The following is a 72,089-nucleotide window of genomic DNA, read 5'->3' as shown; positions in this document are numbered from 1 at the left end:
CCACCAAGCTGCTAGAGCTTCGTGATGAACTATAACATATCAGGGATAGATATGATGATCCTTGAAATATTCGCGATGTTTGACACCGCAAAAATGTTGGGGAACGTAGTAATTTCAAAATTTCCTACGCACACGCAAGATCATGGTGATGCATAGCAACGAGGGGAGAGTGTGATCTACTTACCCTTTGTAGATTGACAACGGAAGCGTCTGGTTGATGTAGTCGTACGTCTTCACGGCCCGACCGATCAAGCACCGAAACTACGGCACCTCCGAGTTTTAGCACACGTTCAGCTCGATGACGATCCCCGGACTCCGATCCAGCAAAGTGTCGGGGAAGAGTTCCATCAGCACGACAGCATGGTGACGATCTTGATGTACTACTGCTGCAGGGCTTCGCCTAAGCACCGCTACAATATTATCGAGGACTATGGTGGCTGGGGGCGCCGCACACGGCTAAGAATAAGATCACGTGGATCAACTTGTGTTCATGGGGTTCCCCTTGCCTCAGTATATAAAGGATGGAGGAGGAGGAGGCCGGCCAAGGCTAGGTGCGGCCAGGATGTGGAGTCCTACTAGGACTCCAAGTCCTAGTAGGAGTCCACCAAGAGGGGAGGAAGGGAGAAGGAAGTGGAGGAGAAGGAGAGGTGGCCGGCCCCCTTTTCCCTAGTCCAATTCGGACTAGAGGGGAGGGGGGGCGCAGCAGCCCCTTGGCCCTTTCTCCTCTTCCCACTAAAGCCCATCAAGGCCCATTGCTTCTCCTGTAACTACCCGGTACTCAGAAAAATACCCGAATCACTCGGAACCTTTCCGATGTCCGAATATAGTCGTCCAATATATCAATCTTTACGTCTCGACCATTTCGAGACTCATCGTCATGTCCCCGATCTCATCCGGGACTCCAAACTCCTTCGGTACATCAAAACTCATAAACTCATAATATAACTGTCATCAAAACCTTAAGCGTGCGGACCCTACGGGTTCGAGAAAAATGTAGACATGACCGAGACACGTCTCCGGTCAATAACCAATAGCGGGACCTGGATGCCCATATTGGCTCCTACATATTCTACGAAGATCTTTATCGGTCAGACCGCATAACAGCATACGTTGTTCCCTTTGTCATCGGTATGTTACTTGCCCGAGATTCGATCGTCGGTATCTTAATACCTAGTTCAATCTCGTTACCGGCAAGTCTCTTTACTCGTTCCGTAATACATCATCTCACAACTAACTCATTAGTTGCAATGCTTGCAAGGCTTATGTGATGTGCATTACCGAGAGGGCCCAGAGATACCGCTCCGACAATCGGAGTGACAAATCCTAATCTCGAAATATGCCAACCCAACATGTACCTTTGGAGACACCTGTAGAGCTCCTTTATAATCACCCAGTTACGTTGTGACATTTGGTAGCACACAAAGTGTTCCTCCGGCAAACGGGAGTTGCATAATCTCATATTCATAGGAACATGTATAAGTCATGAAGAAAGCAATAGCAACATACTAAACGATCGGGTGCTAAGCTAATGGAATGGGTCATCTCAATCACATCATTCTCCTAATGATGTGATCCCATTAATCAAATAACAACTCTTTTGTTTATGGTTAGGAAACATAACCATCTTCGATTAACGAGCTAGTCAAGTAGAGGCATACTAGTGACACTTTGTTTGTCTATGTATTCACACAAGTATTATGTTTCCGGTTAATACAATTCTAGCATGAATAATAAACATTTATCATGATATAAGTAAATAAATAATAACTTTATTATTGCCTCTAGGGCATATTTCCTTCAGAAAGTAGATATCAAGAAGGAGCATCAATTATTGATGGTTAGTGAAACCACTAGTTTCAAGAAGGGCAAGGCAAGAAGGGATACATCATGACACGGCAAATCAGCTGCTGCTCTAGTGGAGAAACCAAAGGTTGAACCCAAACCCGAGACTAAGTGCTTCTGTAATAAAGGGAACAACCACTAGAGCAGAATTACCCTAGATACTTGGTAGATAAGAAGGCTGGCAAGGTCGATAGAAGTATATTGAATATACATTATGTTAATGTACTTTACTAGTACTCCTAGTAGCACCAGGGTATTAGATACCGGTTCGGTTGCAAAGTGTTAGTAACTCAAAATAAAAGCTATGGAATAAACGGAGACTAGCTAAAGGTGAGATGACGATATGTGTTGGAAGTATTTCCAAGGTTGATCAAATATCGTACGCTCCCTCTACCATCGAGGTTGGTGTTTGCGTTGAGCATAGACATGATTGGATTATGTCTATCGCAATACGGTTATTCATTTAAGGAGAATAATGGTTACTCTATTTATTTGAATAATACCTTCAATGGTCTTGCACCTAAAATGAATGGTTTATTGAATCTCGATCGTAGTGATACACATGTTCATGCCAAAAGATATAAGATAGTAATGATAGTACCACCTACTTGTGGCACTGCCACGTAAGTCATATCAGTATAAAACGCATGAAGAAGCTCCATGTTGATGGATCTTTGGGCTCACTCGTTTTTGAAAAGTTTGAGACATGCGAACCATGTCTATTGGTGTATATGCATGAAGAAACTCCATGCAAATGGGCCGTTTGGACTCACTTGATTTTGACTCACTTGAGACATGCAAATCATACCACATGGGCAAGATGACTGAAAGCCTCGTTTTCAGTAAAATGGAACTAGAAAGCAACTTGTTGGAAGTAATACATTTTGATGTGTGCAGTCCAATGAGTGCTGAGGCATGTAGTGGATATCGTTATGTTCTTACTTCACAGATGATTTGAGTAGATGTTGAGTATATTTACTTGAGGAATCATGAGTCTGAATTATTGAAAGGTTCAAGTAATTTCAGGGTGAAGTTGAAAGATCGTCGTGACAAGAGGATAAAAGATCTATGATATGATCATAGAGATGAATATCTGAATTACGAGTTTGGCACAGAATTAAGACATTGTGGAAATTGTTTCACAACTAATACAGCCTGGAACACCATAGTGTGATGGTGTGTCCGAACATCATAACTGCACCCTATTGGATATGATGCATACCATGATGTCTCTTATCGAATTACCACGATAGTTTATGGGTTAGGCATTAGAGACAACCACATTTACTTTAAATAGGGCACCACGTAATTCCGATGAGCTGACACCGTATGAACTATGGTTTAGAGAAACCTAAGCTGTCATTTCTTAAAAGTTTGGGGCTGCGATGCTTATGTGAAAAAGTTTCAGGCTGATAAGCTTGAACCCAAAGCGGATAAATGCATCTTCATAGGACACCCAAAACAGTTGGGTATACCTCCTGTCTCAGATCCGAAAGCAATAAGGGATTGTTTCTAGAATCGGGTCCTTTCTCGAGGAAAAGTTTCTCTCAAAAGAATTGAGTGGGAGGATGGTGGAGACTTGATGAGGTTATTGAACCGTCTCTTCAACTAGTGTGTGGCAGGGCACAGGAAGTTGTTCCTGTGGCACCTACATCAATTGAAGTGGAAGCTTATGATAGTGATCATGAAACTTCAGATCAAGTCACTCCCAAACCTCGTAGGATGACAAGGATGCGTACTACTTTAGAGTGGTACGTAATCCTGTCTTGAAAGTCATGTTGCTAGACAACAATGAACCTACGAGCTATGGAGAAGCGATGGTGGGCCCGGATTCCGATAAATGGCTCGAGACCATAAAATCCGAGAGAGGATCCATGTATGAAAACAAAGTGTAGACTTTGGCAGAACGGCTCGATGGTCGTAAGGCTATTGAGTACAGATGGATTTTAAAAGGAAGACGGACAATGATGGTAAGTATCACCATTAAGAAAGCTCGACTTGTCATTAAGTTTTTTCCGACAAGTTCAAGGAGTTGACTATGATGAGACTTTCTCACTCATAGCGATGCTAAGAGTCTGTTTGAATTATATTAGCGATTGCTGCATTATTTATGAAACCTTGCAGATAGGATGTCAAAACATTGTTTCCTCGACGATTTTCTTGAGGAAAGGTTGTATGCGATACAACCGGAAGGTTTTGTCAATCCTGAAAGATGCTAATAAGTATGCAAAGCTCCAGCAATCCTTCTAAGGACTGGAGTAAGCATCTCGGATTTGGAATGTATGCTTTGATGAGATGATCAAATATTTTGGATGTATACAAAGTTTATGAGAAACTTGTATTTCCAAAGAAGTGAGTGGGAGCACTATAGAATTTCTGATGAGTATATGTTATGGATCAGAAATGATGTAGAATTTCTGGAAAGCATATAGGGTTATTTGGAAAGTGTTTTTCAATGGAAAGCCTGGATTAAGATACTTGAACATTGAGCATCAAGATCTATAAGGATAGATCAAAACGCTTAATGGTACTTTCAAATGAGCACATACCTTGACATGATCTTGAAGGTGTTCAAGATGGATCAGTCAAAGAAGGAGTTCTTGCCTGAGTTGTAAGGTATGAAGTTAAGACTTAAAGCTCGACCACGGTAGAATAGAGAGAAAGGACGAAGGTCATCCCCTATGCTTAAGACATAGGCTCTACAGTATGCTATGCTGTGTACCGCACCTGGAGTGTGCCTTGCCATGAGTCAGTCAAGGGGTACAAGAGTGATCCAAGAATGGATCAAAGTACAGCGGTCAAAGTTATCCTTAGTAACTAGTGGACTAAGGAATTTTTCTCGGTTATGGAGGTGATGAAGAGTTCGACGTAAAGAGTTACGACGATTCAAGCTTAACACCTATCCGGATAGCTTTGAGTAGAGATACCGGATACGTATAATGGAGCAACAATTTAGAATAACTCCAAGTAGAACAGTTATTTGAAATGGCTCCAAATAGAGCGTGGTAGCTGCATCTAGGAGATGACATAAAGATTTGTAAAGCACATACGGATCTGAAAGGTTCAGACCCGTTGACTATAAAACCTCTCTCACAAGCAACATGATCAAACCCAGAACACTGTGAGTGTTAATCACATGGCGATGTGAACTAGATTATTGACTCTAGTGCAAGTGGGAGACTGTTGGAAATATGCCCTAGAGGCAATAATAAATTAGTTATTATTATATTTCCCTGTTCATGAAAATTGTTTATTATCCATGCTAGAATTGCATTGATAGGAAACTCAGATACATGTGTGGATACATAGACAACACCATGTCCCTAGTAAGCCTCTAGTTGACTGGCTCGTTGATCAATAGATGGTTACGGTTTCCTGACCATGGACATTGGATGTCATTGATAACGGGATCACATCATTAGGAGAATGATGTGATGGACAAGACCCAATCCTAAGCATAGCACTAGATCGTGTAGTTTGTATGCTAAAGCTTTTCTAATGTCAAGTATCATTTCCTTAGACCATGAGATTGTGCAACTCCCGGATACCGTAGGAGTGCTTTGGGTGTGCCAAACGTCACAACGTAACTGGGTGGCTATAAAGGTACACTACAGGTATCTCCGAAAGTGTCTGTTGGGTTGGCACGAATCAAGACTGGGATTTGTCACTCCGTGTGACGGAGAGGTATCTCTGGGCCCACTCGGTAGGACATCATCATAATGTGCACAATGTGATCAAGGAGTTGATCACGGGATGATGTGTTACGGAACGAGTAAAGAGACTTGCCGGTAACGAGATTGAACAAGGTATCGGGATACCGACGATCGAATCTCGGGCAAGTATCGTACCGCTAGACAAAGGGAATTGTATACGGGATTGATTAAGTCCTTGACATCGTGGTTCATCCGATGAGATCATCATGGAACATGTGGGAGCCAACATGGGTATCCAGATCTTGTTGTTGGTTATTGGCCGGAGAGTCATCTCGGTCATGTCTGCATGTCTCCCGAACCCGTAGGGTCTACACACTTAAGGTTCGGTGACGGTAGGGTTATAGAGATATTAGTATGCGGTAACCCGAAAGTTGTTCGGAGTCCCGGATGAGATCCCGGACGTCACGAGGAGTTCCGGAATGGTCCGGAGGTAAAGAATTATATATAGGAAGTGCTATTTCGGCCATCGGGACAAGTTTCGGGGTCACCGGTATTGTACCAGGACCACCGGAAGGGTCCCGGGGGTCCACCGGGTGGGGCCACCTGCCCCGGGGGGCCACATGGGCTGTAGGGGGTGCGCCTTGGCCTACATGGGCCAAGGGCACCAGCCCCAAGAGGCCCATGCGCCAAGAGAAGAGGGGAAAGGAAGAGTCCTAAAAGGGGAAGGCACCTCTGAGGTGCCTTGGGGAGGATGGACTCCTTCCCCCCCCCCCCCTTGGCCGCACCCTTCCTTGGAGGAAGGGCCAAGGCTGCGCCTCCCCCCTCTCCCTTGGCCCTATATATAGTGGGGGGAAGGGAGGGCAACCATACCTAAGCCCTGGCGCCTCCCTCTCCCTCCCACGACACATCTTCCTCCTCCCGCAGCGCTTGGCGAAGCCCTGTTGGAATCCCGCTACTTCCACCACCACGCCGTCGTGCTGTTGGATCTCCATCAACCTCTCCTCCCCCCTTGCTGGATCAAGAAGGAGGAGACGTCGCTGCTCCGTACGTGTGTTGAACGCGGAGGTGCCGTCTGTTCGGCGCTAGGATCATCGGTGATTTGGATCACGACGAGTACGACTCCATCAACCCCGTTCTCTTGAACGCTTCCGCGCGTGATCTACAAGGGTATGTAGATCCACTCCTCCCTCGTTGCTAGATGACTCCATAGATAGATCTTGGTGACACGTAGGAAAATTTTGAATTATTGCTACATTCCCCAACATCTCGACCGTGCTTTTGCCTTCTCTTCTCGCTCTCATTTGCGTTTGTTAGCCACCAAATATGCTAGTCGCTTGATGCAGCTCCACATCATACCTTTTACCCTTCCTATAAGCTTAAATAGTCTTGATCGCGAGGGTGTGAGATTGCTGAGTCCCCGTGACTCACAGATACTTCCAAAACTAGTTTGCAGGTGCCGATGATACCGTACAGGTGGCGCAACCGAGCTCAAGGAGGAGCTCTATGAAGATCGTGTTTGTTTGCGTTGTTTCGTTTCCAGTTGATCAGTAGTGGAGCCCAGTTGGGACGATCGAGGATCTGTGTAGCATTTGGGGTAGTCTTCTTTTATTTTGGTTCCATAGTCGGACCTTGATTGTATCCGGATGATGTAATGCTTTATTCGTGTATTGTGTGAAGTGGCGATTGTAAGCCAACTATGTATCTCTTTCCCTTATGTATTACATGGGTTGTGTGAAGATTACCTCACTTGCGACATTGCTTTCAATGCGGTTATGCCTCTAAGTCGTGCTTCGACACGTGGGAGATATAGCTACATTGAGGGTGTGACAAGTTGGTAATCAGAGCCTTCCCCGACTTAGGAGCCCCCTGCTTGATCGAATCGCTGGCGTTGTTGAGTCTAGAAAAATGTTTTGAGTCTTTTAGTATTATATATATATCAGAGAGTAGGATTCTTTTTACTCCTCAGTCCCTTCGTCGCTCTGGTGAGGCATCCTGACGTAGAGTTTTGACTCTTCTCTTCTCAAATTTCACTAAAAAAATTAGGATCACGCGGGTATCTTGGAATCGTTCCGATGGTTTTGTGACGAGAACATTGTTCTTGGTGCCTCCTGACATTTAGGGGTTGTGGCAGTGTCCCGGGGAGTTGAGCTCTGAGGTGTTGTCGTCACAATTTTATCGTTTAAATTCTGGAATACCAGAGTTTCGCCGACATCGAAAATCTCTTTAATGCAGTTGTTGGTGAGATAACCTCGACGCCACCTAGTACTGGGGCAGGAGTTCGGGAGTATTGCCATAACTCATATAACAGATGCTTTTTGAAGGTTGAGGTAAACGATTTCCGAATGTTTCTTGGTTATGTGTTGAAGGATGGATACAGCTGGATGTAGGATTTGCTAGTTTTGGGTGAGATATTATGCTTCCCCTGTATCCCCAACACCTGATTGCATAACTGGAAAATTTCGGGAGTTTATAAGCGGGAATTCAAGTAGTTCTTAGGATATCTTTCCGACAGATGTATGATATGAAATTGGGGTTCGATGTCTTGTGGTCCGCCTATCCACGGTTGGTTTTACAGTGGTCTCGTTGTGTCTTAAAGAGTCCTTGGCTATGCTGACTCGGGGACGCTTCGTATGTCATGTGCACTGCCTTGTACATGATGGTGCTGTACGATCAAGCCCGCGTAGGCCCCACCATGAAAACTTCGGACGAAATCTCTATCATATGTTTGTTCCGGCTTATTCTGCAACCAATCCTTTGTTTTTGTTTTCAGTTGCGGTATTCTTGTTGCTTTGAAGTTAAATGTTGATTCCATACCTTTCCTAAGCGGTGTTCTCATGTTCCTATGTGAATACCAATCCTTCATGATAATCGAGATTGTCATGTCAATCCTTTTCAATCGGTGTGTCTCTCGTCAAGCGGATCCGTTCATTTTCAACATCCACAAGATCAACTCAAGTCTTCTCAATGTTGTTTGTTTCATCCGTCTCCAAGTTGCCTTTGTTTACCCGCCCACCCACACTTTTTTATTCAAGGACTAAGATTCCTTATTCAACTATCAATTTTATTGCTGGGAAGCCTCTCCATTCTTTTCCGTCAATATTCTTACCCGGTGGTTCTCATGAAGATGCTCCACAAGTTTATTATTCTTCCTGCTCTTTTCTTCTCTGGTGGATCCAATTCAACCTGTGTTGATCATATCCTTTTCCTCGTTTCAAATACCTTCTCATGCCGATGCACCTCATATTCATTCATTTCTAGCTATTCATTTGTTTCGGAGTGCTGAAGATATCTCAGAAGATGTTAGTGTTTATTCTCTTTCATTCAAGATCTTTCGAGAATGTTATCTCATTCAAGTCATTTAACTCAACCGGCGCAATCTATATTTTAAATCATCCAATGGTGTTTCTTTTGAGTGGGCCCTAACCCACATGTCTTTTCCCAGGATATTACCTGACTCTTCTAATTTTACCGAAGCTATTCTCTAATCTTTTCAAGTTTGGTGTAAGAATGAATTATCATCAGTCAAATGTCTTTCACCAAGATCTTTCAAATTCTTTTCATCGTTGGTTCAACCTTTCCAATTTTAATTCCGGAATGCCTAAACAATTCTTGGTGGTGTTTCTCATCGGCATTCTCCGATTTTGAAGACCAAAGAAGAGTTTTTCCTCCATATCTCATCCGTTCTCTCAGAGATTCGTGGTTCTAGTTTGTTTCCATCCTCTCATAATTATTTTCGATTGTGAGAATTATTTTCACCCATCCGGAGCGGTTCAAGAATCTTTTCAGTTTGATTCTCCGGAGGTCATCAATTCAGAATTATTCATTCTTAGCTTTCACCTCTCTTTCTCTAAATCTTACCGGTGCATCATTCAAGTATCCTCTAATCAGTTCATGACCTCTTCGTTCTCTTGTATCTAAACTCTCTCTTGTATTTTCATTCATTTGATAATTCTTCCCGATGTTCGCTATCTTTTCCTTGATCGTTTTTAATTCTTACGGTGGTTTGCTTAAGAATTCTCTTCCGTTGCTATTGTATTAATTCATTCGTGTTTTCCAAACCCTTCCGGTGGTTCACTGAAGACCTTCTAAAGTTTGCGCCATATCTCTTAATCCTTTTTATGAGAATAAGTAGTATGCCAAATCCATTGCTTGTCATCAATTTAAATCGATGAAGGATAAGCATAATGTAATTCTTATTCTTGTTTCATCCAAGCGATTAATTCCTTATTCCGGAGGCTCACCAACTTCTTGATTTCAATTTTTTTCATCTTTTCTTTTCCCAAAGTTTCAAGATCTCTAATTTATCTCATCGCAAAGCTCCATTTAATCATTCCAAGGTTTCACCTTATTTTCTCAACTTCTCTTTCCTTCCGTTTGATCATCTTTTTGTTACCGGAGTTCTTTATGGAGGTTCTACACGATGGTTCATAAAGGATTTAATTCATTTTCGAAGTATTCATCGAGATTCTTTTTAAATGAGCTTAAGTATTCTTCATCTTGCATTACGAAGTGCAATTGCTTTTTCTCCCTTATCTTTTGAGGTGATAATATACCATTCTCCTTTCACAAGAATGGGATATTTAAACCCATCACCTTCCTTGGAGTTATCTTGGGTTATATTTCACCTAAAGCCTTCCCTAAGGATTGTTGCTATTATGGTGCTTATAATTGACCCAAGTTCTCTTATCCTCCCGGTGGTATAAGTTTATCGTCTCCATCTTGATATCAATCCAATCTATTGTTTCCGTTAGTGGCAGAATTTCACCTCATAGTTTTGAGATGTTCTCCATAAGCCCAATACAACCATGTTCTTTTCGTTGTTGGTTTCCAACAATTCCGTTCGAACCTTCTCCTAAAGATGCTTTTGCAAGCTCATTTAGGTTAGAAGATGTTGTTTTCTTCTCCGTTCTTTTGTTCCGACGATCCAACTTCTATTCTTTCATTCCGGAGGCATTGTGATATTGCTTTCTTCAACCATCATCCCGTTTTATCAAAGTTCATATTATTTTCCTTGCTTATCCCATTTAACCGGAGAGTTGTGCCCACTGCTCAAGTTCTTATTCAATTCTTTTTCTTTTCAATCGGAGTGCTACCCGAAGTTGTTCTTCCTTATTCCTCTTGGATAACAGAGTGTTTTCAACTTTGTCCATCTCCGTTGTATTCTTTTCTCGAAATGGCTTAACCTTTTCAAGGTTCTTTGGTTTCACTCGTTTGTCAAAGAAGCAACTTAGTTTTACCTCTTCTCTTTCTCTTCCGTTTTTCCCACCGGTGCCATTCTAGATCTCGGGACGAGATCCTCTCGTAGTGGTGGAGTGTTGTAACGCCCCGAGCCTGATGTGCCAGGTGTCTTCCAGTTATTCGCTTTTGTTCCCTTGTTATTGCTTGCGTTTCATGCATCTCATATCATGTCATCATGTGCATTGCATTTGCATATGTGTTCGTCTAATGCATCCGAGCATTTTCCCCGTTGTCCGTTTTGCAATCCGGCGCTCCTATGTCATCTGGTGTCCCTTTCTACCTCTCTTCGTGTGCAGGTGTTAAATGTTTTCGGATTGGACCGAGACTTGTCATGCGGCCTTGGTTTACTACGGGTAGACCGCCTGTCAAGTTTCGTGCCATTTGGACTTCGTTTGATACTCCAATGGTTAACCGAGGGACCGATAAGGCGTCATGTGTGTTGCAGCCCAACACCCTTCCAAAGTGGCCCAAAACCCACCTAAACCCCCTCCATCCTCTCGGTCGTTCGATCACAATCGCGTGGCCGAAAACCGCACCTCATTTGGACTCACCTAGCTCCCTCTACCTATAAATATGTGATCCCATCCAAAATTCACAGACGAAACCCTAAAAATTCTTCCCCTCGCGCCGCCGGACGCGTCCATGCCGCGCTTGGACATGTCCGCGCCGCCGCCACGCCGCCCAGACCAATCCCGTCGCGCCACGTCATCACCGCCGCCTCCCCGACCAATCCCGAGCCGCCACCTCACCTCCCCTGCGCCCACTTCGCCGCCATCCTCCTAGGGCCCAGATCCGGCCCGCCCCAGGCCGAACCGGGCCGCGCCGGGCTCGCCCTGCGCCACCACCACCTCGCGCCTCACCTCGCCTGCGCCGCCGCCTCGCACCTCGCCGCGCCGCCTCGCCTGCGCCGCCCCCTTCCGCCGGCCTCAGTTTCTGCGTGCACGCCACCGCCGAGCTCCCTCGCCGCAACCTCCCACCGGCGACCGCGCCGCCCGGTCACCGTGCGCCCGCGCCGCCCGGTCACCGTGCGCCCGCGCCGCCCGGTCACCGTGCGCCCGCGCCGCCCCGTCTTCGCCGGCGACGAGCTCCGGCCTCTCCTTCCCCGCATGTCCAGCCACTTCCCCGGCGAGCTCCCGACGAGGTCCGGTCAGATCCGCCGCCACCTCGTAAACGGTGCCGGGTCAACCCTAGACTCGAGGGTGAGATTTCGTCTCAGTCCCAGAATTATTTTGCATTTTTCATCATGTCATAACTCATCATCCGTTGCTCCGGTTCGTGCATGTAGCATATCAAAATGTTCGACTCGATGAGTACATCATTTCATCTCATTGCATCATTTTCATTTGAGCTCATCTTGATGCCCGAAATGCTGTTGGAAGAGGGCTATGTGATGATAGTTTCAGATCTGTTTCAGCAAATGCACTTTTGTCATTTTTGCCATGATTAATGTGTGCATGCTATGATCCTGAGCTCTACATATGTTTTGAAGAATGTCATGCCATCTTTACAGGGGTGTATGCCATGTATTTTTGTGATCTTTGTGGTGACTAGCACAAGCATGCAAAGTAGCTTACTCAATGATGTTGATTTCAGGGACTTAGAAATATTCCAAGTCCTTGCCCTGTCATTATTTTTATGCCATATGTTCATGTTGTTTCCTAGTGATCCGTGCCTCTTTTGAGCATGATCAGTAAGGATGTTTTGTAGATAATGTTGTGCTCTATCCATCCATGTCTTTGTTTGCAATTATGGAGCACCCTAGCTTGAGTCAATCGAGCTCTACTTTTGCTATAAAATGTTCCTCGCAGATTGTTAACATGTTTTGCAATTTTGCCAAGCTTGTTGTTGTCGATCCGTGCATGCTATGTTGTTGTTCTTGCCATGTCTAGCTTCTATGCGATGTCTACTTGCTGGTTGTATGCTTAGATTATCATGCCATGCTTTGTAGTGAGTGCATCAAGCTCGTAAACATGCCTACTCGTTATCTGTTTTGCCATGCTCTAGTTTTTCACTAAGTCTGAATCTGTTTATGTTTTTGCTATGTTCACTTGCTTGCAATTGTATTTTCTGATTCCTTTTGGCTCATGGTCACTAAGGGACTTTTGTTTTATGCTTTGAGTAGCTTCATGCCATGTTTTGCTTTGCCATGATATGTTCCTGTAGCATGTAGTTATCATGCTCTAAACATTGCTTCCTGATGTTAAATTCCTGACTTGCTGTTAATTTCACTAAGTCTGTAACCAGTAATCTTTTGCTCTTTTGCCATGCTTGTTTGGACCTGCTATTGGGTGATTTAGCCGTAGCTCAGTGTTCATCTTTTGTCAAGAATCATGAGTGGATCCCTGCCATGTATTTTGTTGCCATGTTGGATTGCTGTAGCATGTTGTTCTTGATGCATTTAGAAGGCTACTTGCTGTTTATCGTAGACCGGTGCCATATTTGTTTTGCTTGCCTTTTCCAAACCGTGCATCTGATTCCGGTGATCTTTATATCAATTTCGACCGAAATCACCTCACCTTTCCAGTGGCACTCTTGGATTTCCAAGTTGAGGCCAGGTTCAATCATTCCTTTCCAAATCATGCATATGCATCACATACCGCATCCCGCATATCATGCCATGTTCATGTCTTGGTTGTTTACTATGTTGTGTGCTTCCTTCCGGTGTTGCTTCTTTGGGTTGGTTCCGATACCGTTGCGTTTGTGAGGACCCGTTTGACTACGTCCGTTTGTCTTCTTCATGGACTTCTTCTTCTTCCTTGCGGGATTTCAGGCAAGATGACCATACCCTCGAAATCACTTCTATCTTTGCTTGCTAGATGCTCGCTCTTTTGCTATGCCTATGTTGCGATACCTACCACTTGCTTTATCATGCCTCCCACATTGCTAAGCCAAGCCTCAAACCCACCTTGTCCTAGCAAACCGTTGTTTGGCTATGTTACCGCTTTGGTCAGCCCCTCCTATAGCGTTGTTAGTTACGGGTGAAGATTGGAGCTTGTTCCATGTTTGGAACATGGTTATTTGGTTGGCTTATCACAATATCTCTTATTTATTTTAATGCATCTATATACTTGGTAAAGGGTGGAAGGCTCGGCCTTATGCCTCGTGTTTTGTTCCACTCTTGCCGCCCTAGTTTCCGTCATATCGGTGTTATGTTCCCGGATTTTGCGTTCCTTACACGGTTTGGTTATAATGGGAACCCCTTGACAGTTTGCCTTGAATAAAACTCCTCCAGCAAGGCCCAACATTGGTTTTACCATTCGCCACCTAGCCTCTTTTTCCCTTGGGTTAGGCTAGCCCAAGGGTCATCTTTATTTTAACCCCCCCCCCCCGGGGCCAGTGCTTGTCTAAGTGTTGGTCCAAACTGAGCGATGTCCGGAGCTACCAGGGGCAACTCTGGGCTCGCCCACCCGACGTCTGGCTCATCCGGTGTGCCCTGAGAACGACATATGTGCAGCTCCTATCGGGATTTGTTGGCACATCTGGGTGGCTTTGCTGGTCTTGTTTTACCATTGTCGAAATGTCTTGTAACCTGGATGCCGAGTCTGATCGGATTGTCTTGGGAGAAGGAATATCCTTCGTTGACCGTGAGAGCTTGTGATGGGCTAAGTTGGGACACCCCTGCAGGGATATGATCTTTCGAAAGCCGTGCCCGCGGTTATGGGCAGATAGGAATTTGTTAATGTCCGGTTGTAGAAAACCTGAAACTTAACTTAATTAAAATGCACCAACCGCATGTGTTACCATGATGGTCTCTTCTCAGCGGGGTGCGGGAAGTGAACACGGTGTTGGAGTTACAGTTGACGTAGGTTGTTTATAACATCCCAAATTTTCAATTTGGAATGTTATACAAATAGATCATTATTGCATATCATATTTTATTGCATTTTGGTTGATCCTAGAAAATACTATGAAACTCAAGGACCCTCGGAGAGAGTTGGGGATTTCATTATTTTCATATTTGAGTTTTCTCAAGTTTTGGAAATAGGATCATTTGATTTTATTTATATTATCTTCAATTATTTCTATTATCAAAATATCAGAGAGGGAATAAAATGAATTTCCCAAAATAAAGGAATATTGAGGATTTAATAAAAAATCAAATAAGATTTTATTTTGGTTTTATTTGCTATTTTAATTGAATTTAGGAAAAATGCGCGTTTTTCAAAATTGCATTTAGGCCCCAAATAAATGTTCATCCTGTGGGGCTTGATCTTAGAAGCTGGGGAAAATTTATTTCAGAATTTTTGGAGTCCGTTTAGTAACCCTTTTGTTTTTTTCTGAGCGTAATTATTAAAAAAAAAGAACCGACTCTGGGCCGTAACCGGCCAGGACTCCGCCTGGCCGGGCCTTTTTATAGCGCCGCCGAGGCCCGATGCCAGCCCAAAGCCGCCCCGTCCCCAAACCCTAACCCTAGAGCCGCGCCGCCACCCCGCCGCCCGCCGCCGCCAGAGGTAGTTTTTTTTTCGCCACCGGTTCCTTTTTTAGAAACCCGATCGGTTTTTTCCGTCGGTTTGTTCGGTTTTTTTAGTTTCGTTTTTTTAAATAGATCGGTTTTTCCGGTTTATTTAATTAGCGAGCGATCGCCCGTTTGTTCATTTTAACGAACGTTCGTCATTTTTCTTTTTCTCAGATTAAATTCGCGATTTTTCTGATCGTGATCTCTGATCCGATGTTCGTTTTAGTATAACTTTTCGCTCGTTTATCGGAATCAGGTGATTCAAGCACCTGGAGTTTCGTCTCGAAACCCTCTTTCTGTTTAACCAACTCAAACAAGTTTTTGCCACTGTAAAATTGCCCTAGATCCAGAATAGTAAATGAAGCATGTTTCTTTTGCCGTTTGTCTTTTGTTGCTTCGCTCGATTTGATTCTTTTTGCCAACCGGAGTTCTTAAGTTGAACTTTCTGGTTAGATCTCTTATTTGAGTTTTGCCTGTGCATTAGTTGAGTACTTATTGTATGCTTGTTTGTTTGTGATAGAGTACCCGGAGTGCGCCGCTTGCTACTTCGAATCGCTAGGTTTTGTGGATCATCAGCAAGGCAAGTAACACTTTGATCATACTTCCTACTACCCAGTTTTTATTGCATTAGATCAACCCTCACACATTGCATGATTAGGATCTAATTAAATTGTGGGTCTAGGGAGTAGTTGAGGTAGAACCTATTACCTATTTATTACCAAACCTTTGGGAGTTACTTCTGCGTTTGCTTATTATGCCATGCTATGCTAGTAGACATGGATTGGGTGAGTGAAATCCATAACAGATGTGAGTTTGTTAAATTAATGGTTTATCTAAGGTGGCAACTTAAATACACATCTGGGTGGATTGAGGCACCTGGGTATTCCAGCGATTGCCTGTTTTTCTTTTGGACCGCCACCTAGGCTCAAAGGGATCATGAGATTATTCATGCTAGAAACTTCCGTGTGCAGCCACAAGCTACTATGGGCTCTAGCATAGTTGAGTAGGTTGTGCGAACTCTTACAGTGGTAGACTAGCAGATGTAGGGAAAAGTAGGTGTAACGGTCTACCCGATCGTAAGGTGCTATCACTTCTGAAAGACTATGTCTCGGTCATCCATTTCACAAACACCATGTAGTACGAGAAATCAAACGGAGGCAATCGAGTCTTGTGGGGAAAAGTGCGCAAACCTCTGCAGAGTGTATAAACTAATCATGGTTAGCCGTGTCCCCGGTTGAGGACATCTTGAGTATCTAGTACCTGGATTTTCATGTGAATCTCATCATGTTACTCTAAAATTAATTTTGTTAGGTTTTGCTTAATGATGATGCTTAATTGGGATTGAGAATGCTGTCAACCATTCTCAATGTTTAACAACTACCATGATAGTTAAATAAAATTTATTCCTTTGCAGTAGGGAAAAATTGGCTTTACGCAAAACTGTAACCATAGAGCTTTCCACCAACCAAATATGCATATAGTATAGTCTAATTCATTCCATTACTCTCTATGTGTTACATTGCCAGCATATTCCATGTGCTGACCCGTTTCGGGCTGCAACGTTAATATTGCAGACTTTTCAAACAATGATTAAGGTGCTTTTAGGTCGTGGTTCTATACTCAGTGATGCCGTAGGAGTTGATGGACTCACTTATCTTCCAAGTCTTCCGTTGTTACCGTTATTAGATGGCCTTAAGCCATATTTATTGTAATAAGTTCTCTTTTGAGACTCTCGATGTAATAAGTGTGTGATTTCTACTCTGTTATAAATCCTTCAAGTACTGTGTGGTGTCAGCATTACTGATCCAGGGATGACACCTGAGCACAGAGATTGGACCGTTTGAGGTTTGGTCGCTACAAGATGGTATTAGAGCACACGCTGACTATAGGACACGACCACTAAGCTAAAAGACCTGAATCACTACTCACTCTCTTCTCATTCTGACTTCTCATCTTTTCTACTCTTTTAGGATGGCGGATGCAAGGAACAAGTTCACGCAACCGGATGAAGATACACCCTTTAGACGACACTTGAAAGAAGTCACTAGATATCTGAACATAGGAGTACCAAGCTTCACCGGAATCTAGAACGCCACTCTACCTGAAGAAGAGCGCTGAATGATTCAAGTTCAAGTTCCAGGAAGGACGTTCATGCCAGTCACTGAGCCCATAGAGTTTTCTTTTGATGCACCAACTTGGAGTCTAGAAAAGAGCATGGCAGCTCACATCGCCATGGGATGCATTGGAGAAGTTTACCGCAATGATCTCAAGGATACTATTTACCAGATTTGTGGGTGCCGAGATGAGCACTGGGAGATGACCAGCACCAGGAAGGATAGATCAATTGCAGCTTTTATCCAGGAGTTAAACCAGCACATTCGACGTCAGGAGAACTAGATGTGCGCTGACATGATAGATCTGAAGAAGGCGAGGACAAGAATCAAGGAACTAGAGGAAGAACTCAAGGCTACACGTGAAGATTATGAAGAGGAAATTGAAGTATTAGTAGAGAAGAATGACGATCTGATCAAGAAGATTGGAATATTCATGGGAGGCCCTACACCAGTAGAAGAAGACGAAGAACCCAAGGAGATCCGCCCGGAAGACTACATCATCATCGACGACACCGACTCGGATCCAGATGATAGCATTGATGACTATGTTGATGAAGCTGGAGCAGATATCATGGAGTCTGCAACCGAAGAATATTTCTAGTAGACCACCACAATAGTAGTAGTAGTCCACCATGTAAATATAGTAGTCCGAGCACTTTTGCGATAGCTAGATCGATTGTATGCCCTTGTTTGATTAATTGAATGAAGTGAATTGTTTGCTTTTGCCTCATGTGCATATGGGTAGTGTTTTCTCTTTAGACCCCCTATATTCTTAAATCCCATCTTTTCCTAAACCCTCAGATGCCTCCGAGACGTGACCCTGGATTTACCTTCCCACCGGAGCTCACTCAGTTGATCCAGCAGCAGAACACATTGATGCAGTTGCTAGTCCAGAATCAGAATCAGGGGAACAACAACAACAACCCACCACCACCACCACCTATTGATCACTTAGCCCATTTTCTTAGGCTGAATCCGCCGGTGTTTTCCAGTAGCACCGAGCCAGTAGTAGCAGATGATTGGCTCCGCAAGACAGCTAGAGAGTTGACCACGGCAGGATGCACAGATGCGGAAAAGGTGAAGTTTACCGCACATCAGCTGGAAGGACCCGCAGCATCATGGTGGGAGAATTTCACAGCCACTTTCCCTGTCGACACTATCACATGGGACCAGTTCCAGCAAGCTTTTCGTACTGCCCATGTTTCAGCAGGAGCTATGGCCATGAAGAAGTGAGAGTTGCGCAACTTCCACCAAGGAGGACGGACAGTTGGCCAGTATGTGGAGGACTTTAGTAAGTTAGCACGTTATGCCCCAGATGACATTGCTACGGATGCAGCTAAGCAGGAGAAGTTTCTGGAAGGACTGAATGATGAGTTGAGCATGCAGTTGATGGTGGCAACCTTCAACAACTACCAGGAGTTGGTAGATCGTGCTCTCATGATTGAAGGGAAGCAGCAGCAGATTGAGAATCGCAAGAGGAAGTATGGACAAGGGAAGTACAATTCAGGAGCTCAGCAGAAGCCATGTTTTACCCCTAGACCAGGAGGACATTTTCAGCATACCCATGGAGGAGGTAGCTCGCACAACCACAATGGCACCAAGAATGGTAATGGGAATGGAGGAAGCAACGGCCAGAACCACACCAACCCATCAACCCCAGCCAAGAGAGACCTGAGCCAAGTCACTTGCTTTAAATGCCATAAGACCGGACATTATGCCAACAAATGTCCTGAACCATAGAATGGTAATGGCAATGGAAGCTCTGGAAAGAAGCCGAACCCTTTCAACAGGGGACAGGTGAACCATGTTAACGTGGAGGAGGTTGAAGAGCGGACGGATGCAGTAATCGGTAAGTTTTTGGTTTGAGTCATTTACTGCACTTGTTCTTTTTGATACCGGTGCATCGCATTCATACATATCAAGGGTATTTGTGGATAAGTATAACCTGCCCACCAAAGTTCTTAGAACACCTATGTTAGTAAGCTCACCAGGAGCGGAGTATATGGCTAGCCAAGGATGTTTTCAAGTGCCATTGAGTATAGGTAGGCATGTGTTTCCCTCGGATTTAATCATTTTGGAATCACAAGGTTTGGATGTAATTCTGGGTATGGATTGGTTGTCGATGTATGGAGGAAACATCGATTGCGCCAGTAAGTCGATCTTGCTTACCACCCTAGATGGGAGAAGGATCAAGTATGTATCCTGGCATGTGCCAAAGAGGAATCAGGTAAATTGTTTAATAGGAGTTGTGCAGGAGGAAGTACCAGTGGTGAAGGATTTCCCGGATGTATTTCCACAAGAGTTGCCAAGCATGCCACCTGATAGAGATATTGAGTTTTTGATTGAGCTTTTGCCAGGCACAGGGCCAATATCAAAGAGACCATATAGGATGCCCGCAAAGGATTTGGTGGAGATTAAGAAGCAGATTAAGGAGCTGCTGGATAAAGGATATATTCGCCCAAGTTATTCGCCTTGGGGATCTCCAGTACTTCTAGTGGAGAAGAAGGATGGATCGTTAAGGATGGTTGTTGATTATAGAGGATTGAATGAAGTAACCATCAAGAACAAGTACCCACTACCGATGATCAATGATCTGTTTGATCGATTGCAAGGAGCTAAGGTATTTTCCAAGATCGATCTGCGATCAGGATACCACCAGCTGAAGATTCGAGAACATGATATACCTAAAATGGCTTTTACTACCAGGTATGGGCTGTACGAGTATACCGTTATGTCATTTGGTCTGATTAACGCACCTGCATATTTTATGAACATGATGAACAAGGTGTTTATGGAGTTCCTAGATAAGTTCGTCGTAGTGTTCATTGATGATATCCTGGATTACTCGAAGAATGAAGAGGAACATAAGGAGCATTTGCGTTTGGTTCTTGGAAAACTCAGAGAACATCAATTATATGCCAAATTTAGCAAATGTTAGTTTTGGTTGAAGGAAGTTGGATTTCTCGGACACGTTATATCTGGAGAAGGTATAGCAGTAGATCCCACTAACGTTGACACTGTGACAAATTGGGAAGCCCCAACAACAGTTGGAGAGATCCGGAGTTTCCTTGGACTTGTAGGATACTACCGGAGATTCATTGAGAATTTCTCAAAGATTGCGAAGCCTATGACGGAGTTGTTGAAGAAAGATACCAAGTTCATATGGACTTAGGAATGTGAGGCTAGTTTCCAGGAGTTGAAGAAACGTTTGGTTACATCACCAGTGTTGATTTTGCCAGATCAGACCTAGGATTATGAGGTGTATTGCGACGCTTCACGTCGAGGACTTGGAGCAGTGCTTATGTAGGAAGGAAGAGTTGTTTCATATGTCTCACGATAGCTTAAGCCCCATGAGTTGAATTATGCTACACATGATTTGGAGTTACCAGCCGTAGTGCATACATTGAAGACTTGGAGACATTTTCTCATTGGAAACCATTGTGAGGTGTACACGGATCACAAGAGTTTGAAGTATATTTTCACGCAGAAGGAGTTGAATCTCAGGCAAAGGAGATGGTTGGAGCTCATCAAGGATTATGATATGAAATTGCATTATCACCCTGGAAAGGTTAACGTAGTAGCTGACGCGTTGAGCCGTAAAAGTCATGTCAACACCTTAATGATGGGAGATTTGCCAAGGGAGTTAGCCGAAAATCTCCGAGAACTATGTTTGGAAATAGTACCAAGAGGCTATGTAGCAGCATTGGAGATTCAGTCTACTTTGATGGATAAGATCAGAGAAGCCCAGAAGACTGACAAGGAGATTGCCTCTATAAGGGAGAAAATGAGCAAAGGAAAGGCTAGGGGATTTCGTGAGGATGAGCACGATACCTTATGGTTTGAAGACCGTGTTTATGTGCCTAATGATTCAGAGATCAGGAAGTTAATTCTGCAAGAGGCCCATGATTCACCATATTCGATTCACCCAGGCAATACCAAGATGCACTACAAAAAAATACACTTCCGTGATGATACGTGTTGTCTTTTGTCATGCATGTACATCCATGACAAATTTATGACAGAATCAAGATAGTCATACCTGTGCTGTCGTAGAAGTATTCCATGACATTACCAAAATTATCATCACGGAAGTGTCCACTTCGATGACGATAAATCGTGCGTCATAGAAGTGCTTTCGTCAAGGGTGACCGACATGTGGCATCCACCGTAACGGAACGCCGTTAAGCTATCGGGTCGGGTTTTGGATCCGATAACCCGTTAACAGCCCCGACCAATGGGAAATTTCCACGTGTAAAATTCTTATTGGCCGGATGAAACACGTGTCAGCTCGTTAGTGGGTCAGATAGGCGCCTATGATATGTCGACACGTGGCATGGCCCAACAGTGGCCCATTTAGCTTACAAAGCCGGCCCGTTTGACTTGGTTAAAAGTTAACGGGCTGGCCCATGAAAAGCCTGTTAACGGTCTCTTCGCAAATAGCCCATTTTACGGCCCGTTAACTCACGCCCTGTTAGGCCCTAAAGGAAATCGGCCCAACAACGTCATGTGGGCCGTCGAATATAATACCATCCCATTTCACTTTCGGCCCATGTATGGCCCACGACGTCTTTCGGCCCATATGAGGCCTTCGTATCTTTCGGCCCATTACAGGCCCACGGTGAGTCTAGCCCATAATGAACAGTAATTTTGTTTATACCCATTAACGGCTCGTGATTTACATGGGCCGTTTCCAGCCCGTGTTAGCTTTCGGCCTATTGACGGCCCATACGTTCTTGGGCTCCTTTTCGGCCCTCGATTACTTCCGGCCCATTACTGGCCTGTTCCACTAATGGGCCAAATTTGGCCCATGGCAAGAGTCGGCCCGTTACTGGCCTGTTACCCTAATGGGCCAAAATTGGCCCATGGCAAGAGTCGGCCCGTTTCTGGCCTATTAACCCGTTGCCCCGTTTCCAGCCCGTCCTATATTCTGGCCCATTAACGACCCGTTATGCCTGTGACAGAATTAAGCCTTTGCTGTCCTAAGGCCTGTTACCGTGCTGGGCCGATACCAATTATGCCCGATTATGGCCCATGTAGACACATTTATCCGACGGCCCGAGGCCCACCGATTACAGGCCCATTTATCGACGGCCCGTAGGTGACCCATGGATCCTACGACCCGTATATGGCCCATGGTAGTTGCGGCCACTAGCAAACCAGGGAAAAAGAAGACTAGGAAATAAATAAGGCCGAAACTAACGCTAGGCTATTAAGGCGATTGCACAGATTACATCCACTCGGCATCAAAGATCGCCACCAGTGCAAATATAGGGAACACCCTACACTATACAAAAATGGCTTGCTGTTTTCTTCAGGCGGTGGCTGCATGTTAAGAATACATTTTGTATCGCACCAAAACAAATTACAACTATATAACAAAAGGAAGGTTGGCATAAAACTTAACAGTCTAGCAGATAAATGCACCACCAGAAGTTCAGAAGCTCAGTTCATTTGACCTGACTGTTACGTTTTCATGCTGTATTGTCCGATGGAGCACCATAACCCTCGCCTTCATTTCCCCTAGGCTCCTGAACAACATAGCAAATGTCTGATAGTCTGGTTTCAAAACCATGCATATCTTGACGACATTGAGCAATGTTTCTCCTTGTTTCACAAAGGGTCTCTGTTAGGGAATGGACTTGTGTCTGGAGCGCAGATACAACATTGCTTTGAGCTTGCATATCTTGATCATGAGGCAGTTTGGATGATATTGCCTTAACAACCAACCCAGTATTACGTAGGAACGTGCTTTTGGCACTGTTAGTGGACAGGTACTGACCCACTGCAGCAAGAGCTAACATTGCGGTTATAGTTGCCTCGCTACCTTCAGAAGGTGGCAGTTCCACCATTTTTTCCATAGCTCGCTAAAAAGTTGAGGTTTTACATTAGTAGTACCAGAACAGAAGATATTAAGGAGGCAGCAAAACCAAACAAAATAGCTTTGGTCTATATACAGAACTTATTCTGGTGAAGCCATGTAAAATATTAGTTGTATTTTATTGCAAAGTACATAATAAAACCAGGTTCCAAACATATGACCATGTACCATCGCTAATGTATTGTCTATTTCTTCACATTGTATTAAGGGCTAAGGATGAAGAGACAAAGTTTATAATATGGTAAGCATAGTATGACGTCATTCATATCACAAAACAACTGAGAACAGACAAACAGGCAATTGTAACGTTGTGTGGGCAAGTCCAGCAAGGAACTAGATTACAGGTCAAGATGAAAGGAACATCACTCCTCTCTTTTAAACCTTGTAAGGTGCAATGATACGCTAAGACAATTGTGTATAAAATTGAAAAGAGTTATTAACATTGGCTGCAAACCATGCAGTTCAAGGCACAAGTCAGAGTAAGTAGTAGCTAAAAGGCATGAGGATTAAGGACTTACAACAGCGGCTTTGACTGGTGTAGTCATGCCCTTCTTCTTGCTGGTGTGACAGTCCTTGAAGATTTCCACAGCATTTGGTTCAGGTACTTTTTGGTCCCTGCGGGCTTTCCTCTGCATTTGGAACAAGTCAATATAGATCTGATAATATGGTACAACAAAAAGAGTGAAACAACAGCTAATTACAAGAGCCTCACAGTGTGCAATATAGCTACGAGATCCTATCGTCTGTTAGAATTTCACTTTCGTACGGTTGGCCTTGTTCTTTGAACAGTTCACCTACAAGAAGATAGATTTGTATGGCACATGCGTAAATAGGACTTCAACATGTGATCTGATGACATATATATAATGTACCTGATAGCCTTGCCTTCAAAGTGAGTTTTCCTCAAGTTATACCGATACTGTCGCAGAGCAGACTTGAAAACATGGGTGCAAGCTTGTCTGGTTGCATCATCTTGGCTATCCAACTTGAACCTCATCTGTTGAAAATTATGGGAGTCTCATTATCAGCAACCTAGAAAGTATTGGACAGAGCAAGACGATATTACTAGTTTCCATACATAACCATACTTACAGATAAATGGTCAAGGAAGGTGTTGAACTGGGTTTCGTCTTTGTCATTCATGTACTGAATCCATATTGGGAGGATACGTACATGACACCTAATAGCAACCGCTGCCTCTGATACTAACTTGGCTGACTCTGTAGCATCACGTGGCCTTTTTAAACTGCCTCAAAACGGATCTCCATTCTTCCTCCTCTAGATTTAGTTAACCTATCGAGCATTATCCCTGATGTTTGTTTCCTCTTGCACCTAGGTGCTAGTCCAACAACAAACATAGGAAGTGTTAGTGTACATCAAACTGTGAGACTACATATAAAGAAGCATGCAACTGTAACTAGACTCCAGCAACTACCTTCTTGCTGTTGAAGCTCACAAGGTTCATCTGATATTGCCAACTCGTCTTGTGTCAAGATTGCTTGGGAAGTAGTGTCAGGTGGCAAGGGAGCTTGGGAACGTGCTGCTAGCTCAGTTGATGCACGAGTACGTCGTGCAGCTGGTAGTACTATGGTAGGTGTTGCAAGAACTAGGGCTGTCTCTGCTTGTTTGGTGGCAGTTATTTGTTTCTGTTTGTCTTTTTTGCAACTCATGTAGCATGGGATGCCGTGTTTGTAGAATTTTCTGCTGGACTTTGACCTTCTATTGCACCATCAGTACCAGCAGAATCTGCAGGATTCATCCGCTTCTCATTCCCTGCCATTCTGTGTTTCTTCCTCTTTCTCTGTGCCATGTTATGTCAAGCCGACAAGAAAAACGAATAACAATTTAGTTCTTCAGAACAAATTGATGTGTGATGCAGACGAACTGAACTTTGATGTTAGAAAACCACATGATAGGAGGATGTAATATGTATGAAAAACAGGACGGAAGAGATAACCAGAACTATGATGTGTAAACTAAGAAGAAGACATTTCACCAAATTAGAAGCAATGCAATGGAAGGTAGACACCATATGAAAGATGCTACAAATATCGCTCTGCCAAGTTAACAGTGTCTCATCATAAATGGCGTTTAAACAAATGTGAAGCAGTACAAGAAATAAATCATATGCAAGATGCAAACAACATCACACTACCATGTTAGACGTCTCTCATCATTAGTGCCATTGCATATTCACAGCATTGCATATTCACAGCTTATGATGTGTAAACTAAGGAGAATACATTTCAACAAATTAGAAGTAATGAAAGCTAGACACCATATGAAAGATGCAACGAATATCACTCTAGCAAGTTAAAACTGTCTCGTCATAAGTGCCATTTCAACAAATTAGTAGTATAATCTAGAAAAGAATGTGAGATGTAACCTATATCACACTCGAAGTCAAACGTGTCTTATGATAAGTGATTGTTGCAGGTTACACAACAGTAGTAATATGATGTAAGAACATGGTGTGATAGACACATATTGTATGTTCTAGAAACAGGAACACGTGTCTTACTCAAGTATAATGTGTAAAGTAAGCAGATGGAATTCAACAAAATTAGAAGCAATACAAGCTAGACATCACACATAACATGCAACCACATATAACAGTGCCAAGTTAGAGGGAGCACCGGCAAGGTTGGAAAAAGTGGTAGGCGTAAGCGAGGCGGTTGGTCTTCGCCTAGTGCCTAGGCGGTGCCTAAGCGCGCTAGGTGCAGCCTAGGCAGTAATATAGTTTTTACTCGTAGTGAATTTGTGATTATTATATGGGTGCTTATATTAGTTTATGGCATATAAATAAGTTAATTACCGTCTACTGCCATTGCATATAACCCATTTGGCACATCAGTGCAATATGTGGCATGATTTCTTGCTTGGGTAGGCAATTCCTTACTTGCCCTGCCTAGACCTCCATTTATGCCCTAGGCGAGGCGTTTGGCCATTGCCTGGCGCCTAGGCGTGCCTAAGCGCCTCCTAGGCACTTCCTTTTCCAACAGAGAGCACTGGTGATGCTGCACTAGGGGAGACGTGCTTATCATAAACACAGCTTTGTTGAGTGTCTATGCATGTGTTGTCTTGGAAATCATCTTGGGGGTGTGGAGGAGTAGAAACTGTAGAGGCCCTCCGTTTGGAAGGAGCACCTTTATCCGCTGCCTTGCTAACTTCCTTCCACTTTATTGATTTTGAATTGTCAAGTAAAACTGACAAGAAAAAGCAATAAAATTGTCTCTTCAGAACTCATTCATGCATGATACTGACAATCACTACTTTGATGTAAGGCAAACACATGATACCAGGATGGAATATGTACGAAAAACAGGATGGCATGGCATGTTCACAACGGTTTGTGTAAACTAAGCAGAAATCATTCCAGCAAATAAGAAGCAATGCAAGTTAGACACCACATGAAAGATGCAACCAATATGACTCTGCCAAGTTAAAAGCATCCCATCATAAATGGAATTTCAACAAATTAGAAGCAGCGCATGCTATAAATCATATGAAAGATGCAACTAATATCGCACTACATATACTAAAGGTGTCTCGTCATGTTGATTGATGCGGGATACAAAAAAAAACAATAGTTTTATGTAAGGACATGCTTAATAGATAGATTTACTATGTACTAAATACAGGAAGGCATGTCACATTAACAGGTATAATGTATAAGCTAAGCAGACTAGCACATGTAGTTTAACCAGATTGGAAGAATTACAATCTAGACACCATATGCAACATGCAACCACATATCACGCTGCCAAGTTAGAGCAAGCACCTGCAATGCTAGTGTAGGGGAAATGCTGTAATCAACTACAGAGCTTCGTTCACTATCTTCATGTAGCATTTCTGTTTCTTGAGAATCATGTCGGGAGGCTGACGCTGCATTCTTTAAATGAGGAGTAGTCCCCTTGCCTGCCTGCCTCGTCATAAGTGATTGATGAGGGATACACAAGAACATTAGTTTGATGTAAGAACATGGTTAATACACAGATGTACTAGTATGTACCAAAAACAGAAAGGCGTGTCATCTTCAAAGGTATAATGTGTAAGCTAAGCAGATGCAATTTAACCAAATTGGAAGCAATACAAGCTAGACATCCGGCTGGAGTGGTGAGCATGATCATCTAGGACCTGAGAGCCTGGTGGGAGGCGGGCTGCTTCGCCACCATCGCAGCTTTTTAGTTGGCTTCCAGGTGATGCCTATCTTTGCTGGGCTTGTCACTGGCTCGGCCAGTGCCCTGACTAGCTATTTGTCTTCTGGTGCTCACGGGATGGTGGTTCATGTAAAAAAATATCTTTCCTTATCTTATCGACTTCGGCCTTTCGAATACAAGCTACACACCATATGGAAGATGCAACCACATATGACACCGCGAAGTTAAAGCAAGCACCTGGGATGGTGGTTCATTGCGAGCGAGGTCATCAACTCCAGAGCTACGTTCCCCGTCTCCATCTGCTGACACTGCACCCATTAAAGCGTTGAAACGTGTCTTGCCTAGCCGCCCAACAAGCTGGAGCGACTTATCTCTTTTCTTTTTGGCTTCTCTCATGACAGCAGAGTCTGAAATACCCATGCATAAAAACACAACAGTGAGAGTAAGGGTGAAGTGTGTGCAGAACTAGTGCACTGTAAAAGTAGCAGATAGCAGGTGGCTGGAAAATAAATGACAAGAGACATATGATAGCTCTACAACATTGCATGGCAAACAAAATTAGATTCTACTCCGTATGATTTTGTAATATATGAGCACAGGAAATGCAGGTACTCCTCCTGCACACAACCACATGTGGTCATATCTAAGATAACAGTCGACTGAAAATAAATAGGTCAGTCGATTTTTTTAATGAACCGTCCGATCTATAAGGAACGTGTAGATGGCCTTCGTCTACCTCCCGCCAGTCACTGTTGACGATCTTTCTCGAACCGCCAGCGACCACCAGCCCAGACCCCTGCCTCCGCCGCCCCGCCCTCCCATCAACCTCACACCACCGCCGTGCTTGGCAGCGCCCCCAGGCCATCCCTTTAATCCCGGCCGACCTCCAGATCGGGCGCCAGTAGCTCTACGCTGCACATGCCCCTATGATAAACACCAAGGCGCTGCTTCCCTGGCATAATAGGTGTACTAGCACCTGTTACGCCGGGGAATGCTTCCGTTAATTGGGAATCAAGTGGCCAGAAATTGAAATTCAGGGGGGCGACGGACCTCTAGCTAAGGTGAAATAGTATATGAGGAGAAACCTTGTGCATCGCGAGTTACTAGGAACATCTAGTATCAAGAAGAAGCGGTCAACTAGTGTCTTCTGTGGGATGAATACCGTGCAAGCAGAGACGTAAGATTTGCACAAATAAGGGAAGAGGAGTACCTTTTTCGGTTGCCGGTGTGGTCACCCCCACATGTCGCGCTGATCTTCTTGTTTTTACCAGGGAAACCGATGTTCTGGAGGGTGCATGCTTGGACGAACCCCTGGCCAAATTGTTGGTTGTGTTGCCATGGCCGTATGTCGGCGGAGGGGAAGCAGATCTGAGACAGCGAACGACAGCGTAGCAGGAACAGCTCCGATGCGGTGGAGGGTGGCGAAGTTGGAGCGGCAGCGGTGAGGCGCAGGATGGCGTGGTTGAACTGGCTCGGGTACGGACGGCTCGGCCTCGGCTTCAACTACTAGCCGTGGAGGGCGTTGCGGTTGAGGTTGCGGTGGATGATGACGTCGGGGTATCGGCCCCGGCGTGATGGAGGAGGGCGGCGGTTGATGGGTGGGATGGGGTGGCGGACGGAGGACGGAGGACGCCGGGGTTTCGCGGCTGGTGGAGAGGTAGTTTTGGCGCCCACGGAGTACGAATGGGGAATCAGACGGGTGGGGGGGGAACCATGTTTTGGTATGGGACGCGCTTGTTTTTGGCTTTTTTGAACAGAAGATGGGACGCGCTTGTTTGAAATTTGGGGAAAGTACAAACTTTGCCCCCCTCTTAAATTTGGGCCCAACTGCGGGCCGGGGGTAGGATGGTAATCCCAGGTGTCCCAAATAGTGAGCGGGAGCGATTTCGGCTGCGCGCATGTGTGCTTAGGCGCCATTGTGTATGAATGTTTTTCGGATCCGGTTGCGTGGCGTCTAGATGAAGCTACAAACCTACCCCGGTTTAGACCTTTGGACGTCGGGCCAGTAGGTTTCACGGGTCGAAGTTATTAGAAAATTAATTTCTTTGTACTACCAAACATTGGTCTCACGCGGTTTCGGGCGAGTAGAGGCTCTTTTGGCACTTCGTTCAAAATTTTGAAACACAAGCATTCACGTTTAGAGTACTCTTGAACTATGAGGATTGACCTAAATATACAACATTATATTTGACCTTGTATGTTTGAAAACCTCATTAAATTATCTGCTTCTTTTTGAAATTTTGACACTTGAAAATCCTATAACTACGATTATTTTGGAATGGAGGAGCTAAATTTGAATCTATTTTTTACACGACTACATATGCTATTACGTACAAAATCAGAGCAAAGATTGGTGCCCCCATAATTTAGGTATGGTTTACAAATGCCATGATATCAAATTCAAATAATTGAATGGACTTCATGTTGAATTCGATTTTTAAACCACCTTAAGTTGAATTCAAATGTATGCTAGTTCATAGGTAGTAGCTATTTATAATGTCCATTGTGTAACTTTCATATGTATAATGTGCTTTACACACACAACATGAACTATACTCACGTTTATATTCAATTGCTAAAGCGATGCATTGTCTGGAGTTCAAAATACTAACTCTGTTTATCAATTGTGTCGAATAATAACATAGACATGCTCAAATTCGATAGAATCTAGATGTCTGATGGATCAATGACCGCTCCTTACGCGAATTGCAAATATCATGATCCCATCCTAATATTTGGATACAATTTATATCTTTAATCAATGTGTAGAGAAGTCTTTTACGTGTAGTTTCACTCTCCATCGGTGGTCTCTCACACATGCTCACACACTCTCTCCCGAGGTGTCTTTCTTGCACACATGCTCTAGATATAACCCTCCCTCTCTCTCGTAACCATTTACAACTGTTTTCACTAACCTTTATCACAAGCACTCTTCCTCTCACAAAAATACACACGCACAATCCTCATCGACCCTTTCTATATACATGGACCTGCCTACGTGTCTCATGTACGCACATTATCTTTACGCCTGTCTCTCACGCATTGTCTCACACCTTTCTTCCTAATCGACGAGTATGATTCTAGCAGAGCATTCTGTAGGATGCCCCTTAAAGTTAGGTTGGATGAATAGTAATATCAGAGATAAAGGGGTTACCTTAGTCCAAGAACCTAGGGTTACAAATCCTAGCCAGCTTTGTCAGTGGACACAGAGTCCTTCACAATTCTGATATCTTTGTCTTGTACGACTAGTCATCCATGGGTCTTCCTAAATGCGTCACGGGCCAACCAATGTGGCGCAGGACGGAACAGAACGAAGGGCCTCACCTCGAGCCACCGGACTTCACGCGGTGACACACCCTCTGCCCCCACGTCTCATTATCTTCTCACACCCACAAATACCAACACAAATACCACACACATAGAAAATTTCTCCTGGTGCCTCTATTCCCTCCCCCCTTGCATATACACACTCAACAGAATGGAATCTCTTGTCGTGACGTCATATTCGTCTCTCTCTCTAGACCACTCTCATTTCTCGTGCTATCTCTCCCACGCCCCCCCCCATCGGCCCCTCTATCCATGCCTCTCTTGAATACGTAATACACACACATACCTCTCTAGGCCCCGCTAAATGCATCAACTACACATTCACACATGTTACATCACGTACCCCATTGATCTAAAAAGCCCTCGCTTCACGTTTATTTCGCATACAGCATTCCTTTTGAATAAGGTGTGGCCAAAAAAATATTATTAGAGTTTCTACATATATACAACATTACAAAGTTATATGGAGGAGTACGAATGCTAATTTGCATTGCATGGTGCCCACAATGATATTTATTTCGCACTGTGAATTTGTATAGTTTTATACTATATACAAAGTTAGTCATAATAAAGAGAAACGAAGAGCATCTCTCTCTCCATCGCATACCCCCCTTGTACGCCCTTTCACGTATGCATACAAAACTATCTCCAGGTCCTCTAAAAGTAAGCCCCCCCAGAAAATTCAGGCATGTTTCATCTTTCTCTCGTGATATATGCAATGACGATCATTGTATTTGAAGCGAAAGCACGATACGTACATTGGACTTCAGAATCCACTCATTACGGTCACCATTTATGTTTAGTGGTTATTATGCAGTCACAGGCTCACCGTACAACTCTGTATTTGCTCATGACATGACTAGTTGACCAGTTAAACGCTCCACGTGGCACGTCTAGTGTTGCAGCACATTATCTCACTACCATCGTGCCCACCTGTCGACTTGTATCTACTCTACATCTACACTCTTATAAAATACACTCTTATAAAAAACAGAGTTGGTGATGATGGTGTGCCTGCCATCCTGCAATATAGGCCGTCCGATTTATATCTGACGGATAGGAAAGAAACTATGGCAATTTTGCAAAAAGGTACCCACACACCTCTCCACATTTGCAAATAAGGCCTTCCCTCGTTCATCCTTTTCTCTCACAAGATAAACAAGTAATACAAATGCATCTTGATGTTACGTGCAACGCACGGGCATCTTGCTAGTAAGAATGAAAACAAACGAAAAAAAATATTTGGACGGTGGTTCGAAGTCATGACCGCAGGCACAGCGGACAAGGTGGCCTTGTATTGGTATGCTGAGTCGTCTGTTTTAACACACAGGAGCTGGTGTGGTGATTATACACACACGCACGCATGCACACGAACTGCATGCACGCAACACTCACACAAACACATGCACCCACGCACGCACGCAACACTCACACGTACACATGCAGCCACGCACGCACACAACACTCACACGCATGCACGCAACACTCACACACACACACACGCACGCATGCATGCACACACCAGTACACCACACCATAGCGCATCGTCCTCCTACCTGGAACCACATCTGCCATGACCACAAGCGCGAACGCTCTGCGGGAGAGCTTGTCTTCGGGGATGGAGCTCGAGGTCGCCGCCCTCGCTGAAGTCGCCGCACAAGCGGTGGCCACGCTGGCGGCCGACGACGGGAGCACCGTCAGCCACTCGTCCTACTTGCCGCCGTCCAACGTCCGGCACCGCCGAGGTCGGGGACTCCTCCGAGGATGAGTAGGGCATGGGAGGCGGCAGGGCATGGTGTGCCAACTGGCCGGTCCGTCTCCCATGTTCTACTTTTCCTCACCGGATACCGCACCTTCACTTCACGGGTCTTGAACCCCGCCCCCGTACATGGAGATCACAGATGGAGGACGTCGGTCGCCGCCGTAGAGTAGGTTTAGGGTCAGGTTTCTTTTATTTTTTTGTCCTATAAAAGTTCGAAATGTAATGAAAATCTTCCGTGTTTGCATTAATCTCAGCCGGTGTATATGAACTTTCACAATAATATACATATTGTAGGAGTACTAGCAAGATGCCCGTGCGTTGCACAGAAGATCAAGATCTTGTGGGAGAAAAGGATGAACGAGGGAAAGCCTTATCTGCAAATGTGGAGAGGAGTGCGGGTAAATTGTCATAGTTTCCTTCCTATCCGTTAGATATAGATCGGACGGCCTATATTGCAGGATCGGACACATCTTTCTACATCTACGGGAACCTACAAAAGGGTTAACGTAAATTGCCTCTCTCTCTCCTCCCCTGATTTTCATGGTGGTGGGCCCCTCCCTCCCCCAATCTACAATCAACAGCTCACACGTTTCACATTACGTTAATTACGCAACTGGGATTACGTAGGTGTAGCATTACTCATCCTAAAAACCCCAACTAAGCCAACCTCCTAGCATATCGCGCGGGAAAAGACCCGGCCGCGCCGTTTTAGTCGGGAATACGGGATTACTAGTAGTAGTATCGATGGATCGCATGAAGCAACAGATTTTTTTTGTGGGGGCAAAGCACCTAGTTTAAAAGGAAAAAATGCGGTACACTCATAGCACTCCTGTCGCGGTCGCATTGCACCCCACACACGTTCGGTCCTGCACACGGCTCACGCAAACGGAACGCGCTCCGGCTTGCCTCTTCACTGACACGTGGGACTGCACTTAGAGAAACCGACCATGCGCCAAACTCCCCCCGCCCACCGCGCGAAAATCCTCCCCCCTCCCACACCCAAAAATTCCCCCCAAATCCGATTCAAACGCCCTTCGGCCAACTAGCCAATAATATTCCCCAAACCTCCCTCCCCCTGTCCCCCTCCACTCCATTCGCTCCGCCAAAGCCACCCTCCCCGCTGCGCCGATACGTCGGTGCCGCAGTTCGGCGATCCTCTCGCTCCCATAGTACGCTCTCGTAGACTGCCGTCCTCTAGCCGCGCCGCCACCTCTAGCTACGTTCTTGTGGAGGCGCACGGTGGTCAGCGCCGCCACCGCTGGCGACGTTCATGTGGAGACGCACGGCGGTCAGCTTCTCCCACGGTACGTGCATTCTAGACTGAGGCCCCGTTCATGTCGGTGTAGCGCTGAATGTTAGCTGATAGACGTTGTTAATCTCACTGTTTGCCAAAGTAGTTTACTGTCAATATGCTCTGCTTAAGAAGCTTCCTTGCCCTGTTCTGCACTCAATCTGCTTAGCTGAGATGGCATGCCATGGCCGATTAGTTGCTAAAATATCCTGCCATATATTTATTGTGACGTAGATTGCCATGGTCTAGTAGCCAATCTGTTAGGTGAAATAGCTCTACACCGTTTTATGCTCAATCTTTGTTGCTGCGATGGCCTTCGATAGTTCGATGGTTGTGTGCTCGGCCTCATTGACTGCTGAAACAGCCTGCCATAATTTGGCACTCAAATATGTTTGCTGAATTAGCTTTACATATATTTCGTTACTTAGATCTGCTCGTCCAAATATCTTGCCATAGCTTTAGACATCGACCTAGGTATTTTTTTCTGGACTTCATAAAAAAGCATATATGTTTTTCCTGTAATATCTAGTAGAAGAACTAATTTGTATGTCTAATAGATGGACAGGACTTGGATAACTTCTGCTTGAAGATTCTCCGCTGCATATGTAGAGGGGGTTGAAAACTTCATGAACTTTATCAGAGCTGAGTACGGTGGTTCGAAATCAGATGTGCTCTGCCCGTGTAGCAGTTGTATGAATTCAGTTACAAGACCCCAGTCAACTGTGCAAAATCATCTACACTTGTATGGGATGTTGGTCACATATACTAGGTGGGTTCATCCTGGTGAAGCTGTGAATGTCAATGTTATTGACTACGTGGAAGCAGCAGATCACCATCTTGATCTACCTGATGCTCAGGTGGAAGAGGAGGAGGTGGTGGTGGTGGCGGAGCCAGTGAGTTTGACCAACATTGAAACAATGCTACGAAATGCTCGTGCATTCTGTGAACTTTCACCTACAGAAGAAAAACGGTGGGCCCGCATGTTGGAACAATGCAACGTTGTTGTCACCCCAGGAAATAAGATGTCAGTATTCTCAGCTATGGTCACCTTTCTTTAGGTGAAGACATCTGAGTGGATGACCAACAAATCATTCTATGCGATGTTGGCTGCTTTCCGCGAATCTTTCCCAGATGCGTCTGAGCTGCCACACACCTATAGTAAAATGAAGAATTTCCTTCGTGCAGTTGGAATTGGATATGATATGATCCATGTTTGTAAGAATAATTGTGTTCTGTTCTAGAAGGATTATGCCAACTTAAGTGAATGCCCGAAATGCAAATCATCAAGATGGAAAGATGGCGATGCTGTGAAGCGGATTCCTCATAATGTTCTGAGACATTTTCCAATTACACAAAGATTGCAGAGGTTGTTTCATGATGCTGAAACAAGAGAGAATGTACTGTGGCATTCTAGGAACCAGGAGTACAGAGATCAGAATGTAATGAGCCATCCATCTCATGGTAGTGAGTGGAAAAGCTTCAATGATAAACACAAAGAGTTTGCTGCTGACCCGAGAAACATTAGACTTGGCTTAGCTTCAGATGGATTTAACCCATTTGGTCACCAGAGCGCCACATATAGCATGTGGCCAGTGCTTGTTATCCCTTACAACATGCTTCCAAATGTCTGCACCAAAGAATCAAACTACATGATGGCCTTGCTCATCCCAGGTCCAAAAAGTCCTGGAAAGGATTTTGATATGTTCATGGAGCCTCTTGTGGAGGAACTTCAACAGCTATGGAAGGGTATTCTCACTCGAGACCTATATAGCAGCCCACCAGCTAATTTCTTTCTGCGTGCTATTATAATTTGGTGCATCCATGATTATCCGGCTTTGGGCACTATGTCAGGGCGAACGACACATGGTTACAATGCATGTGTTCGCTGTGACAGGAATCCGCTGTCATACGCAATACTTAGCAAGATCTGTTACATTGGACACCGCTGTTTCCTTACCAAGGACAGGCCGCTTCCTAGAAAATACCGAAGACATGTGTTCAATGCAAAGCATGAAAACTGTGATGTGCCAAAGAGGCTCACCGCCGATGAGTTGCAAGTGGAATTAGAGAAGGTCAGACATATTACACCAAGAAACCATCCTGATAATGGTAGCGGGAAAAGGAAGCGTGGCAGGGCAGAAGAGAGATTATTGTTTACCCGCAGGTCCACTTTGTGGGACCTGGAGTATTGGAAAGATTTGGATCTGCGGCATAATCTTGATGTGATGCACATCAAGAAAAATATATGTGACAGCATTATCGGCACACTTATTAATATTGAAGGCAAGACAAAAGATACCTTAAAATCTAGGATTGATTTGACACACCTGGGTCTCAGACAGGATTTGCAGGTGCAAGATGAAGGTAAACCATGGGATATGGCACCAGCTGTGTACGTCTTGGACAAGGTAAAAAGAAAAGAATTCTGCGAGGTCCTGTCACGTGTGAGATTCCCACATGGATTTGCTTCCAACCCTGAAAGGAGAGTCAGTGCAGATGGAAACAAGGTACAAGGGTTGAAAACTCATGACTGCCATGTCCTACTTCAAAGGGTTTTACCTATTATCCTTAGAGGATTGGGCCGCCCTGACTTATACAGAGCAGTTGCAGAGTTGGGACAATTCTTCAGGGAACTCTGCAGTAGGAATATCAGGATAGATGCTTTGGAGCGTCTTAGAGACAAGATACCAACTATCCTATGCGACCTTGAGAAGATATATCCTCCAGTCTTCTTTGATGTGATGGTGCATTTGGCTGTTCATCTACCTGATGAGGCACTACTTAGAGGTCCAGTACAGTATGGCTGGATGTACCCTATTGAAAGGCGGCTAGGCACTTTCAAGGGCTATGTTAGGAACAGAGCTAGACCCGAGGGTTCCATTGTAGAGGCCTACATTTCTACAGAACCGTTGACATTCTGCTCAAAATACATTGAAACAGCTGATCAGCTTAGCAAAGAGGTGGGTGAAGACAATCCCAGGCTCAATGTTTTCGATTATTCTGTTCGAGTTACAGGGAAGAGTTGACAAGAGGACAAACCTAAAGATTTGGACAAAATGGTTTGGTATGCGTTGAATAACTGTCCTGAGATACTACCTTATATCAAGTAAGTGCAGTACTGCAGCTTATACATTGTAATCTACCAAACTTGCAGCACATTCTTACATATTTACATGTTTGACGCGATCACTATGTTGTGCAGCATCTACAAAGAGGAGTTACTGCCGCAAAATCCAAGAAACATTGACAAACTGGTTATGGAAGGATTTGCGAAATGGTTCAAGAACCATGTAAGGTTTTGAAGTGCACTATCAGTTTTATAATATATTGAGTACATAAGATGATCAGCTTGTCTATTTTATAACCATAGGTTAAGAAGATGCGGGAGGATGGGCAGGCAGTTGATGATGCCCTTTACTCACTAGCAATGGGTCCTGATACTCGGTTAAGACATTATGAATCTTGCGTTGTTGGAGATGTGCGCTACAACACCCTTGCACGAGACGAAGGCAGGAAGACACAAAACAGTGCCATCATGAGCACGAATACGTATGACAAAGAGACAACTGAAATGTATGCTAACATAACAGACATTGTTTAGTTGCAGTATATCTCCAGTTTCGAGGATCATCAGTGTGTGGTTCTGTTGTGCTGTCATTGGTATAACCTGTTTTCGAGGATCGCAAAACCCAGAGCTGATGATTATTTCAAATCCATCAATGTCAAGGCAGCGTACCAGACCAACGACCCTTTATTTTGGCAAATCAAGCAACACAGATATTTTTCTTGGAAGACACATTTGCACGTAGTGATGGCTGGAGAGTATTGCAAAGGTTTGAGCAGAGGAATTCGTTTAATGAAGTTGCACAACAAGATGATGCTTACAATGCTCCTGATGTACAAGATAACATAGATGTTCCTAATATCTTTGAGAACCATCACGTCAATGACGCCAGGAAAAAGATTGCATGTTGTGATGTGGACATACAAGAGTTGATCAAGAAGAAGCCAACGTTCGAGGACGAAGAAGAAGATGACACCGTGGGGAATTACGATTCAAACTGATACACATGGCGAAGATGTTGACGCTGCTGCTGCGGATGATGATTACATTGCTTTTGTCGTATTTTCCTGTCAGAAGACGTTTTTTATCTACTATGTGAAATTGTGTTTGCTATGACAACTGAAACCTGATGAACATGTTGTTTAGTATTTTGCTGTGAGAACATCACTTGTTATGTATGCTGATTTGTGTTTGGTGATTGTATGAAAACTAAAAGATGATGACATTGTTGTTTAGTTGTACTCATATTTGGCTGTGAAACTTGAATTTGATGACATAGTTTGTTGTTGACTGCAATTTTCTCGACGTCTTTGAATGAGAACAAAGCTGACCCGACAGGGCCTCTGCTATTTATTTATTTATATGAGCAAAAGGGGATACCCCCTGATTTCCGTTAATAGAAATTTTTAGATGTTCAAAACACTACGCCCAGCCTGCTACACAGGTTTCATTCATTACTAGTTTCAGCAAAGTGCTCATGTCGTAGCCACTAAATACATCACAAGTGCTACATACACTGCAAATAAAGAGACAATCATCCTACAGAGCACATCAATTTTTCCCATTATCTTCACAAGCTCTTTCATCTCCCCATTGCTGTCAAGGTCGTTCAACAGCTGTTGCTTGGCCATGATCAGAGGAACTGCATCTTTAACCTTCTGCTCCGCATCTTCCTCTTCTGCCGTTCCTTCAGTTACTTGTCCAACACCCCAACCTGCTGGTATTGGGATTCCTCGGCTAACCAAATAATCAGCGTAGTTGCATTCCCCCACATCAGCAACTTCCCAGAAATACAAATCACACGAATCTTCCCTTTTCTGCACGAATCAAATTGGTAGATCATCAACCAAACTATTAAAAAAATCAGCAACTGAAAGCAGCAGAACAACACTTAAACATATTATTACCCCATGATTCGGGCATTTGTAGAAGACTCGGCCAGGGTTGCGGATTGTAGTTGAGACGCGACGGATGACTCTGCGTGATTTGCAGCAGTGGCACCACACCAACGGCAGAGGGTTGCGATGAGCAATCGGCTACGGTGCGCATGCCGGTGAGGGTGTGATGAGACCCACAGGCGATGGTACGGGTTGCGACTTGGCGCATATCTGGTTGTTGCCTGCTGAAGAGCAGGTGGATGAGCAGCCAACAGACATGGTTCCTGCGGCCAGAGCTTCTGATGCTAGGCAGAGTAAGTAGAGAAGAGGAGAAGCGAACGTTGGATATGTCAGTTTCATTACTTGCAGAGTAGCATAGCACAATATATAGTCATAGTCTAGGTTTGGATTCGAACCAGCTACAGGAGCACGTCTTTCTTTTTTCTAAAACTCGGCAACGTCTCTTTACTGGTACACTAGCTTGTTCTGTACGCCTTCCCAAGTCTTTGATTTTCTTTCCCTTTTTTGTGAGGACCTGACAGCTGGGACCCACCGGAAGGGCCTCTGTATTTCGCGAAAAAAACGTTCCCCCCGCTGACATGTCAGACCCACTAGCTATATCTTCGCACGCAAGGAAGTGCCTCCTTATTACCCACAAAAAAATGAATACCCCCTGCTAGCTGGGACCCACCATAGTGGGAGGATGACTTGTGGGCCAACAAAGTTGACGGGGACAGAGGGCTTTGTCAACTTAGTCAATATGAATGATTCTAGCTCCAGTGACCGTACGATGTCCATCCAACGGGCGTAGTGCTTCTTCAACCTCTGGTCTTCTTGCTCCAGCCGCCCAAAGCAGCGCCGGTCGTGCCGCGTGCTCCTGCCTCCCGTGGCCGGCTGTGCTGCCGCGGAGGCCTCACCGCCCCCTACTATTCCCACCGCTGGCCAGGCCCTGCGTCGACGGCAGCCTCACACCGCAGCTGAACCAGTGAACCCTCGTACTCCTCTCCGCGTGGGCTTCCACTGCCGCGTCTACCCCGGCTCTGCGTCGTCCCCTTCCTAGGCCTCGCTGTCGTCCACCGCCGTGGTGCTCTCCGTGTGGTGTGGTAAACGTGGTCAAGGAACGACTTCCATCGGAAGAGTACTGTACATGGAGAGGCTGACAGCTGGGTCCACGGCCACATCCCAGTTTTTTGTGATTTGCCAAGTAAGTCGCTTTGTCAGGCCTGTTGGGCTGCAAATCTTTCAAGACAAGGAGAGCTTTCATTCGGCTGGCCGAGAAAATGGCCCATCAGTAATGACAAATGGGTTGTACATTTTTAAAACACATCAAACCGGCAATTAGTTTCAAATATCTTTTTTTCATTTCAAGATTTTAAATTACATTAATTTTTATGCATGGAGAATTTGGTGGATTTTATATTGATATACATTTATTTTTAAAATCAGTTTGAATGTGAGTCAAAATTTCAGGATTAAAACAGTTCGGACCGCACTGAAATATGCAAAATTTCATATAATTTTTTAACCGTGACCACAATTTGGGCTGTAGTGCTTACAAAAAGAATATGGGCTCCAAAAAACACCTTGAGAATTAGCAAATGGGCTGAAAATTATTAGAAATAATGGCAGATGGGTTGTATGCTGTTTTCCAAAGATTTGAGGCTTTCCTAAAAAAAGGTTGACGCACAAGGAGTGACTATTGGATGTCCATCCAACGGCCGTCGTGCTTCTTCAATCTCTGCTCTTCCTGCTCCAGCCGCTCAAACAGGCACCAGCGGGACTGCCTGCTCCCTCCTCCCCGCGGCCGGCTCTGCTGCCGCGCAGGCCTCATCGCCCCACCATACTCCCATCGTTGGCCTAGCCATCCCTCTACTCACCCACACCTGCTGTTATTCTCCGGCGACGGCAGACGAACCAGTAAACCCTCGTACAGTCGTACTCCCCTCCACGTGGGAAACAACTACCGAGTCTTCCCTGCCTCTGTGTCGTTCCCTTCCTAGGCCTCGCCATCGTCCACCGCCCTGGTGCTCTCGGCACGGCCTGGTCAATGTGGTCAACGACCGACATGCATCTGAAGTGGACTATACGTGGAGAGGCCGACAGCTGGGTCCATGGCCGCACGCAAGGAAATGCCTCCTTATTACACGCAAAATAATGATTCCTCCACCTGACATCAGGGACCCACCGAAAGGGCCTCTGTATTTCGCGAAAAAAACATTACCACCGCTAACAGCTCGGACCCACCAGCTATATCTTCGCATGCAAGGAAGTGCCTCCTTATTACGCACAAAAAAGAATACTCCCCCTGTTAGCTGGGACCCAGTATAGTGGCAGGCTGACTTGTGGGCCTACTAAGTTGACGGGGATGGAGGGCTTTGTCAACTTAGTCAATAATGCACGATTCTAGCTCTAGTGACCGTACGATGTCCATCCAACTGTCGTAGTGCTTCTTCAACCTCTGGTCTTCTTGCTCCAGCCGCCCAAACCAGCGTCGGTCGTGCCTCATGCTCCTGCCTCCTGTGGCCGGCTGCGATGCGGCGGAGGCCTCACCGCCCCCTACTACTCCCACCGCTGGCCAGGCCATCCCTCTACTCACCCACACCCCCTGTTACTCTACGGCGACGGCAGCCTCACACTGCAGTGAAATAGTGCCCTCGTACTCCTCTATGCGTGGGCATCCACTACCGTGTCTTCCCCGGCTCCGCTTCATCCCCTTCCTAGTCCTCGTCGTCGTCCACCGCCCTGGTGCGCTCGGTGCGGCGTGGTCAACGTGGTCAAGGAACGGCTTCCATCGGACGTGGACTATATGTGGAGAGGCTGACAGCTGGGTCCACGGCCGCAGCAAGGAAGTGCCTCCTTATTACGTGCAAAATAATTATTCCTCCACCTGACAGCAAGGACCCACCCGACGGGCCACCATTATTTTGTGAAAAACATCGTTTCCCCCTGACTGCTAGGACCCACCGGACAGGCCACCGTATTTCACGAGAAAAACATTCCCCCCGCTGTCAGCTCGGACCCACCGGAAGTGCCTCCTTATTACGCACAAAAAATGAATACTCCCCCGGCTAGCTGGGACCCACCTTGGTGGGAGGCTGACTTGTGGGCCTACTAAGTTGACGGGGACGAAGGGCTTTGTCAACTTAGTCAATATGAACGATTCTAGCTCCATTGACCGTACGATGTCCATCCAACGGCCTAGTGCTTCTTCAACCTCTGGTCTTCTTGCTCCAGCCGCCCAAAGCAGCGCTGGTCGTGCCGCATGCTCCTGCCTCCCGTGGCCGGCTGTGCTCCCGCGGAGGACTCGCCGCCCCCTACTATTCCCATCGCTGGCCAGGCCCTGCGGTGACGGCAGCCTCACACCGCAGCCGAACCAGTGAACCCTCGTACTCCTCTCCGCGCGTGCACGGGCTTCCACTGCCGCGTCTTCCCCGGCTCCCCGTCGTCCCCTTCCTAGGCCTCACCGTCATCCACCGCCCTGGTGCTCTCGGCGCGGCGTGGTCAACATGGTCAAGGAGCAACTTCCATCGGACGTGGACTGTACGTGGAGAGGCTGACAGCTGGGTCCACGGCGGCAGCAAGGAAGTGCCTCCTTATTACACGGAAAATAATGAATCCTCCACCTGACAGCAGGGACCCACCGGAGGGCCACCGTATTTCGCGAAAAAATGTTTCCCCCTGACTGCTGGGACTCACCAGCTACAACTTCGCACGCAAGGAAGTGCCTGACAGTCGGGACCCACCTGGTCGAAGCGTACGTAGAGTTGTCATTCTGGTCGCGAACGTGTACGTACATATATACTAGTGGATGTAGAGGCACGCACATGTCGTAGTAGAGGCGGCCAGGGTGCAAGAAAGAAAATACGGCCACGTATGTGTACATACGGGCGGGGTCTCGAACGCCTACTCACGCATACGTACGGCGAGGGCTCGTGTACATGGCTGGGTCGGAACGGAGAAACAGCGTCCTCGTCGTGTTCATGGGTCGGAACGGAATGCGTGGTCATGTTCATCGGGAGGGCTTGGACGGAAGAGGCGATGGAAACGAGGCCTGGCGTACCGCACAACGGAGGAAACGGACCTCCTACGGTCGAAACGGGGGTCCTGTTGATCGGGAGGGGTGTGGTGTACCGCAAAACAGAGGAAACGGACCTCCTACAGTCGAAACGGCGGTCCTGTTGATCGGGAGGGGTGTGGCATACCGCAAAATGGAGGAAATGGACCTCCTACGGTCGAAACGGGGGTCCTGTTGATCGGGAGGGGTGTGGCGTACCGCAAAATGGAGGAAACGGACATGTGTTGGAGCGCTACGGTCGAGACGGGGGTCCTGTTCATCGGGAGGGGTGTGGCTTACCGCAAAACGGGACTCCACGGGATACTGTTCATCTCCACCATCGACCCCCTCCAGCCTCCACGAGCTACTGTTCATCCACCGTCGACCTCCTCCTGCCACCACGGGCTCCTGTTCATCCAGCCTCCACCGCGCGCTACTCCACCGGCTACAGTTCAACCACCCCTCCACCGTCTACTGTTCATCCAGCCCTCCACACCACGGGGTCCTGTTCAACCACCCCTCCACGGGCACCCCTCCACCGTCTACTGTTCATCCTGCCCTCCACACCACGGGGTCCTGTTCATCCACCCCTCCACGGGCACCCCTCCACCGTCTACTGTTCATCTAGCCCTCCACCACACCACGGGGTCCTGTTCATCCAGAGGCAACGCCACCGCTCACTGTTCATCCAACCCCCCCCCCCCCGCAACGCTCACTGTTCATCCCATCGATCGGCTTCAGTTTGCAGCAGTAGCCAAGGAATCGCTTGATCGGGTTCAGTTAACAGCCATCGATCGATCGCTCGGGTTCAGTAACGCGTAGCCTGCAGTGCAATCGCTCGGGTTCAGTTAGAGCCCAACGCCTCGCTCGGGTTCAGTTAGAGCCAACGCCTCGCACACACACACGTACGCGTACGAGAGAAACGCGCATCGCTCGGCCCCCGACCTCCCACCGTAACCGGGAACTCCCCGAAATTTTCCTCCCCCTCGCTTCTACCACGGTTTTTCCGTCATGGACGGCCCAAAGAATGTCATGCAGCTGCGTCTCCGGCCCGCCCAGGAATAAAAGCCCATTTTCTGTCATGATTTTTTTTCATAGAAGTAGGAGCCCACCACATCTATGATGCTACCGGGTTTTGTCACAATTATCGTCATAGAAGTGTCATATGTATGACAGAAAAAAAAAATTCGTTCGGCCCAAAATGTCACGGATGTGTCTTTTTTTTGTAGTAATGTATTTGGATTTGAAGGATACTTTCTGGTGGACCGAAATGAAGAAGGATATTGCGGAGTATGTAGCAGTTTGTGATGTATGTCAGAGAGTAAAGGTTGAGCATCAGAAGCCAGCAGGATTGCTACAGCCATTGCCGATACCCAAGTGGAAGTGGGATAAATTAGGCATGGATTTTATTACAGGTTTACCTAGAACTCGTTCAGGCTATGACTCAATATGGGTTGTAGTCGATTGTTTGATAAAGGTAGCTCATTTCATTCCAGTGAAGACTACCTATACCAGTGCAAAATTGGCAAGGATATACATGACCAGAATCGTATGTCTGCATGGAGTTCCAAGGAGCATTGTATCAGATAGAGGAACCCAATTTACCTCAAAGTTCTGGAATCAGTTGCATGAAACTTTGGGTACCAGACTGGAATTCAGTACAGCTTTCCATCCGCAGATAGATGGACAGACCGAGAGAGTCAATCAGATTTTGGAGCATATGCTGAGAGCCTGTGCGCTAGATTATGGATCTAGTTGGGACGAGAATTTGCCATATGCAGAGTTCTCTTACAACAACAGTTGTCAATCCAGTTTGAAGATGGCCCCTTTCGAAGCCTTGTATGGAAGGAGGTGCCGGGCCCCATTGTCTTGGGATGAAGTTGGAGACCGCCAGTTGTTTGGACCGGATCTGATTAAGGAGTCCGAACAGAAAGTAAAATTGATTCGCGATAGGCTCAAGGTAGCCCAGTCCAGGCAGAAGAGCTACGTAGATTCTAAACGCAAGGAGACATCTTACGAAGCCGGAGACCAAGTTTATCTTCAAGTATCACCACTTCGAGAAGTTAAGCGCTTTGGAGTTAAGGGAAAGTTAGCGCCACGTTTTGTAGGCCCATACTAAGTTATGGAGCGTATGGGAGAAGTAGCTTATAAGTTGGAATTGCCCGAAGGATTGTCAGGAGTTCACGACGTATTCCACGTATCCCAGTTGAAGAAGTGCAATGCGGAGGTGGCTGATATACCTCTAAGAGACACAGTGCCGCTGGAAGCGATTCAGCTAGACAGTGATTTGACCTATGAGGAGAAACCAGTTAAGATTCTAGAGTATTCCAGTCGAGTCACCCGCAGCAAGGTTATCAAGTTTTGCAAAGTTCAGTGGAGCCACCACACGGAGGATGAAGCCACCTGGGAGCGATAGGAAGAATTGCTGACAGTCCTGGTTGCACCTGGGGGTGCCCCGAGGGGGGCACAACCCACCAGGGTGCGCCAGGAGGCCCAGGCGCGCCCGGGGGGTTGTGCCCACCTCGGGTGCCCCCAGACCACCTCTTTGCTCTATAAATACCCCAAAAATACCTGAACCCTAGGGGAGTCGACGAAATATTCATCCAGCCGCCGTAGAGTCCAGAACCACCAGATCCAATCTAGACACCATCACGGAGGTGTTCACCACTTCCATTGGTGCCTCTCCGATGATGCATGAGTAGTTCTTTGCGGACCTTCGGGTCCATAGTTAGTAGCTAGATGGCTTCATCTCTCTCTCTTGATTCTCAATACAATGGTCTCTTGGAGATCCATATGATGTAACTCTTTTGCGGTGTGTTTGTTGGGATCTGATGAACTTCGAGTTTATGATCAGATCTATGTTTTTATATCCATGAAAGTATTTGAGTTTCTTTGATCTCTTTTATGCATGATCTCTTATAGCCTCGTATTTCTTCTCTGATATTTGGGTTTTGTTTGGCCAATGTGATCTATTTATCTTGCAATGGAAAGAGGTACATGGTAGTGGGTTCGATCTTATGGTGCTTGATCCCAGTGACAGAAAGCGAACCGACAGGTATGTATCATTGCTACTAAGGATAAAAAGATGAGATCTATATCTACCGCCATATAGATAAACGGATCTTGTCTACATCATGTCATCATTCTTATTGCATTACTCCGTTTTTCCATGAACTTAATACACTAGATGCATGCTGGATAGTAGTCGATGTGTGCAGTAATAGTAGTAGATGTAGGCAGGAGTCGGTCTACTAATCTTGGACATGATGCCTATGTAATGATCATTTCCTAGATATCGTCATAATTATTTGAAGTTCTATCAATTGCCCAACAATAATTTGTTTACCCACCATTTGCTATTTTTCTCGAGAGAAGCCACTAGTGAAACCTACAGCCCCCGGGTCTTCTTTCTCATATATTTGCCTTGCGATCTACTTTTCCTTTGCATTTTTATTTAGATCTATTAAACCAAAAAATACAAAAATACCTTGCTGCATTTTATCTTTATTTATCTTATTTGGCGTTCGATCTATCAATCTACTACAATTTACCTCACGTCCGCTTGCCTATCTTGAGGCGCCGTACCCCGGAAGGGAGTGACAACCCCTTTAACATGTCGGGTTGCGAGGTGTTGTTGTTTGTGTGCAGGTGTTGTTTACGTTGTGTTGCTTGGTTCTCCTACTGGTTCGATACCTTGGTTTCATAACTGAGGGAAATACCTACTGTCGTTGTGCTACATCATCCCTCCCTCTCCAGGGAATTACCGACGTACTTGCAGCTACCATCACTCCCTCCTTGACTTGATCGCAGATGGAATTGAAGCGTCTTTTGATGTGCTTGGTTCTCTTGTGAAATCTGGATTCCTTTACCAAGGAAATTGCACCAGTATTGTCATAAAAGATTTTCATTGGACCCGATGCACTAGGTATTACACCTAGATCGGATATGAACTCCTTCATTTGTTGCTTACGAAGCAGCTATGTATTCTGCTTCACACGTAGATCCCACCACGACGCTCTGCTTAGAACTACACCAACTGACAACTCCACAATTCAAGAAAAATACGTATCCGGTTTGTGACTTAGAGTCGTCCGGATCAGTGTCAAAGCTTGCATCGACGTAACCGTTTACGACAAGCTCTTTGTCACCTCCATAAACGAGAAACATGTCCTTAGTCCTTTTTAGGTATTTCAGGATGTTCTTGACCGTTGTCTAGTGATCCACTCCTGGATTACTTTGGTACCTCCCTTTTAAACTAATAGCAAGGCACACATCAAGTCTGGTACACAGCATTGCATACATGATAGAACCTATGGCTGAGGCATAAGGAATGACTTTCATTTTCTCTCTATCTTCTGCAGTGGTCAGGCATTGAGTCTGACTCAACTTCACACCTTGTAACACAGGCAAGAACCCTTTCTTTGCTTGATCCATTTTGAACTTCTTCAAAACTTTATCAAGGTATGTGCTTTGTGAAAGTCCAATTAAGCGTCTTGATCTATCTCTATAGATCTTGATGCCCAATACAGCACACCGAGGTCTTTCATTGAAAAATTCTTATTCAATTATCCTTTTATGCTATTCAGAAATTCAGTATCATTTCCGATCAATAATATGTCATCCACATATAATACCAGAAATGCTACAGAGCTCCCACTCACTTTCTTGTAAATACAGGCTTCTCCAAAAGTCTGTATAAAACTATATGCCTTGATCACACTATCAAAGCATATATTCCAACTCCGAGATGCTTGCACCAGTCCATAAATGGATCGCTGGAGCTTGCACACTTTGTTAGCACCTTTTGGATCGACAAAACCTTCTGGTTTCATCATATACAACTCTTCTTTAAGATATCCATTAAGGAATGCAGTTTCGACATCCATTTGCCAAATTTCATAATCATAAACTGCGGCAATTGCTAACATGATTCGGACGGACTTAAGCATTGCTACGGTGAGAAGGTCTCATCGTAGTCAACTCCTTGAACTTGTCGAAAACCTTTCGCAACAAGTCGAGCTTTGTAGACAGTAACATTACCATCAGTGTCAGTCTTCTTCTTGAATATCCATTTATTCTCTATGGCGTGTCAATCATCGGGCAAGTCAACCAAACTCCACACTTTATTGTTGATCATCGATCATCCATTACACTGTGGTATTCCAGGTGGCGTGATTTGCAAAACTATTCCGCATTGTTTCAAATGGAGACCAAACTCATAACTCAAATATTCACCTCCACGGTCAGATCGTAGAAACTTAATTTTCTTGTTACGATGATTTTCCACTTCACTCTGAAATTCTTTGAACTTTTCAAATGTTTCAGACTTATGTTTCATCAAGTAGATATACCCATATCTGCTCAAATCATTTGTGAAGGTCAGAAAATAATGATACCCGCCACGAGCATCAACACTCATCGGACCGCATACATCAGTATATATTATTTCCAATAAGTCTGTTGCTCATTCCATTGTTCTAGAGAATGGAGTCATAGTCATCTTGCCCATGAGGCATGGTTCGCAAGCATCAAGTGATTCATAATCAAGTGATTCCAAAAGCCTGTCAGCATCGAGTTTCTTCATGCGCTTTACACCAATACGACATAAACGGAAGTGTCACAAATAAGTTGCACTATCATTATTAAACTTATATCTTTTGGCTTTAATATTATGAATATGTGTATCACTACTATCAAGATTCAATAAAAATAGACCACTCATCAAGGGTGCATGACCATAAAAGATATTACTCATATAAATAGAACAACCATTATTCTCTGATTTAAATGAATAACCGTCTTGCATCAAACAAGATCCAGATATAATGTTCATGCTTAACACTGGCACCAAATAACAATTATTCAGGTCTAATACTAATCCCGAAGGTAGATGTAGAGGTAGCGTGCCAACCGCGATCACATCGACTTTGGAACCATTTCCCTCGCGCATTCACCTCGTCCTTAGCCAATCGTCGCTTAATCCGTAGCCCCTGTTTTGAGTTGCAAATATGAGAAACAGAACCAATATCGAATACACAGGCGCTACTGCGAGCATTAGTAGGGTACACATCAATAACATGTATATCAAATATACCTTTCACTTTGACATCCTTCTTATCCACCAAATACTTGGGGCAGTTCCGCTTCCAGTGACCAGTCCCTTTGCAGCAGAAGCACTCAGTCTCAGGCTTAGGTCCAGACTTGGGCTTCTTCACTTGAGCAGCAACTTGCTTTCCATTCTTCTTGAAGCCCCCCTTCTTCCCTTTGCCCTTTTTTTGAAACTAGTGGTCTTGTTAACCATCAACACTTGATGCTCCTTCTTGATTTCTACCTCCGCAACTTTTAGTATCGCGAAGAGCTCGGGAATTGTCTTATCCATCCCTTGCATATTATAGTTCATCACGAAGCTTTTGTAGCTTGGTGGCAGTGATTGAAGAACTCTGTCAATGAAACTATCATCAGGAAGATTAAGTCCCAGTTGAGTCAAGTGGTTGTGGTACCCAGACATTCTAAGTATATGTTCACTGACAGAACTATTCTCCTCCATCTTGCAGCTATTGAACTTATTGGAGACTTCACATCTCTCAATTCGGGCATTTGCTTGAAATATTAACTTCAACTCCTGGAACATCTCATATGCTCCATGACGTTCAAAATATCATTGAAGTCCCGATGCTAAGCCGTAAAGCGTGGCACACTGAACTATCGAGTAGCCATCAGCTTTGCTCTGCCAGACGTTCATAACATCTGGTGTTGCTCCTGCAGCGGGCTTTGCACCTAGCGGTGCTTCCAGGACATAATTCTTCTGTGCGGCAATGAGGATGATCCTCAAGTTACGGACCCAGTCCGTGTAGTTTCTACCATCATCTTTCAACTTAGCTTTCTCTAGGAACGCATTAAAATTCGAAGGAATAATAGCGCGGGCCATTTATCTACAACAACATAGACATGCAAAATACTATCAGGTACTAAGTTCATGATAAATTAAAGTTCAATTAATCATATTACTTAAGAACTCACACTTAGATAGACATCCCTCTAGTCATCTAAATGATCACGTGATCCATATCAACTAAACCATGTCCGATCATCACGTGAGATGGAGAAGTTTTCAATGGTGAACATCACTATGTTGATCATATCTACCATATGATTCACGCTCGACCTTTCGGTCTCAGTGTTCCGAGGCCATAACTTCATATGCTAGGCTCGCCAAGTTTAACCTGAGTATTCTGCTTGTGCAAAAATGGCTTGCACTCGTTGTATGTGAACGTAGAGCTGATCACACCCGATCATCACGTGGTGTCTCGGCACGACGAACTGTAGCAATGGTGCATACTCAGGGAGAACACTTATACCTTGAAATTTAGTGAGAGATTGATGACCCACAAGTATAGGGGATCTATCGTAGTCCTTTCGATAAGTAAGAGTGTCGAACCCAACAAGGAGCAGAAGGAAATGACAAGCAGTTTTCAGTAAGGTATTCTCTGCAAGCACTGAAATTATCGGTAACAGATAGTTTTATGATAAGGTAATTCGTAACGGGTAACAAGTAACAAAAGTAAACAAGGTGCAGCAAGGTGGCCCAATCCTTTTTGTAGCAAAGGACAAGCTTGGACAAACTCTTATATAAAGGGAAGCGCTCCCGAGGACACATGGGAATTATCGTCAAGCTAGTTTTCATCATGCTCATATGATTCGTGTTCATTACTTTGATAATTTGATATGTGGGTGGACCGGTGCTTGGGTACTGCCCTTCCTTGAACAAGCATCCCACTTATGATTAACCCCCCTCGCAAGCATCCGCAACTACGAAAGAAGAATTAAGGTAAACCTAACCATAGAATGAAATATATGGATCCAAATCAGCCCCTTACGTAGAAATGCATAAACTAGGGTTTAAGCTTCTGTCACTCTAGCAACCCATCATCTACTTATTACTTCCCAATGCCTTCCCCTAGGCCCAAACAACAGTGAAGTGTCATGTAATCGACGTTCATATAACACCACTAGAGGAAAGACAACATACATCTCATCAAAATATTGAACGAATACCAAATTCACATGACTACTTATAACAAGACTTCTCCCATGTCCTCGGGAACAAACGTAACTACTCACAAATCATATTCATGTTCATAATCTGAGGGGTATTAATGTGCATAAAGGATCTGAACATATAATCTTACACCGAATAAACCAACTAGCATCAACTACAAGGAGTAATCAACACTGCTAGCAACCCACAAGTACCAATCTGAGGTTTTGGGACAAAGATCGGATACAAGAGATGAACTAGGGTTTGAGAGGAGATGGTGCTGGTGAAGATGTTGATGGAGATTGACCCCCTCCTGATGAGAGGATCGATGGCGATGACGATGGTGACGATTTCCCCCTCCCAGGGGGATGTTTCCCCGGTAGAACAGCTCCGCCGGAGCCCTAGACTGGTTCCCGCCAAGGTTCCGCCTCGAGACGGCGGCGCTTCACCCCGAAAGCTTCCTTCTAATTTTTTTCCAGGGCAAAAGATACCTTATACTAGAAGATGTGCATCGGGGGGCTTCCATGTGGCCCACGAGGCAGGGGGAGCGCCCTCCACCCTCGTGGACAGTGGGTGGCCCCCCTCTGGTGCTTCCTTCACCCAATATTTTGTTTATATTCCAAAACTGGTTTTCATGGAGTTTCAGGACTTTTGGAGTTGTGCAGAATAGGTCTCTAATAGTTGCTCCTTTTCCAGCCCAGAATTCCAACTACCGGCATTCTCCCTCTTCATGTAAACCTTGTAAAATAAGAGAGAAAAGGCATAAGTATTGTGACATAATGTGTAATAACAGCCCATAATGCAATAAATATCAATATAAAAGCATGATGCAAAATGGACGTATCAACTCCCCCAGGCTTAGACCTCGCTTGTCCTCAAGCGGACGCCGATATCGAAAAATATGTCCACATGTTTAGAGATAGAGGTGTCGATAAAATAAAATACGAACATGAGGGCATCATGATCATTCTTAGAATAGCAACATATATATATAGTCATATGATTTCTTATGCTAAAGTAACAATCTATTCACAATGTCAAGTATGAATCAAAAACTTAATTGAAAAACTAGCAATCTATAATCTCAGTCATTGAACTAATTGCAATTTATCATAACATCAGAAAGAGTCAATATAAGAGCTTTTCAGCAAGTCCACATACTCAACTATCATTTAGTCTTTCACAATTGCTAACACTCACGCAATACTTATGGGTATGAAGTTTTAATCGGACACAGAGAAAGATAGGGGCTTATAGTTTTGCCTCTCAACCTTTTACCTCAAGGGTAACGTCAACAATAATGCTTTATGAAAACCCACATCCAATTAGATATATATATATATAAGGATCTTTCCAACACATAGTGCTTGCCAAAGGATAAAGTGTAAAAAAAGGAAAGGTGAAGATCACCAAGACTTTTGTATAAGGTATAAGACAAAAATAAAAGATATATAGGCCCTTCGCAGAGGGAAGAAGAGGTTGTCATGTGCTTTTATGGTAGGATGCGCAAAATCTTAATGCAAAAAATGTCACATTATATTGCCACTTGTGATAGGGACCTTTATTATGCAGTTCGTTGCTTTTATTTCTTCCATATCACAAGCTCGTATAAAGCTTATTTTCTCCACACTAATAGATCATACATATTACAGAGCAATTTTTATTGCGTGCAACAATGACAACTTACTTGAAGGATCTTACTCAATCCATAGGTAGATATGGTGGACTCTCATGACAAAACTGGGTTTAAGGATATTTGGAAGCACAAGTAGTATCTCTACTTGGTGCAAAGAATTTGGCTAGCATAAGGGGGGAAGGCAAGCTCAACATGTTGGATGATCCATGACAATATAATTTAGTATATAAGAAAACATAACCCATTACATTGTCTTCCTTGTCCAACATCAACTTTTTAGCATGTCATATTTTAATGAGTGCTCACAATCATAAAAGATGTCCAAGATAGTATATTTATATGTGAAAACCTCTCTTTCTTTATTACTTCCTATTAATTGCAATGATGGCAAAAACTATGGTTGTCAGCTCTCAACAACTTTTATTCATCATACTCTTTATATGTGAAGTCATTACTCTCCATAAGATCAATATGCTCTCTTTATTTCTTTTTATTACCCTTTATGCTCTCTTTATTTCTTTTATTCCCCTTTTTTCTTTTATTCCCTCAAGATCATAGCCAGATAACCAAGCCCTCGACTCAAGACTAATGTTTATTATATATAGCTCACGGACTCGATTACATAGATAAGGATCAACACAAAAACTCAAAGCTAGATCATACTAAACTTTATTCTACTAGATCAAGATATAACCAAAAGGATCGAACTAAGAAAAACAATAAAGATAGAAGTGTGATGGTGATACGATACCGGGGCACCTCCCCCAAGCTTGGTAGATGCCAAGGGGAGTGCCCATATCCATGTATTTATGTCTCTTTCTCTGGAGGTGGTGATGCGATATTCTTGGCGATGATGCCCCTTAGGATATGATTCTCCTCCTCGAGCCTATTGACATGCTCCTTGAGATCCATTATTTCCCTATGGAGCTTACCCGTGCCGGCTAAAGCTCCTTTCACCCATGGATGTAGCATAGCTTCGGGAGAACAAGTAACACTCTTTTTCATATTTTCATAAGAAAGAAATCTAGCATTGGGAGGGATGACCGAGTTTGGAATTGCTGAGCTCTGAAGTTCCTCCATCGTCAATCTGGCTTGGAGACGAGAGGTAACTTCTTGATCCTCCTCCATGGCATCTATCCTTTTCATGTCGGCCTCCATCTCTTCCTTCATTGATAGCCCAAAGTGGTCACCATCACTGTTTGCTCCTGGCCCCGGTGTCGCATGAGACACCCGACTCTCCCTGACTGACTCTTGAGAATAAATCTTGCTCTAAATCTACTGCAGAAACAGCTTGAAACAAAAACAGATGACTTCGTCGTGGTACGGTGGTCAAAACCTTCGGGAGATTATATGATGATTTTTTGCTGACCAAAAGAAGTATCGTGCAAGAAACAGAGTCAGGAGGGCACACGAGGCAGGGGGCGCGCCCAGGGGGGTAGGGCGCGCCCCCACCCTCGTGGATGCCTCGTTTCCTTTCCGGACTACTTATTTTCCTATTTTCTTAAGTATTCCAAAACGGAGAAAAAATGCGGTTAGAACTGTTTTGGGGTCGGTTTACTTACCGTACCACATACCTATTCCTTTTCGGAGTCTGAAACATTCTGGAAAGTGTCCTTTATGTACTCCTCCGGGGTTACGGTGCCAATAACATTGGTTTCAACATTTATGGGATTACCTGAGATATAATGTTTGATTCTTTAACCGTTCACCACCTTCGGATTTGTGCCTTCGAAGTTGTTGATTTTTATGGCACCGGAGCGATAGACATCCTCGATAACGCAAGGACCTTCCCATTTAGAGAGGAGTTTTCCTGCAAAAAATCTTAAATGAGAGTTGTATAACAAAACATAATCACCTACATTAAACTCATGCTTTTGTATCATTTTGTCATGCCATATTTTAACTTTTTCTTTAAACAGTTTGGCATTCTCATAGGCCTGGGTTCTCCACTCATCAAGTGAGCTAATGTCAAATAGTATCTTCTCACCGGCAAGTTTGAAATCATAATTGACCTCTTTAATGGCCCAATATGCCTTATGTTCTAGTTCAGAGGTAAGTGACATGCTGAGGGAGTCCTGGATTAGGGGGTCTCCGGACAGCCCGACTATATCTTTTGGTCGTACTTTTGGACTATGAAGATACGAGATTGAAGACTTCGTTCCGTGTCCGGATGGGACTCTACTTGGCGTGTAAGGCAAGCTAGGCAATACGGATATGCATATCTCCTCCTTTGTAACTGACCTTGTGTAACCCTAGCCTCCTCCGGTGTCTATATAAACCGGAGGGTTTTAGTCCGTACGACAACATACAATCATACCATAGGCTAGCTTCTAGGGTTTAGCCTCTCCGATCTCGTGGTAGATCAACTCTTGTACTACTCATATTATCAAGAATAATCAAGCAGGACGTAGGGTTTTACCTCCATCAAGAGGGCCCGAACCTGGGTAAAACATCGTGTCCCCTGCCTCCTGTTACCATCCGCCTTAGACGCATAGTTCGGGACCCCCTACCCGAGATCCGCCGGTTTTGACACCGACATTGGTCCTTTCATTGAGAGTTCCTCTGTGTCGTCATCATTAGGCTTGATGGCTCCTTCAATCATTGATAGCGATGCAGTCCAGGGTGAGACTTTTCTCCCCGGATAGATCTCTGTATTCGGGGGCTCCGCACTGCGGGCCAACTCGCTTGGCCATCTGGAGCAAATCAAGAGCTACGCCCCTGGCTATCAGGTCCGATTTGGAAACTTAAACTACATAGCCAACATCCACGGAGACTTGATCTTCGACGGATTCGAGCCCTTGCCGAGTGCGCCACACGGTCACGATGAGCATGATTTAGCTCTACCATCAGACAGTGTTTGGGAGATCGCACCGGCGACCGCTCCGACCCTCAATTTGGAGCCAATTGCACCATGCAGGGACGGGTGGATAGACCCCGCCATAGAGGCTGCATTTTCATCGGCGATCGAGCCGAGTATCGACCTTACCCTTCACGAGAGTCGTGGCGCCAAACTGCCCGATTCTTCCCCGGCCACGGACTCCGAACCGCCTGCGCCCGTGCCTATCGGATCTGACTGGGCGCCGATCATGGAGTTCACCTCCGCGGATATCTTTCAGCACTCGCCCTTCGGCGACATACTGAGTTCATTAAGGACTCTCTCCCTGTCAGGAGAGTCCTGGCTGAACTATGTTCGGCGGGTTTGGGATGCGGATGATGAAGAAATTCGCTGCCCACCCACCACCCACTTAGTAGCCACTGTCGACGATTTGACCGACATGCTCGACTTTGACTCCGAAGACATAGACGGTATGGACGACGATGCAGGAGACGAACAGGAACCACTGCCCACATGGCACTGGACGCCCACTTCATCATATGATGTATACATGGTGGACACACCCAAAGAAAACGACGACGAGGAATGGAAGGACGCAGCGAAGGGTTGTTCCCTCGAGAAGCAGTCAAAGCGGCGGCATAAGCGCCGCTCCAAATCCCGCCTCGGCAGAAACAGCGATCATACAGACCCAGCGATAGAGCAGGGTGAACCATCGCCCGACCACGGCAACACGGAGAATCAAACCGAACAACCCGACTCCATCGAAGATAACAGTCCGGACGACATCACACCGGACAGGCACTCGGAGCAACAGAATGCCCATCAAAGGCTTGTTGCCACTGCGAGAAGTCTGAAAAAGCAGAAGCAAAGGCTCAGGGCTGCACAAGACACACTCAGAATCAGATGGAGTGAAGTGCTCAACAATGCAGCAAAGTACGGAGGTAATCGCCACACCAAGAGCTACCCGAAGTGAAATTTGCTACCTGAATTCGATGAGGAGGCCTTAGATCCCCGCAACCAAAAAACGGCCATCCGGTCGGATAGACGACCTCATGGCCAACATAGAGCGGCAAACGACGCCGCACATAAGCCAGTACGCGATCCACGTGAGGGATCGCATCAAAAGGACGGCGCAACCAGATCCATCTACGGGCCACGCAAGCGCGCTCCAGCATGCAATGCAACACAACAAACATCCCAACACCACGGTACACCCAAATACAGGGGTGCCGCACACACCCTATGTTTCACCGATGAGGTGCTGGACCATGAATTTCCAGAGGGATTCAAACCCGTAAACATAGAGGCGTATGATGGAACGACAGACCCTGGGGTCTGGATTGAGGACTACATCCTCCATATCCATATGGCTCGAGGAGACGATCTGCACGCAATCAAGTACTTACCCCTCAAGCTCAAAGGGCCAGCTCGGCACTGGCTTAAAAGCCTCCCCGAAAACTCCATTGGAAGCTGGGAAGAGCTCGAAGACGCCTTTCACGCAAATTTTCAAGGGACCTATGTCCGACCACCGGATGCAGATGATTTAAGTCATATAACTCAACAGCCCGGAGAGTCAGCCCGAAAGCTTTGGAACAGGTTCCTCACTAAAAAGAACCAAATAGTCGACTGTCTGGACGCGGAAGCCTTAGCAGCTTTCAAGCACAGCGTTCGAGATGAATGGCTTGCCAGACACCTCGGCCAAGAAAAGCCGAGAACAATGACAGCATTAACAAGCCTCATGACCCGCTTTTGCGTGGGCGAGGACAGCTGGTTAGCCCGATGCAGCACCAGCGACCCAAGTACAACCGAAGTCAGGGACGGAAACGGGAAATCACGATGCAGCAAAAACAAGCGTCGAAATAAAGAAGACAGCCCGAAGAGCATGGCGGTAAACGCCGGATTCAGAAGCTCTCGGCCAGGTCAGCAAAAGCTGCCCTCCAAAGGCAACAAAGACGAACTGTCCAGCCTAAACAAGATTCTGGACCAAATATGTCAGATCCATAGCACCCTCGATAAACCTGCAAATCATACCCATAGAGAATGTTGGGTCTTCAAGCAGTCCGGCAAGCTCAACACCGAACATAAGGGGCAGGATACACCAAGCAAAGACGAGGACGAGCCTCGCAAGCAAAGCACTGGGGAACAGAAGAAATTCCCATCAGAAGTCAAAACAGTAAACGTGTTACACGTGACAAAGGGGAGAAACAAAGCGGCACTCCTAGAGACACATGCCCCAGGGCCTATCACCGGGAGTTCTGCCACTGGTCGTCCCAACCGATCACCTTCGACCATCGGGATTACTCGGCAAGTATCCGGCGTGCAGGATGGGCTGCCTTGGTATTAGACCCAATAATTGACGGATACCACTTCACACGAGTCCTGATGGACGGCGGCAGCAGTCTAAACCTGATATATCAGGACACAGTCCGCAAAATGGGGATAGACCCAACAAAAATTAGCCACAGCAATACTACCTTTAAAGGAGTAACGCCAGGCCCATAGGCCCATTGCACGGGCTCCCTGCTACTAGAGGTTATATTCGGCTTTCCCGATAACTTCCGCAGTGAAAATTTACATCGCTCCGTTCCAAAGTGGTTATCAAGCACTACTCAGACGCGAAGCTTTCGCTCGCTTTAACGCAATACCGCATTACGCTTCTCTCATGCTTAGGATGCCCGGTCCGCGTGGCATCATTACAGTAAATGGAAATATTGAGCGCTCCTTGCGCGTGGAAGACCGTGTGGCTGCCTTGGCAGCCGCACACTAAACGGCCTCACCAACTAAAGCATCTGACAGGTCGTTAAGACCATGGACGCGATTGGACGAGTCCATCGCAGCTATATGTAATTAATATAGGTTTGATGGCTATACCCCTATTATATAATACAAGGGGCTCAACGCGCGCAAACAAGTGACAATTAGCCTCAACTTTACTCATTTCGAACTGTACATGGTTTATTTAGTATAACCTACCTTTTGCATGACAACTTTTCAATTAAGTTCCTTTCTTTTTCAGATGACCATCGTGCTACACCCGTCTAGAATACGGCACAACGGAGACACAGGCGCAGACGTGCAGCAGGGACGCGTTCCAAGGATTCTTTTTAGATTAAGACCCTGCGTAAACCTTTTTTACTGTCTCTTGTTGATACACATCCCCCGGATTCTCAGTACAATTGAGAAGGATGTTGACGTATTGGCATGTGGCCACGTCAGAGTATTGCACGTACCTGGACACTAGGGGCTTATTACAAAGGGCACTGCTTATGTCCGGTTTACATCATGAAGACCGAATACCTTAGGGAGTGTTCGGCGTCGCGAGTTTGGCCTTATATGCATCAGCTCCGAATCATGTCTTTGGTCAAATGTTGGGTTTGCCCGGCTCCTGTGTTTTGCTGCCTTACGTTCCGTTCTATCGGCTAAGGCGGCACCAGGAGAACTACTGCGATTGTGCCCTGATTCATCCGGACGAGCACCTCAGTAGAGAAAGCCGAAAACTGACTGTCATGATATAGCGTGAGACTGGTCAACCACTCGATGACCTAGCGGAATCTTCAGGATTCCTCCGCCTTAACGAAGGGCCATTTCCCGGCCAGGCATGTACGCGCCCCGAATCCGAATGAGCGCGGAGCCACCAGGGGCTATATAGTAGCCCCACTATCAAACTCCTCTGGCTAAGTGAAAGTGTTAAAGCATTATAGTCCGGTTGCCTAGTTCATTGCGCTATCACCTCCTTAATGGACTAAGACGTTGGATCAAGTGTGAACATGCGTCTTCTGCGAACACCCCTGCATTATATGCGTGGGGGCTGAAGCCGACGACTGCCGTCTTTCAGGTTATATACATATATACATAAACGGCCGCACAGGAGGCATCATAGCACTTTCGGGCAAAAGTATAAATACAGCCTTGATAAATTTAATAAAACATTGTTTTTACAATGGGAATACATGTCACTCAAACAGAATATTCTTCGAGCACTGAGCCTCTATCGAACGAGCGCCTTCAAGAACTTCTTCAAAGTAGTGCTCGGCAGCCACTCGGCCTATGGCCGAACCCTGTGCCGCAATAGTGGTGGCATCCATCTCCGCCCAGTATGTTTTGACAAGGGCAAGGGCCATCCGCGAGCCTTCTATGCACGCCGACCTCTTCACATCATCGATGTGTGGCACAGCACCAAGGAATTTTTGCACTAAGCTAAAGTAGCTATTCGGCCTTGGCCCTCTCGGCCACAGATGATCCACAACGGACCTCATAGAAAGTCCGGATAATCTATGGAGCTCGGCCCACTCGGACATTTGCTCATTCAACAGCAGCAAACGGGCTGGAGCATGAAACTGTGACCAAAACAGTTTTTCCACTTCGTGATCTTCCCGATCCTTGAAGTATTCGGCCGCATCAGCCGCACTTGCAGCCAAATCCACGTAGGCGTCCGCAGAACTCCATAGCCGGTCTAGAGGTGCATACATCGGGTCCCCGAACTTAGTCCACAACAACAAGGGCTTCCTGGATACAATATCTGCATCTTGATGCAGCTCCTCCTTCATCGCTCTAATTTGGGAGCGGGCTTCCTTGGCAGCCACCCGGGCCTTTTCCAGGTCCATCTCCTTTGCCTGGTTTTCTTCTTCAAGAAGCTAGTAATGGTTAGCAGCATCTTTTAACTCTACAACCATCTTGGCTATTTTTTCCTTGCTCTCGCAATGCGCGGCCTGTTCGGCCCTTAACTCTCCGGCCGCCTTTAAAGCGGATGCATTGCTACTCCTTGCTTGCTCCTTGGCTCGGGAAAGCTCTGCCCGAAGGGTCTCCACGGTGGCAGCTCCATCTGCAGTCACAACATATTAAAGATACTGGCATCATGCTGCTCTTACCATGTGACAATCACCAGAGAAATCACCTACCCTGTGCCTTGTCAAGCCGCTTGTTGACAAGCACGATGTCAGCATCTGCCGCATCTAGCTACCGCTTTAGTTCGGCAAACCCATCAGTCCGGCTAGCCACCGGAGCTTCAACCACCTGCACATAAAGGCAGTCTGGTTATTACCTGGGACTATGATCCTCTGTTTGTCGCCGTTCTCGGCGACAACCAGAGTCTCAGGGGCTACTATCTGCATGGGCGTACCTAACGTATGTGGTACTATTAAAGGCATACATTATTTTACGTACCTCGAAGCCTTTTAGCAGACTCATAAAAGCTTCATGCAAACTGCTTTCGGCGGATGAAATCCTTTCAATTACCTTACCCATTAACGTATGATGCGCTTCCGAGACGACAGCTTTCCCCAGAAGATCCTTCAACGCGTCCGACCGCACACAGTACGGACCCTTGCTGTCGCTCGCCTTAGGAGCCAGATACTGGGGATGCCGGGCAGCCAAAGGGTTATCCTCTAGCGATATTGGATCCGGAGATACCCTTCACGACGACACTTCAAGGTCACCCGCTTCTTGAGCTGGGGAGTCTGGGGGGGCGTTTCGCTCTCCATCATCTCCGGAAGAAGATCCCCCGAAGATGAACTCTGTCGAGAAGGGCTGCGATCCGGACTACAATTTACAGGCATCGGTTATTGTCTTCGGAAGTAAGGTAGGATATCTTCACTATTAAGTACTTTTTGATTACTTACAGCTCGGTAGAGGGCTGATCCCCGCGCGGACATTGTGCGGCAAGAATACCCTCCAAGGCAGGACCCTCTGGCGGAGATTCCTTCTCCCGTTTGGAAACCTTAGTTTCCGGATCTTTAGAGGTAGTCCTCTTCCTTCCCCGAGGAGAGAGAATGCCAGATTCTTCCCCTTGGTTATCCTCCCTCGCGGAGGCACTCATTCCCTTGATTGGAATAGGTAGCGATGGAGGCCCGCTTTCGCCCTCTTTATCCCCCCCCTTCATCTTCCTTTGAGGGCACTAGACAAGGTGCTGGCTCGAGCATCTTTTCCAGCACCGGATTATCCAAGCCTTCAGGAAGGGGGGCCGAACACCGGATCATCTTCTCCTTTGTTATCCAGTCCTAGTCAAAGAGTGATTCTTCAGAATGATGTCATGATAAATAAAAGGACAGTGTGTTCGTCCATGGGATTACTTACTTGGGCAGCGGGGCGGTTGCAGCTCAGGCCCACATCCTCGGTAGTGTCCGGACACTCTATTTGGGGTCCGAAGAACGATTTGTACATCTCCTCGTGCGTCATGCCGAGGAAATTCTGAATAGTGCGCGGTCCTTCTGGGTTGAATTCCCACATGCGGGGGGGTCGGCGTTTGCAAGGCTGGACTCGACAAACCAGCATAACTTGCATTGCCATAACCAGACTGAAATCTCCCTCAAAGAGATCTCAGATACGGCTCTGCAGTATTGGCACGTCCTTGGCTGGACCCCAGCTCAGCCCCCTGCTGATCCATGACATCAGTTATGGTGGAGGGCCCGAGCGAAAGGTGGGGGCAGCTACCCACTTGGCACTTCGGGGAGCTGTGACGTAAAACCACTCCCGTTGCCACAATCCGGACACCTCTAGAAAGGAACCCTTTGGCCATGGAGCGTTAGCAATTTTGCTTATTAGAGCACCTCCGCACGCTGCGTACTGCCCCTCGACCATCTTCAGCTTCACACCGAAGGTCTTGAGCCATAGGCCGAAGTGAGGGGTAATGCGAAGGAAGGCCTCACAAGCGACAATAAATAACGAGATGTGAAGAAGGGAATCCGGGGCCAGATCATGAAAATCCAGCCCGTAATAAAACATAAGACCCCTAAAAAAGGGATCCAGACCGAGGCCTAGTCCTCGGAGGAAGTGGGAGATGAACACAACGCTCTCGTTGGGTTCGGGAGTTGGGACGACCTGCCCTCGGGCAGGCAGCCTATGCGAAATTTCGGCGGTCAGATATCTGGCCTCCCTCAACTTCTTGCCGTCCTCCTCCGTGATGGAGGAAGGCATCCACCGGCCTTGAAGGCTGGATCCGGACATGATTGAAGGTCCGAAGCACCTGACCTGGGCTTTGGGTGTTAGAACTCGAGGTGGGGGAAGGATTCGATTGAGCTCAGGAGGGAAAAAAGAAAAAGCCTTGTCCCTTTATGAAGGGGATGAATATCAGGCGTCCTCCTTGTGGCTGTTCGAGACTTACCTAAGATCTAGGAGTCATACCAACAGGCACGGTTGGGTTACCCATGTTTGTATTGATGAGAATCCCGTGTTAAGGGGAACACGATCTCTGCTTTGACAAGACGTGTCATGAAACCGCCTCGCGTTATGTGTGGGGCTGGTTAAAGAAAAACGGTTCAAATAATTACCGGGCCGTGACGTGATGTCATGCTGCCAAAACGTGTCAGCATATTAGATTTGTGGAAATATTATTCTCTCTATGGTGGTATGTGGAACTTATTCTGCAGGGTCAGACACTATCCTTGTATTCAAACTCTTCCGTGGTGTATTCGGATGAGGAACCCGCCTTGCAATGCCGAAGACAACACTGCGCGCCGGACTCATCGTCATTGAAGCCTGATTCAGGGGCTACTGAGGGGGAGTCCTGGATTAGGGGGTCTCTGGACAGCCGGACTATATCCTTTGGCCGGACTGTTGGACTATGAAGATACGAGATTGAAGACTTCGTCCCGTGTCCGGATGGGACTCTACTTGGCGTGGAAGGCAAGCTAGGCAATACGGATATGCATATCTCCTCCTTTGTAACCGACCTTGTGTAACCCTAGCCTCCTCCGGTGTCTATATAAACCGGAGGGTTTTAGTCCATAGGACAACATACAATCATACCATAGGCTAGCTTCTAGGGTTTAGCCTCTCCGATCTCATGGTAGATCAACTCTTGTACTACTCATATTATCAAGAATAATCAAGCAGGACGTAGGATTTTACCTCCATCAAGAGGGCCCGAACCTGAGTAAAACATCGTGTCCCCTGCCTCCTATTACCATCCGCCTTAGACGCACAGTTCGGGACCCCCTACCCGAGATCCGCCGGTTTTGACACCGACACATGCTTTTCCATAAACCATTTTATACGGAGACATACCCATACGATTTTTATATGCAGTTCTATAGGCCCATAATGCATCATCATGTTTATTGGACCAATTATTTCTAGATCTATTAACAGTCTTTTGCAAAATTAATTTAATCTCTCTATTACTCAGTTCTACTTGACCACTAGACTGTGGGTGGTATGGAGATGCAATTCTATGATTAACATCATACTTAGCAAGCATTTTACGAAAAGCACCATGAATAAAATGTGAAGCGCCATCAGTCATTAAGTATCTAGGGACTCCAAACCTCAAAAAAATAACTTCTTTAAGCATCTTAATAGAGGTGTTATGATCAGCACTACTAGTTGCAATAGCTTCTACCCACTTAGTAACGTAATCAGCAGCAACTAAAATATGTGTATACCCATTAGAGGAAGGAAACGGTCCCATATAATCAAATCCCCAAACATCAAATGTTTCAATAACAAGTGAATAGTTCATAGGCATTTCTTGACGTCTAATAATATTACCAATTCTTTGACATTCATCACAAGACAAGACAAACTTACGGGCATCTTTGAAAAGAGTAGGCCAATAAAAACCAGATTGCAATACCTTATGTGCAGTTCTATCTCCAGCATGGTGTCCTCTATAAGCCTCAGAGTGACACTTGTGTAGGATATGTTCCTGTTCATGCTCAGGTACACAACGTCTAATAACACCATCTACTCCTTTATAAAGGTGTGGGTCATCCCATAAGTAATGTCTTAAATCATAGAAAACCTTTTTGTTTTGCTGGTATGTGAAACTAGGTGGTATAAATTTAGCAGCAATGTAATTGGCATAATCAGCATACCATGGAGCATCCTCTAACCTAGATAATTTGTCTCCAATGGGGTTCTCAGCTCCCTTTCTATCAATAATACGCAAATCAAATTCTTGTAGCAAGAGAACCCATCTAATAAGTCTAGGTTTAGCACCTTTCTTTTCCATAAGATATTTAATAGCAGCATGATCAGTGTGAAGAGTTACTTTAGAATCAACAATATAAGGTCTGAACTTATCATAAGCAAATACAACTGATAAAAATTCTTTTTCAGTAGTAGCATAATTTCTCTAGGCACTGCCTAGAGTTTTACTAGCATATTGGATAACATTTAATTTCTTATCAACTCTTTCTCCTAGAATAGCACCTACATCATAATCACTAGCATCACACATAATTTCAAAGGGTAAATTCCGATTAGGTGGCTAAACAATAGGTGCAGAAATCAAGGCTTTCTTAAGTATTTTAAATGCTTCTACACAACCATCATCAAAGACAAAAGGAATATCTTTTTGTAAGAGATTAGTCAGAGGCCTAGAAATTTTTTAGAAGTCTTTAATGAACCTCCTATAAAAACCAGCATGACCAAGGAAACTTCTTATACCTTTAATGTCCGTAGGACACAGCATCTTTTCAATAGCATCAACTTTAGCTTTATCAACTTCAATACCTCTTTCAGAAATTTTATGCCCCAAGACAATACCTTCATTAACCATAAAGTGGCACTTTTCCCAATTCAAGACAAGATTAGTTTCTTCACATCTATGCAAAATTTGATCAAGGTTGCTAAGCAATAATCAAAAGAAGTTCCATACATGGAGAAATCATCCATGAAAACCACAACAATCTTTTCACAGAAGTCAGAGAATATAGCAGTCATACATCTTTGAAAGGTAGGAGGTGCATTACATAAACCAAAAGGCATATATCTATAAGCAAAGGTACCGAAAGGGCAAGTAAAAGTGGTCTTTTCCTGATCCTCTTTTGACACAGGTATTTGAGAGAAACCAGAATAACCATCTAGAAAGAAAAAATGTGTATGTTTGGATAATCTTTCTAGCATTTGATCAATAGAAGGTAAAGGGTAATGATCCTTTCTAGTAGCTTTATTTAATTTGCGGAAGTCAATTACCATTCTATAACCTGTAACAATTCTTTGTGGGATCAATTCATCTTTATCATTAGGAACAACAGTAATACCTCCCTTCTTAGGGACACAATGGACAGGACTTACCCACTGACTATCAGCAACATGATAAATTATACCTGCCTCCAGAAGCTTTAGTATTTCATTTCTTACCACTTCTTTCATCATAGGATCTAACCGTCGTTGGTGATCAACAGCCGGTTTAGCCTCTTTCTCCAATTTTGTTTTGTGCTGGCATAGAGTGGGACTAATGCCCTTAAGATCATCAAGAGTATATCCAATAGCAGCACGGTGCTTCTTCAGAGTTTTCAATAATTTCTCTTCTTCCTGATCTGAAAGGTTGGCACTAATAAAAATAGGATATATCTTCTTCTCATCAAGATAAGCATATTTAAGAGTATCAGGTAATGGTTTAAGCTCAAACACGGGATCACCCTTGGGTGGAGGAGGATCCCCTAGAATTTCAATAGGCAAGTTATGTTTCAAAATAGGTCCCTATTTAAAGAATACTTCATCTATTTCCCTTCTTTCATTCATAAACATATTATTTTCATGGTCTAGCAAATATTGTTCTAAAGTATCATTAGGAGGCACAGCAATAGAAGTAAGACCAATAATTTCATCTTTACTAGGCAGTTATTTATCATGGGGTTGTCTACGAAATTTAGCAAAATTAAAATCATGAGACATATCCCCTAAACCAACAGTAACAATATCCTTTGCGCAGTCTATCTTAGCATTAATAGTATTCAAGAAGGGTCTACCAAATATAATGGGACAAAAGTCATCTTGTGGGGAATCAAGAACAAGAAAATCAGTAGGATATTTAATTTTCCCACACAAGACTTCAACATCTCAAACAATCCCAATTGGTGAAATAGTATCTCTATTGGAAAGCTTAATAGTAACATCAATATCTTTTATCTCAGCAGGTGTGATATCTTGCATAATTTCTTTATATAAAGTATAAGGTATTGCACTGATAGTAGCACCCATATCACATAAGCCATGATAACAGTGATCTCCTATTTTAACCAAAACAACAGGCATGCCAACAACAGGTCTATGTTTATTTTTAGTATCGAGTCTAGCAATTCTAGCAGCTTCATCATAGAAGTAAATAACATGCCCATCAATATAGACAAAGAGATCCTTAACCATAGAAATACTAGGTTCAACTTTAATTTACTCAAAGGGTGTAGGTGTTATAGCATTACTCTTGTGGACCACAGTTGAAGCTTTAGCATGATCCTTTATTCTAACAGGGAAAGGTGGTTTCTCAATATAAGCGGTAGGAACAATAGGATCAACATTATAAGTGATAGTCTTTTGTTCAACTTTAATAGGTTAAACTACTTTTACTTCAATGGGAGGATGATATTTAAACCACTTCTCCTTAGGGAGATCAACATGAGTAGCAAATGATTCACAGAAAGAAGCTACTATCTTAGAGTCCAGTCCATATTTAGTGCTAAATTCATGAAAAGCCTCGGTATCCATAAAAGATTTAACACAATAAAACTTAGGTGTTATACCTGAATCCTTACCTTCGTCGAGTTCCCAATCTTTAGAGTTGTGTTTAATTCTTTTCAATAAATCCCATCTGAATTCAATAGTCTTCATCATAAAAGAACCGGTACAAGAAGTATCGAGCATGGAGCGATTATTGAGAGAAAGTCGAGCATAAAAATTTTGAATGATAATTTCTCTTGAGAGCTCATGATTGGGGCATGAATATACCATTAACTTAGGCCTCCCCCAAGCAAGAGCGATACTTTCTCCATCGCGACGCCAAAAATTATATATATAATTATGATCACGATAAACCAGATGCATAGGATAAAACTTCTGATGAAATTTCAATTTCAATCGGTTGTAGTTCCACGATCCAATATCATCACATAGACTAAACCATGTCAATGACTTTCCCTTTAGAGATAAAGATAAGACCTTCTTCTTGATAACATCCTCGGGTATACCTGCAAGCTTAAATAATCCACAAACTTCATCCATATAGATTAGGTGCATATCGGGATGTAATGTTCCATCTCCTGTAAAAGGGTTAGCTAGTAGTTTCTCTATCATACCCGAAGGAATTTCAAAGTGAACATTTACAATATGTTCAATAGGTTGAGGAGCAACTCTTTTATCTACTGGTCAGGGTGAAGATACCCCGAACAAGCCCCACAAAGTATTATTTTCCATAGTAACAAGTGACAGTAAATTTCAGCACACTATATAAAATTTTCCTTACCAAATTCCACCTACCAGAGGCGCTTCACTACCCGGCAACGGCGCTAGAAAAGAGTCTTGATGACCCACAATTATAGGGGATCTATAGTAGTCCTTTCGATAAGTAAGAGTGTCAAACCCAACGAGGATCAGAGGGAAATGACAAGCAGTTTTCAGTAAGGTATTCTCTGCAAGCACTGAAATTATCGGTAACAAATAGTTTTATGATAAGGTAATTCGTACGGGTAACAAGTAACAAAAGTAAACAAGGTGCAGCAAGGTGGCCCAGTCCTTTTTGTAGCAAAGGCAAGCCTGGACAAATCTTATATAAAGGGAAGCGCTCCCGAGGACACATGGGAATTATCGTCAAGCTAGTTTTCATCATGCTAATATGATTCGCGTTCATTACTTTGATAATTTGATATGTGGGTGGACCAGTGCTTGGGTACTGCCCTTCCTTGGACAAGCATCCCTCTTATGATTAACCCCCTCGCAAGCATCCGCAACTATGAAAGAAGAATTAAGGTAAACCTAACCATAGCATGAAACATATGGATCCAAATCAGCCCCTTATGAAGCAACGCATAAACTAGGGTTTAAGCTTCTGTCACTCTAGAAACCCATCATCTACTTATTACTTCCCAATGCCTTCCCCTAGGCCCAAACAATGGTGAAGTGTCATGTAGTTTACGTTCACATAACACCACTAGAGGAAAGACAACATACATCTCATCAAAATATCGAACGAATACCAAATTCACATGACTACTTATAACAAGACTTATCCCATGTCCTCTGGAACAAATGTAACTACTCACAAATCATATTCATGTTCATAATCAGAGGGGTATTAATGTGCATAAAGGATCTAAACTTATAATCTTCCACCGAATAAACCAACTAGCATCAACTACAAGGAGTAATCAACACTACTAGCAACCCACATGTACCAATCTGAGGTTTTGAGACAAAGATCGGACACAAGAGATAAACTAGGGTTTGAGAGGAGATGGTGCTGGTAAATATGTTGATGGAGATTGACCCCTCCCAATGAGAGGATCGATGGTGATGACGATGGTGACGATTTCCCCCTCCCGGAGGGATATTTCCCCGGCAGAACAGCTCCGCCGGAGCCCTAGATTGGTTCCGCCTCGAGACGGCGGCGCTTCGTCCCGAAAGCTTCCTTATGATTTTTTCCGGGGCAAATGACACATTATACCAGAAGATGGGCATTGGGGGGCTTCCAGGCGGCCCACGAGGCAGGGGCGCACCCTCCACCCTCGTGGACAGTGGGTGGCCCCCTCTGGTGCTTCCTTCGCCCAATATTTTTTATATATTCCAAAACTGACTTTCTGGAGTTTCAGGACTTTTGGAGTTGTGCAGAATAGGTCTCTAATATTTGCGCCTTTTCCAGCCCAGAATTCCAGCTGCCGGCATTCTCCCTCTTCATGTAAACCTTGTAAAATAAGAGAGAAAAGGCATAAGTATTGTGACATAATGTGTAATAACAACCCATAATGCAATAAATATCGATATAAAAGCATGATGCAAAATGGACATATCAGAGATCATCTTATAATGCTACCGTCGTACTAAGCAAACTAAGATGCATAAAAGATAAACATCACATGCAATCAATGTCAGTGATATGATATGGCCATCATCATCTTGTGCCTTTGATCTCCATCTCCAAAACACCGTCATGATCACCATCGTCACCGGCTTGACACCTCGATCTCCATCGTTGCATCGTTGTCGTCTCGCCAACTATTGCTTCCACGACTATCGCTACTGCATAGTGATAATGTAAAGCAAGTACATGGCGATTGCATTTCATACAATAAAGCAACAACCATATGGCTCCTGCCAGTTGTCGATAACTTTGTTACAAAACATGATCATCTTATACAACAATTTATATAATCATGTCTTGACCATATCACATCACAGCATGCCCTGCAAAAACAAGTTAGACGTCCTCTGCTTTGTTGTTGCAAGTTTTACGTGGCTGCTACGGGCTTAGCAAGAACCGTTCTTACCTATGCATCAAAAACCACAACGATTTTTCATCAAGTGTGTTGTTTTAACCTTCAACAAGGACCGGGCGTAGTCACACTCAATTCAACTATAATTGGAGAAACATACACCCACTAGCCACCTGTGTGCGAAGCACGTCGGTACAACCAGTCTCATGAACACGGTCATGTAATTTCGGTCTGGGTCGCTTCATCCAACAATACTGCTGAATCAAAGTACGACATGTTGGTAAGAAGTATGGCTATTATCGCCCACAACTCTTTGTGTTCTACTCGTGCATATAACATCTATGCATAGACCTGGCTCGGATGCCACTGTTGGGGAACGCAGTATTTCAAAATTTTCCTATGATCACAAAAGATCTATCTAGGAGATGCATAGAAACAAGAGGGGAGAGTGTGTCTACGTACCCTCGTAGCCCGAAAGCGGAAGCGTTTAGTAACACAGTTGATGTAGTCGAACGTCTTCGCGATCCAACCGATCAAGTACCGAGTGCACGGCACCTCCGTGATCTGCACACATTCAGCTCGGTGACGTCCCTCATACTCTTGATCCAACTGAGGCCGAGGGTGTGTTCCGTCAGCATGACGGCGTGTCGATGGTGATGATGAAGTTACTGATGTAGGGCTTCACCTAAGCACTACGACAATATGACCAAGGTGTAAAACTGTGGAGGGGAGGCACCGCACACGGCTAAAGATCAACTTGTGTGTCTATGGGGTGCCCCCTCCCCCGTATATAAAGGAGGGGAGGAGGAGGAGGGCTGTCCACAAGGGGCACGCCCAAGGGGGGGAATCCTACTCCTAGTAGGAGTAGGTTTTCCCCTTTCCTAGTCCTAGTAGGAGAAGAAGGAAGGAGAGGAAGAAGAGAAGGAAAGGGGGGTCGCCCCTAGCCCTAGTCCAATTCGGTTTGGGCTAGGGAGGGGGGCGCGCCACACCTTGGCCTGCCTACTCTCTTCCACCATTCACTACTAGGGAAAAGCCTATACATAGAATCTTACCAGCAGCGCGCTTTAAAATCAGGCGCTGCTGACTACTAAGTTGATAGCAGTAGCGCTGGTTTTTTACCCTCGCTACTACTAAGCAGTCTCTACCGTGCCCCAGGGACATGCCATAGTAGTAGCGCGGGTTTTTAACCCTCGCTACTACTAAGTTGATAGCAGTAGCGCTGGTTTTTACCCCTCGCTACTACTAAGCGGTCTCTACCGTGCCCCTGGGCCATGCCATAGTAGTAGCGAGGGTTATAAACCTGCGCTACTACTAAGTTTTTACCCCTCGCTACTACTAAGAGGTCTCAACCATGCCCCTCCGGGACATGCCATAGTAGTAGCGAGGGGTAAAATCCCTCGCTACTACTAAAGGTCCCATTTTGAAACTCTACCCCCCCTGGATCGCCTTTTCGGTTTTGTAAAAAGCAAAATAAAATGATAAAAACTTCAAAAATTAAAATCCTTCGAGATGTAGTTATGTTACTACATCTACTAGTTAGGAAAATTTAAAAACTTAAATTTGGACATGTTTTGCAAAAAGTGTAGGGAAATGTAAAACGGCTATAACTTTTGCATACGATGTTAGAAAAAAACGTATAATATATCAAAACGTTTCAAAAATTAAAATCCTTCGAGATGTAGTTATGTTGCTACATCTACTAGTTAGGAAAATTTAAAAACTTAAATTTGGACATGTTTTGCAAAAAGTGTAGGGAAAATGTAAAACGGCTATAACTTTTGCATACGATGTCAGAAAAAAACGTATAATATATCAAAATGTTCAGCACGAAAATCCGCATATGATGGATACGGCCTATGGCCTGTTTGCAAATTTTTAGAATCCTCAAATTCTAAAGGGAAAAAAAGTTATGCTCAAATTTTAGTTTTTTTAAATTTTGGTCAAATCTGGTCAAACTGTGGTCAAACTACTTATCCAAGAAGTATTAGTGTTACTAAATAATTATTCAAGAGTATTAGTGTTACTAAATAATTATTTCAGTTTTTTGGAATTTTGGTCAAATCTGGTCAAACTGTGGTCAAACTTTGGTCAAAATGTGGTCAAACTCCTTATTCAAGAAATATTAGTGTTACTAAATAATTATTGTTTTTTAGAACAATAGTTTTAAACTCAAACAGCGAAATGTGTGACTTCATGCTCAAGCTAAACTCCCGAGGGTTAATAGGATTGACATCTTACTATTGTCAGGAAAACAACAAGTGCAGACTTGGAATCGAGGGAGAATAGAACCCGGAAGTTAAGCGTGCTCAGGCTGGAGTAGTGAGAGGATAGGTGACCGTCCAGGAAGTTAGATGATTTGGAACATGAGGGGTGATTAGAGATTAAATTGAGCAGCGATGAGGGTGATTAGAGATTAGAGGTTAAAATAATTCAGAAAATTGAAAATTCACGCAAAAAATTCAAAAAAAATTCCACGGGTTAGTAGTAGCACGGGTTTTTACCCACGCTACTACTAACGGACGTAGTAGTAGCGCGGGTGGCACCTGCGCTGCTGCTATACGTTAGCTGTAGTGCCTTATTAGTAGCGCCGGCCCCCGCGCTGCTAATAGGCCCAAAACCCGCGCTGCTGCTAGGCTTTTCCCTAGTAGTGATTAGGCCCATGAGCCCCAATAACTTCTCGGGGGGGGGGGGTTCCGGTAACCCCCGATACTCTGAAACT

Source organism: Triticum urartu, chromosome 3A (assembly GCF_056163025.1).
Source record: "Triticum urartu cultivar PI428250 chromosome 3A, HENAU_Tu73, whole genome shotgun sequence".
Lineage (NCBI taxonomy): Eukaryota > Viridiplantae > Streptophyta > Magnoliopsida > Poales > Poaceae > Triticum > Triticum urartu.
This window is presented reverse-complemented; position numbering follows the sequence as displayed.